The 72,089-nt window shown below is 41.9% G+C and overlaps 1 protein-coding gene across 2 annotated transcripts; it reads right to left on the minus strand.

Annotated features, from left to right (window-relative positions):
• Positions 1-9,612: 9,612 nt before the first annotated feature.
• On the minus strand, positions 9,613-51,719 carry LOC129712406 (neurogranin-like). 2 transcript variants are annotated; one of them, XM_055660814.1, is made up of 3 exons: positions 51,491-51,719; positions 36,071-36,413; positions 9,613-10,134 (listed from the first exon to the last, which is right to left on the minus strand). In XM_055660814.1, the coding sequence occupies exons 1-3, from the start codon at positions 51,503-51,505 to the stop codon at positions 10,064-10,066; spliced, it is 429 nt and encodes a 142-aa protein (XP_055516789.1). In that variant the 5' UTR covers positions 51,506-51,719; the 3' UTR covers positions 9,613-10,063. The 2 variants fall into 2 exon arrangements, with proteins under 2 accessions (XP_055516789.1, XP_055516790.1); XM_055660815.1 differs by having other exon boundaries at positions 36,152-36,413; positions 51,491-51,716.
• Positions 51,720-72,089: the final 20,370 nt, after the last annotated feature.

Raw genomic sequence — 72,089 nt, forward strand, 5'->3', positions numbered from 1 at the left:
CCCTTGAATATTTCATCACCCTCAGATAATAGCAATTTACATCCATTTGAAACCTTTCAAATTATGAATCAATTCCAAACCCCTAAAGAGCAGTGCAGTCCAACAAAAGTCCATGCAGAAAATGGCTAATTCCTTTCTTGTCCTCAAAATTGTGCCAGAAGGTAATTTTGAGAGAATAATCAGAAATTTGTGTTTAATGGCTATTCCAAAAGATAACTCCTCTGACTTTGCAGAGGATAGTTTCCTCAGTGATATCCTGGCTTTAATAAGTTCAAAACATTGAGTGGGGTTTGAACACACAACCTGCTAATGGTGTTACCAATTCCAAATGACACTGAAAGATGGCCAGAGAGGTTCATTCTGAATCTGAGAATAAGAATTTGGGTGAAGAACCCAACATTAAGGAACTTGGCACGTCTGAAGACATGGTATCTCATGGTAACGCCTGGTGAAGCCCCTCTGCACCCTCTCCAAAGCCTCCACTTGGGGCTGTAATGGGGCGATCAGAACTGGTCCACATAGTTAGATTTAGCTCTTGTGGCTAAAGGAATCAAGGGATATGGGGAAAAAAAAAAAGCAGGTACGGGGTACTGATTTAGATGATCAGCCATGATCTACTGCAGTTGTACAGGGTCTTGGTAAGACCACACCTGGAGTATTGCATACAGTTTTGGTCTCCTGATCTGAGGAAAGACATTCTTGCCATAGAGGGAGTACAGAGAAGGTTCACCAGACTGATTCCTGGTATGTCAGGACTTTCATATGAGGAAAGACTGGATAGACTCGGTTTGTACTCGCTAGAATTTAGAAGATTGAGGGGGGATCTTGTAGAAACTTACAAAATTCTTAAGGGGTTGGTCAGGCTAGATGCAGGAAGATTGTTCCCGATGTTGGGTAAGTCCAGAACAAGGGGTCACAGTTTAAGGATAAGGGGGAAATCTTTTAGGACCGAGATGAGGAAAACGTTTTTCACACAGAGAGTGGTGAATCTCTGGAATTCTCTGCCGCAGAAGGTAGTTGAGGCCAGTTCATTGGCTATATTTAAGAGGGAGTTAGATGTGGCCCTTGTGGCTAAAGGGATCAGGGGGTATGGAGAGAAGGCAGGTACAGGATACTGAGTTGGATGATCAGCCATGATCATATTGAATGGCGGTGCAGGCTCGAAGGGTCGAATGGCCTACTCCTGCACCTATTTTTCTACATTTCAATGTTTCCAACTCAAGGTGAGCCTTCAGAGGAGGGCAAAGAATGTGAATTTCGATTTTTGTAAGGTGAGCGGAAACTGGAGGTCAGAGGGGTTATGGACATAATGTGGGAAAGGACCACAAAGTGAGTTAAGAATGTGGCATTAAAAGCTGAGGCAACATGAAACTGATGGACATGAACCCTGAAACACAAAAAATATATGTGTGCAGTTAAGCTTTGTATGAGTTTAAGTTCAAACACATTACCCTCCCAGATTCTGACAAGACAGACTTACCTTTGAGGTGAGTGTTCATCAGTTCTCACTTTCTGCAATCTGTTGATGGAGAAGTTACATCTTCCACCACTTCCTGGCATTGCTCTTATAAAGACAACACATGATATACAGAATGTGTAGGAAGGAGCTGCAAATGCTAGTTGATACTGAAGATAGAACAAAATGCTGGAGCAACTCAGCAGATATCAGGTTGGCTGGATGGCAGAAGGCAAAGAGTGGGAATAAAGGGGGCTTTTTTCTGGTTGGCTGCCAGTGACTAGCGGAGTTCTGCAGGGCTCGGTGCTGGGGCCACTGCTCTTCACTTTATGCATTTATGATCTGGATGAGGGGTGTGACTGCTTTGTGGCCAAGTTTGCGGATGATACGAAAATAGGTGAAGGCCAAATCGTGTAGATAAAGCAGATACTCTTATACTCAGTTATTCGTATTAAAAATGCAGAAGCTTTAATATATATACTGTCTAGCAGTATCTAATTTGATGGGAAAACATGCAGCCAAAGGTTTTTCACTGTACCTTGTGCACAAGACAATATTAAACCTAAACCTAAGGCTGCAGACATCATCTGATATTCATTAAGCTACCAGTGAGGGGAAAAAAGGAAATTATATTTTCTGAGAAAAGACAAATTACTGCTCAGAGGTATCAGGTAACATTGCTGGAGAAATAACATAGATAGGTGAAGTTTTGGGTCAAGATCCTTCTTCAGGGATGTTGCCTGACCCATTGAGTTACTCCAGCATTTTGTGTCTTTCCTTGATAAACCAGGATCCGCAGTTCCTTGTTTCTACAATGATACTTTCTGGGTTTGGTGAAGTTTAATTATTTTTGCAGAAAAGGAACTGGATCTTTTGCATGCAATGGTGTTTCTATATATTCCTGTTACCCGGCTGACTAAAGTACAGATTGTTTCTCCCTCATGTTTTACTTTCATTCTTATCCCTTTTATTTCTATTATCTAATTCTGTTTATCTATTTCTAATCGCATTGCTGTAAATTGCTTCATGTTCTTGCTTAAGATGTTTATTCTTTCCAGTGCGTCGTGCTTTGCTGCTATTCCCCGTATTTTTGAGTAGCCCAAATATTCTTTGTTTTTCTTCCTCTGTGTGACTTCAGAAGATGCATGTTGTTTCCTCTCTGGCACAGACAGTGAAGAATGACATCCTTGAACAAACCCAATCATTTTCTGCAGCAGTCACTCTACCAACTGTCTCTGGTGTAGGCGTGCATCCAATATTTCTGCAAATTTAATTCAGAAAAAGAAAAGAACAAGATGCTCGAGGAGTTAAGACAATGCCTGCAAATATTTTATTCAAAATGTTGCCCCGTTGAAAACGGAATGATTCACAAGGTTATTCCATATTCAATATCTCTATAGCTTGCATTATGTTCTCTTTCAACTTCTTGACTCCAGAAAAGGGTGGTCACGGTGGCCCAGTGGGAGAGTTGCTGCCTTACAACGAATGCAGCGCCGGAGACCCGGGTTCGATCCCGACTACGGGTGCTGTATGCACAGAGTTTGTACGTTCTCCCCGTGACCTGTGTGGGTTTTCTCCGAGATCTTCGGTTTCCTCCCACACTCCAAAGACGTACAGGTTTGTTGATTAATTGGCTTGGTAAATGTAAAAATTGTCCCTAGTGGGTGTAGGATAGTGTTAATGTGCGGGGATCGCCCAGACCCAGTGGGCCGCTGTATATCTAAACTAAACTAAACTAAAAAATTGGTTATCTGCTATATTTTGTAATTCATCTCAGTTCTAATGATTGAAGTAGAAAATTAATGGAAATAAAGTAGATTTGTGTAGTCTGAAGAAGGATCCCGACCCGAAACATCAACCATCCATGTGCCCTAGAAATGCTGCCTGATGAAGGGGACTAGCCCCCAAAACAAGCTCAAGCTAAAGATGGCTGCAATACAGGCCTGGCAGAGCATCACCAGAGAAGACACCCAGCAACTAGTGATGTCCATGAATCGCAGACTTCAAGCAGTCATTACATGCAAAGGATATGCAACAAAATACTAAACATGACCACTTTCATTTACATGACATTGCTGTGCCCCAAACATTATGGTGCCCTGAAATGGGGGGACTATGTATAAACACTGCTGTAATTTCTACATGTTGAAACCAAAATGTATAAACATGTCCTTTATTAAAATCTGACAATGTGCACTTTTAAAAAAAAAGAAAAAAAAAGAAATGCTGCCTGACCCATTGAGTTACTCCAGCGCTTTGTGTCACTTTTTATAATTTCATGAGGTGTGGTGACAATAATGTTCTGACTGGAAGACAGTATTCAGTAACCTCGTTTGCTGCCTGGTTTGTGAAGCTTATAACATGAGTTTGGGTAGGAAAACATTGCAAAGAGCACCAACAAATGTGTTTATAGAATTCTAACTTTTATTTTCTGAGTTTACTGGCACTCCCCGACTTACGTAAGGATTATATTGCATGATTCCTCACAGACGGTAGATTTTACGTGTCTGAATTACTATCCCCGACCTGAAATAACTCGCTGAATCTTAAGAAAAGTCTTGTCCGAAATGGCACCCATCCAATTTCTCCAGTTATGCTGCCCCACCTGTTGAGTTACTTCAGCATTTTGTGTCGACCCCTGAGGGTTTAAGTGTCTCAGTGTCATCATAAGATCATAAGGTCATAAGGCCATAAGTGATAGGGACAGAATTAGGCCATTCGGCCCATCGTCTACTCCGCCATTCAATCATGGCTGATCTATCTCTCCCTCCTAACCCCATTCTCCTGCCTTCTTCCCATAACCCATGACGCCCAGATACATCTGGCTGCATCCAAGACGCGCTGAATTCAGGGCAAGTATTGGCGGCTTGAGTTCCACCTCACCTCTGGGGCACTTTCTGCAGCTCGCGGCATTCTGGGTAAGCAGCGCTGCCATTGTCAGCTTGTTTCTGATGTAAACTTGAATGATCGTACGGTGTTGCAGAAATTGCAAACAGCCAGAATTGTTTATTTAAGTGCATGTTGATGTAAGTCGCCAATAGAGTAAGTCGGGGAGCATCAGCATTATTGTTTGAATGTAATAAGGCAATAATTGTCAAAAAAACAGATAGATTTTCTAGAAGACAAGATAAAGCAGGTGATCTGCAACTCGTTTGTTCACAAAACTGGAATATCATAAAGGAGGGGGAGAAAAATGCTAGTAGGAATCATTTCCTTGGGATCTGGGAATGTTTTCCTAAGTTTGCCACTGGTTCAGTGTGATTGCCGCTATTCGGAGAGTTTCCTTGTAGGATCGCAGATATTGTGCTCTGAATGACCCTGAACTAAAATAAAACAATTTGGTCCAACAAATGTTGTTTTGATACTTTTATTTTTTTTTATTGTTTTTGTTAAATAAACAGATTTTAAATGAACAATTATTAAGTATTCCAGATAAATCACATGCAAATAAACAGCAAGGAAGCAAACGGCATTTGATTTCCCAGGGACACTCATACAGAGTAAAGGTGGCAGCTCTTAGCAGCAATTCAACTGTTAAGATTGTACAATAATCAACTCCATAGTCACAACAATCCACGATGAGAGATCTCTATCGATTGTTATCGCATAAACACACAGACAGATACATGTATCCGTACCTACACACACACACACACACACACACACACACACACACACACACACACACACACACACACACACACACACACACACACACACACACACACACACACACACACACACACACACACACAACAAGCACAGGCATACACACGCAAACACTCTACAATTGCACGCACATACATATGCATGTATAGATTGGCATATATATATATATATAGTAATATATTTATGTAATATGCATACACACACACATATAATCATACAGTCTTACAGTGTGGAAACAGGTCCAAACGTCCCATCTACAATATTCCCACTCACCTATATTTGGCCCATATCCCTCTAAACCTGTCCTATTTATGTACCCATCCAAATGTTTCACAAACACTGTGATAGTACCTCCCTCAACTACCTCCTCCGGCAGCGCGTTCCATACACCCAACATTCTTTGTGTGAAAAGTTACCACTCAGGTTCCTGTTAAATATTTCCCTCCTCACCTTAAACCTCTGTCCTCTAGTTCTTGATTCATCTATGCTGGACAAGAGACTCTGTGCATCCACCCACGCTATTCCTCTCATGATTTTGTACCTATATGCGCAAATGCATTCTAAAGCAAGCTTGGCCACTTGCACATAAAAATAATTATTCTAGGGTAATATTTGTGATGTTATTCATCAGCATTGAGCTTCTGGAGTTGGGCTCAATAATTAGTAGACAACATGTTTAGAGGATAAGTGTACATTGCAGAGTATCATAACTCTGGCAATAATGATGCTAATATTCTAGGTTTCGCCATTTCCCTACAGACACTTTTTATGGTGATACGGTGGAGAGGCATGTGCTAAATTACTGGGAAGTAACCAGGGGCTTGGACAAAATCTATATTTCAAATCCCATTGTGGCAGCAATGGAATTTAGACTCAGTTAATTATCTGAAGTTTAAACAAATTAAGCTAATCATTAGTAATTATGACCATAAAACCATCAGTGCGTGGACAATTCTACGTGATTCTAAGTCTGCAGGGGAGAAAATCTGCCAGCTGACCTACGTGTAACTCCAGAGTCACTGGTGCATTTGACCCTAAGATGGTCCAGCAATGCTCAATTCAAGGGCAATTTGTGGATGGGCAGTCAAGTTTAGTTTAGTTTAGATTAGAGATACAGCATAGAAACAGGCTCTTTGACACACCGAGCCCATGCGGACCATCGATCACCCCTTTACACTAGTTCTAGGTTATCCCACTAACCCATCCACTCCCTACACACTAGGAGTAATTTTACAGAAGCCAATGTACCTACAAACCTGCATGTCTTTGTGATGTGGGGAGTAACCGGAGCACCGTGAGGAAACCCACATGGTCACAGGGAGATCGTGCAAACCCCACACAGACAGCACCCGAGGTCAGGATCGAACCTGGTTCTCTGACGTTGTGAGGCAGCAGCTCTACCAGATGTTCCAGGGGGGGGATAGAGGGGAGTTAGGGAAGGAAGCAGTTCTGAGTGGTTGAAAGGCATGTGCAAATGAATATTTAAAGGCAAATGATTTGGTTGAATGCGATTCATAGAATGGGACCTGCTGGAATAGCAGGCAGAGGCTCAATGGGCCAAATGGCCTCCATCTGTGTCATAGGGAAATATGTGAAAACTTGAAACAGAAACTACTTTGGGTTACGAAGTGGATGCTCACGGGATAGTACAAGCAGATAATGTCTGCACATTTCAAGGAAATCTTGATGATTACATGAGTGAGAAATATAGCCTAAAAGGACAGGAGGAAGAGGGCAGGAGGGGCTCATGTGGAAAATCAATGCTGAGATACATCAGTGGGGTCAATCAACACTCTGCTGATGTGAATTCCATGCAATGCAAACACATGCATAATTGACAATAGAGAAACAAAGATCAGCAGATGCTGGTTTAGACCAAAGTACTGGAGTAACTCAGCAGGTCAGACAGCATCTCTGGAGAAAAAGGACATGATGTTTCAGGTTGGGACCCGGCCTGAAATGTCACCTGTCCTTTTTCTCCAAAGCTGCTGCTTGACCCGCTGAGTTACTCCAGCACTGTATGATTGACTATGATTTATCATCATTGACCAAGCTTGCATTCAGACATCCAGAACAGGACAATTCACTCCCTTTCAAACCGGTATACTGCTGAAAATAAACATAACTCATAGTGAGTCTCTCAAATAATCATCATTGTTGCGACTAAGACAGTTGATTTTATTTTAACCACATTTTTCACTGTTGGGAGACCAGGCACAAAGCTGACCTTGAAATAAGGAACATTCCCAAAGATAATGACCACAAATAAAAGTTGTCCTTGCAGGCTGTTCAGGATTTTGGTTTTGAGTTAATCCTGCATGCATGGTGTGAAGGCAGGCTAGAGATGAAGTGGATTACAGTGAAGATTGCTGTAGACCTGGGGTTAGAGACAAGGACAAATACTTTAAAGCTGATTTACAGGATGGGCAACCATATATGTATGGCCCTCTGTTTATATACATCCCCCAATGCTGCACTGATGTCAGTGAAAAGCATAATTGGGTCATAATTATCCCAAATGCACATTAACACCCCCTGTCGAAGTAATTTTTGCCAGGCAGATCCAAGCATCAAAGTGTTATAATGATAAAACATTTATATTGTTGTTATTTTACTGGAATGAATCTTTAAATGGAAAATTCAATACAATCATCACCATGCTATAACTGATAAGAAATGAATATTTATGTTATTTTACAAGACTGGATCTTTAAATAAAAAAATAAATCCAAGTACCACCATGCTATAACTGAGAAGAAATAAATATTTCCGTTTATTTACTGGACTGGACCTTTAAAGGGAAAATTACAGCTCAAAATACAACTGGGACCTTGCTTTCAAATGCAACATTTGTTTAGCAATGAGATTGGGGGAAACCTTATATAAATGTTTGGAGTTATCAGAACCTACAAGGACTTGTGCAAAGAGAGGCATTAAGTGCCGAGCATTTTAAACATGTAAGCCACAATCTTGCAGAATTTCCGACATTCAAGGAATAAAATTGGAATAAAACAGAAAGGGGAGGAGAAATTCAAGCAATGGCAAGTCAAGGAGGTTGTGTGGGAAAACCCATCATGATCCTATCTCCAGCTTTATCAACGGTTCCACTAATTCCATGACAGAAACATTATTAAAATCCATCAGTGGAGTGGTTTAAGAGCCTTACACAATAAATTTACACAGATTAATCCTTGGAATCTGGTTGATCACTCCCTACATGTTTGAAATGCCCTGTACATAATCATTCACATCAGTTTATAGAGAATAGCTATTTTTCCAAGCACAAATACCAATATAATTAGTCTAGGTCAATGGCATAAGACACTTCCAATGGTACATCCTGATCCAGTTCTATAGATGAACAGGTACATCAGGTTACATGTTGGAGGAGCTGCTGAACCAGGACTGAATTTGGGATTAGTGTCTTAACTTTGGTTTAGTTTATTGTTATTGTCGAGGTACAGTGAAAAGTTTGGACTGGGCTTGGAAATGGACAGTTACATTGGTAGAAAGGTTCCTCTCACCCCACTATTATCACAAGAAGTAAAGGGCCTGTCCCACCCGGGCGTCATTTGTGCGTCATACAGATGGCGCGCGAAGATTTTGTACATCCCAAAATCCTGGGGCACCGCGCGCGACCGCGTGTCACTGCCTATGTCACCACGCACCATGCGCGCGTTATGCGTCATGACGCGCAAATGACGCCCAAGTGGGACAGGCCCTTTAAGCTCTTTCTTTTCTACAAAGATCGTCCAGTTGACTCAAATTCCAGCAATTTTCTTTATGTCTCCCAAAGTGTACAGCTGTGAAGGACAAGCCATCTAGATTGGGTTGTTTGTGGATTTTCATAACTTATTGTAAACATTAAGCATTTTAGATATAATGAATAACCCATTACTGATTAGAATTTAAAACTTTTCTACCTCTCCTTGAAACTCATTTGTCAATTGGGGTGTTGATGGCAATTTGCTTCCTTAAGTCATTACCCAGTGTACAGCAAATTATGTACTGAAAATTCCTAAGCATGCAGCATGCATCTACGCTCACTTCTGTTGATCTATGGCAATCATATCTTCCTCCTGTTTAAAACAAAAGTCATAAATCATCTGAAGACTGGTAGGGGAGAAAATGTTGGATGGTACAATTGAAATTTCCACCTGACATTCAGACTCAGCCGTGAATCTTCAGATCAGAGATGCTGATGGAGTGAAGCTGGTCATTACTGTTCATGGACAAGGGCTTACCAACACTGACCTGATCCTAGGTTACACAGAAAAGCTGGAGAAACTCAGCGTGTGCAGCAGCATCTATGGAGCGAAGGAAATAGGCAACGTTTCGGGCCGAAACCCTTCTTCAGACTTTCGGGTTTCGGCCCGAAACGTTGCCTATTTCCTTCGCTCCATAGATGCTGCTGCACCCGCTGAGTTTCTCCAGCTTTTCTGTGTAACCTTCGATTCTCCAGCATCTGCAGTTCCCTCTTTAACACTGATCTGATCCTATCTTGATTGTGCTCTCTGCAATATTATCTGGGAGTTAAACAAATCCAATAATAATGGCAAAGTAAAAAATGCTTCAAACTCCTGGCCAATGCAATATGAAATTAGCGCACAGACTCATGGATACACTCCAACCTCCACTTATTACCTTTGTGTGCAAAGCAGAAAAGAAGCTGTGGAATATTGCCTCCCTGAAGAGAAGGAAGGGAGGGCAAAAGATGCAAAGAAGGGGAGGGAAGAAATAAAGGAATGGGCGACAGAAGAAGAAGTGAGATAGAGAGGGCCACTGAGTCCACTGGCAGGTGGAAATGCACAACGTAATACAGAAGAATGAAGGAACACCTTGCATGGAGTACAAATTGGAAAGATAGCATTGATTGAATCCTGCACAACATTTTTTCGAGGCTGACAGGACGTATTGACAAAGCGAATGATCACTGCTTCACTGTTCAGGCGCGGCCGCCTCTGACTCGCCTTCTACCTCCTCGGATGCTTTCCCTCCGTCTTCAGCGGCTGCAAAAAATATTTAGATTTTATTATTTAATGATGTAACCCCGCAGTCAGCTTAGCACGCGCAAAATCAAAAGATTCAATTCAGATGACGAAGGTTTAAGGTGAAGGGGAAAAGATTTTATAGGAAACTGAGGAGTAACTTTTTCACACAAAGGGTGGTGGGTGTATGGAACGAGCTGCCAGAAGAGGTAGTTGAGGTCGAGACTATCCAAACGTCTATGAAACAGGTACGTGGAAAGGACAGTATGGAGGGATATGGGCCAAACGCGGACAGGTAGGACTAATGTAGCTGGGACATGATGGCCAGTGTGGGCAAGTTGGGCCAATGGTCCTGTTTCCACACTATGACTCTAATTCAATTGCAAAAAAACATTTCACATTTTTTTAAATCATGTTGATTGAACCATTGTGCCTATTAATGATAAACAACAATGATTTTGTTTAAATATACAGAAACATGGCCATAACAGGGCTATAGACTGCAGTACAATATCAGTGGACTGATTAGGTGGGATATTTATCCTTTTCTTAGCAAGTATCTTTCCACCTCTGCCTTAAAAATAATCCAAGTCAGCTTGCATTGGGCACGGACGAGTTCAAAATCTTCAAAGCACTTGGAGATTAAAAAAACATCCTCAGCCAGTTGACCCTTTTAGTTTTAACAGTAATTGCCAGTTACAGATTCTCCCACAAATATGATCATCCTCTCCATATCCTATGCTAAGACTTTTCAGGATCTCATATATTTCAATTGTCACTTGCTTTCCCATATAAGACTGCCCACTCTTTTCAGGTATTAGGAATAAACCTTCTTTGAACAGCTTCCAACATATTAACAATGCTTCCATCTGTGATCATAACAGATCCCCCCAGATCTCTCTCTCTCTCTCCAACTTAGAACTCTACAATATCTCACCATGCAGATAACATCTTTTTAATGTATAGGATGGAACTGCAGATGCTGGTTTCAATCCAAGATAGACACAATCTGAAGAAGGGTCTCGACCCGCAATGTCACCTTTTCCTTCTCTCCAGAGATGTTGCCTGTCCCACTGAGTTACTCCAGCATTTTGTGTCTATCTTTAATATCATTTTGATTTCCCTGCCAAAGTGGGCAATTTTACATGTTCACATATCATACTCCATTTACAAGATCACCCACCCACTTATCCTTTTTGAAATCTGGAATTCTCTACCACACAAAACATGAGTGCAGGAAGTCAATTGAAGCTTTTAAAGCAGTGTGCAATTGATCTCAGTCCATTGAGTGCATTGAATGATATAAAGAGGAGGGGAAATGAAGGTAATGGCCAATGTAATGACAAGAGGCCGTGGGGAATGAATGACCGACTCCTGACCCAATACTTGTAAATTAGTAAATTCTGCAGATTAATATTGAAAGTATTTTCCAATTGCTTGCTATACCGCAGAATTACTCCAGATGGCAGTATTGTTGTGCTGGTGTCAAATCAACATTCATTACATTGCCACTATTCGAACGCAAAATTGTTGCTAGGTAACTGATGGTAATGAAATAATCTATCATTCCAAAAGCATTACCTTTGGTATGCCTTCACTAGTGTTGCAAATGCAAATATTATACCTGATTTGCACATGGTCATTTTGCGCAAACAACAAACGCATGTCCAAATGATTGCAACTAATTTATCGGGCACTTTCTCAAATGGCCACTATTACCACAAAAGCAGATTGGCGATACCACAACAGATGAATTAATAGGACTTCTGACAATCTTCTGCAAGATTATAGCAGTTGGTTGGGAGAAGCCCCAGAGGACATTTCCAATGCTAGCCCCCTGTCTCACCCCCACTTTCAGAATCTGTTTGCTCTCTGTAACCGACCAACAGCAGTGTTGCCATCATATAATGCACTACTTAGAGAAGTCTTAACGTAACAATCATTCTTAACAAACAATATTATATAAATGTCCCACTGCTTTTGTTTAAGTACAGTGGCACAGCAGTAGAGCTGCTGCCTCACAGTGCCAGGTTCAATCCGAACCTCGGGCCCTGTCTGTGCGGAAATTGTACGTTCACCAATGTGACCGCGTGGGTTTTCTCCGGATGCTCCGGTTTCCTCCCACATTCAAAAGACTTGCAGGTTTGTAGGTTAATTGGCTTCTGTAAATTTCCCCTAGTGTGCAGGACATAGAACCAGTGTATGGGTGGTCGATGGTTGATGTGGACTCAGTGGGCCAAAGGGTCTGTTTACCATGCTGAATCTCTAAACTAAAACTAAACAAATTCTGCCCATTTCATGCACTGTATTGAGTCACTAGCTTGTGCACTCCACGTGAACTGGTCATCCATCCATCTCTGGGGTCATTGATGCTGGTCTCTGCAGCAGCAATAAAGCCTGACTTATCTTAGCCATTTGTGGGATGCTCGTCCCAATGTCTTGATCTTGTTCCCTTTCTTAAGCTCTTGGGCATCAAGCACTGGTGGTAAATCATCTCACTTGCCAATTTTCAACCTTAAAGCAGTAAATGTTGTTCACAACCAATATTACACATCCAATAGCTGGTAAGTGTTCTGATCACTTCTCTTCTGATCACTATGTCGCAATGCTTTTCCCCTTCCCAGGTAGGATCAATTTTCAGAGCAATCATGTTGAAGGATGAGCCATAACCAAATCCCAGTGCTTACTGTCCTAATATCGCATTCTTGTGTAATTTATGTGCAGCTCTTCCATGATTTTCTTGTTTGCATTAACTCCTCAGCAGTGTATTAGTTCTTCAATTGTGCTGTACGACTCTTTACCACTAAGACAACTCCATACAGAAAATGTTCTGTCATCAGGAAACTTCAGTTGAAGCTGGAAGCCTTGAACACAACATGCCTGTATAAGATGTGTAGGAAGGAACTGCAGGTCAGTTCAATTTATTGTCATGTGTATCGAGGCACAGTGAAAAGCTTTTGTTGCGTGCTAACCAGTCAGCAGAAAGACATTACACGATTACAATCGATCCATTTACAGTGCATAGATACATGATAAGGGAATAATGTTTAATGCAAGGGATAGATAGATAGATAGATAGATATATAGATAGATAGATAGATAGATAGATAGATAGATAGATAGATAGATAGATAGATAGATAGATAGATAGATAGATAGATAGATAGATAGATAGATAGATAGATAGATAGATAGATAGATAGATAGATAGATAGATAGATAGATAGATAGATAGATAGATAGATAGAAAGAATCTTTATTTGCCACACGACCAGGGTTGGTTGTATTTGGATTCGGTACATGATGGTACACTGCTTTAGTTACCTGGTGCTAGTTCATACCGAAGATAGTCACAAAAAGCTGGAGTAACTCAGTGGGTCAGACAGCATCTCTGGAGGAAAGGAATAGGTCACATTTTGGGTCTGAAGAAGAGCTCTGACCTGAAAAGTCACCTATTCTTTTTCTCCAGAGATTATATCTAAGCCTGTACAAGATTATGGTCCACTGCCAACATTCAATAGAATGAAAACGCATTTATGATATTTTTTTATTGGTTTCATTAGCAATCATCTTGCACTATAAATACAAAGAAAAAGATGACCAGGTGACAATACTTTGAAGTACTGTTAGATTCTCAGAGATATTATACTTAACAAGTAGTTTCTATTTGGAGACAATTCAAACCCACGGATTTATTACTACGAGGTGTAAAAATGACAGTTACGTTCAGCTATTTTTCTCTTTGCCAAATACATTGACAAAGACAGTTAAAGTGGGCAGAGTTCTGGCACTTTAGTTTTCATCACAGCTCAGATTCAGGCATAAATTTCACTCCTCATTGCTCATGGCTGCTTCATATTTGACAGAAAGCAGGAATATCACAGAAGATGCTAATTTGTTGCCTGATTACTCAATTTGGGTAGTCTGTCACCTTTAATTTCAGATAATGGGTTCAAAATTTGTCCCCGATTATTTACACTAGATGCATGATGCAGTTCTAGCTGTGAGCTGTTCTCCACTTCATTGAAGTCACGGGAAATGAATTTCCGAGGAAGATTGCTGCAAATAGTTGTTGAAAGGTTGTGTGGATAGGGCAACTAAATGGGGGGGGGTTAGGTTTAGATCTAGGTTTAGATTCAAGTATATTATTGTCACTTGCACTGAGGTACAGTGAAAAGCTTTGTTTTGCAGGCTATCCAAACTCAAACACAAGTACAATAGATAGAGTGAAAGGGAAGACGCAGTGTAAAATGTAGTTCTCAAAATTGCAGTCTGTTCTATAGACAAAGTCAATATCCTCAATGAAGTAGAGATACATTGGACAGTACCCTAGCTAATGGAATGACCTGATAATAGAAGGAAGGAAGCTATTTATATTCCTAATCTGTTATCATTACCCTCATTAGAAATCATCCTGCACCATAAATACAAATCAAAAACCGTTCTACTCCAAAATCAAACTTAGATCTTAAACTATACTTCAACTCACCTACTTAACCTAGGGATAGATAATGTTAAAAGGGAAAGATGTATCTGCATTTATATATAACATGCCATAAACTCAGGACACCTAAAATTATGGTGCACTATTGAAATACTTCTGAAATGTTGGCGCAAATGTCAAAGGAACAGTAGCTTATAATTCAATGGTGTGAACATTGAATTCTCCAATTTTAGTTAACCTCCAAAACCACCCCTCCCTCTCCCCTTTCTCCTACACACCCCCCTTTCTTCCTCATACCCCTCCCCTGTGCTCCACCCGGACACCTACCCATCTCTCTCCCCCTCTCCTCCCCAAATACATTCCTTCCTCTGGTTTGACAATTCACAACTGTTCAATCCTTTTGTCTCACATCTTCCATTTTTTCATGTGTAGGAAGGAATTGCAGATGCTAGTTTACACCGAAGATAGACATAAAATGCTGAAGTAACTCAGTGGGACAGGCGGCATCTCTGGTGAGAAGGAATGGGTGATGTTTTGGTCTAAACCCTTCAGACTGAGAGTCAGGGGAGGGGAGAGACACAGAGATAAGAAGGTGTAAGGTATGAAAACAAGACATCAAAGGGTATGAAGTTCATGGATAATGTAAAATAGATCATTGCTAACTAGAAGAGGGTGACAACGAAGCAGACAGAGATAACATTTAATCAGGGAGACAGTCTGAGTGGTTGGAGAACTAGAAATGGGGAGAGGGAAAGCAAAGATTACTTGAAATTAGGGAAGTTAATATTCATACCACTGTGGTGTAAGCTATCTAGAGATGCTGCCTGTCCCGCTGAGTTATGCCTGTCCCAGCATTTTGTGTCTATCCTCTGTTTTTTCATCTCTGGCTGACACAACAATTTGTGTCCTTCTTTGCCAGGAGAATGAGTAGCTTCTGGTAGAGGAAAAGGGAGCCAAGCTGCATTGATGGAATCATTTCCCATTATTAAGATGAAACTTGTTTCTGGCAAACCATAGATTTGATTGGATTAGTTAGCCCCACGGTTTATGAGTATGAATCATTGACTCCACAGCAGAGAGAGGTCACTGTGCCCATTGTAACTGGGCTAGCCAACTGAAAGCTACCCAGTTCCAAACTCTAGCTCTTTTCCAAGCACTCTGCACTTTATTTCATTCCCCTGTAGAACTAGGCATTCAGTTACTTTGACAAAAGCTACCGTTCCACTGAATCTGCTTCCAGCAGCCTTTCAAGGCAACCGCACCTTATGACACAAAGAAAATTCTTATCAACTGTGAAATTAGATTTCAAGACAGGATTTGTAGGTGTTTTCCATGAAACTGTGCATTACGTTCCATTTACAAGCTGACACTTTTCTATAGCTTGTTTTGGATACACTGATCAGAATAATAATGTAGAAATCATGTATACCTTTGTGCTTCTTGTTAAACACCAGCCTGGTAATATTATAGTCATCAAAGGACAGAAAATGCTGGAGTAACTCGGCAGGTCAGGCAACATCTCTGGAGAACATGGAGAGATGACAATTCAGATTGAGACCCTTCCTCAGACGGAAGAGTAAGAGAATTGGGTTCGAATCCAGTGGGCTCAGGGGCAAGGGGGGTAATAATTGGAGAGGGGAAGGGAGGTTGAAATGGGTGTTGTTTGTAGGCTAGTTATTTAAAACTGGAGAACATAATGTTCATATCATTAGGCTGTAAACTATCTTAGTGGAATACGAGATGCTGTTCCTCCAGTTTGCATGTGGCCGCACTTTGAGGAAGTTTAAACGATTTAAAAGTTACAAAAATGGATTCAGCTGAAACTAGAAGTCACCTTTCTCCTATATAATTGCAAAGCCAGCTGAAAATGCTTACCCTTGCTCCTATTAAACTAACAAGGCTAACAAAGATGTCTTTGCTCTTTTCCAATAAACACAAGCGAGATAACAAGCACAACTTCATGAATGTTTCCTCCATAATATAAACATTAAGAGGATGTTCAGCCACTGCTCCTACCCTTGCTCTATAAGATTATAATGTGCGTCATTTAAGTAAAAAAACCAAGATGCCTGATCTGCAGAAAAATACCCTTCTCATCATAACCATATATGGGTTAACCTTTCCTCTCTTGGAAGAACCTGTCAATCTCAAGAAGCTGTCTATCTTAAGAAGCTATCAATCTTAAGAAGCAAGAGATGGTACCATGCTCTGTAAGATAAAGTATTGCTGAATCGCTGATTATTGAAGTATAAATATGTATACTTAAACACTGGCCCTTTGTGTGGGGATTACTCTCTATAGTCTGTACCTAAATACTGTAAGAGTCTTTGCCACACCCGCCTGGTGAAATAAAGATTTTACTACCTAATTACTAATTTTAATTGCATTTGTGTCTGTTTAATAAAAAGTGAACCACAACAACTTTAGCAATGGAGGAGCCCCAGGACAGAAAAAGGGAATGAACAGATGATGTTTTGGGATCTTTCTTCGAACAGAGATAGCATTGCCCCATTGAGTTCCTCTAGAACTTTGTTGTTTTTTGAGATTACAGCATCTGCGGCTTCGTGCCTCCACAAAAAGGATTATTTGAACAAGTAACAAAAATTAAATCAGCTGTAGGCTTTAAGTAAGCCATAACGAACTGGAGTGAGTTAAGAAGGAAATTCCAATGCTTGGGTCTAGGTCACTGAAATATTGGATGTCAGCTGTGGGGAAAGAAAAATGATGGATTAGCAAGAGGTCAGAATAGGAAGGGAACAGGAATCCTGGAAGTTTGATTATGGAGATAAGGAACGGGAATGTATGAAAAAAGGTATAGTAAGCAGTAACCTGCCTGATATATGTGATAAGAAACCTTGGTACATGTGACAATAAAGCAAACTAAACTAAACTCAATTGTGAATAGCAGAATGAGGCGGAAACTTGCTGATGCAGTTACTCCAGAGTTACCTCTCTCTTCACACTGCCACTGAAACCTTATTGTGTTTCATGACACCATCTTAAATTTCAATCAGCTGACTTCTATAGAATTAAAAATAGGATGAGTTGTAAGAACAGGCAATCTGCTGCCACTAATTTCACATCCTCCACACTATCAGGATCCACCCTGACTCTAAATTTACAATTTGCTACGAAACCGAAACTTCTGACTAACTGTAAACTATTTGATGAACAGTTTTACATTAAAATTTGTTTTCCTTTCTTGCATTAATTGAAAATTCTGAAAATTAATACTAAGTGGGCTGCAAAATCCTTTGTAGGAAGAAACTGCAGATGCTGGTTTACATCGAAGATAGACACAAAATGCTGGAGTAAATCAGCGGGCCAGGCTGAGTCTGGAGAAAGGTTTTGACTGGAAAGGTTACCTATCCCTCTTCGCCAGAGATGCTGCCTGACCCACTGAATTACTCCAGCATTTTGTGTCTAATGACCATGGTATCATGTTGTGAATTTGTTCTTGATTAATCAATCCCCTGCCTCTCTGAGGAAGCCCAGGTCAAATGCTTCTTTGATAACTCTCTTCAATGCTGACCCATTAATTCTAGACAGCCTTGGTATAATTCTGCATTAAAACCCACTGGATTACAGGTTAGAACCAAAAATTGTTTACATTTTCATGCAGCAGTGGTGTTGGAAGGTGCTATCAGGAAATCAAAAACATTTTACCTCACTGATAATTTTTCATTTTTCTCCACCCTACTCAATCAGGGTCCTGACCCAAAATATTGCCTTCCATTCCCTCCACAAATGTTGCCTGACCTACTGAGTTCTCCGGCACTTTGTGTTTTTTTCTCAATATTTCAGCATCTGCAGTGTTTTGTGTCTCTACCTCACTGATAATGTTGGAATGCCATAAGACTATAAGGAACAATGGTGCCTGCTCCACCATTTCACAAAATATTTGAACAACAACTTTTTTCTACATATTATTTGCATTGAATCACTTATCATCAAAAATCTGCCTTGACTATACTCAGTGATTGAATCTTCACAACCATCTTGAGAGATAATTCTGAAGATGCGACACTCTGAAGAAATGTATTCCTATCGCAGTCTGACTGGCAGCATCTTATTTTGAAAGGGTCATCCTTGAGTGGGCTTATGACCCAGACCTCAGTTCAATTCAGATGCACCCCTAAATACCACGGTGCGTCCTTGTTAGTTTTAATTTGAGAGATACAGTGTGGAAACAGGCCCTTTGGCTCACCAAGTCCACACTGACCATCAATCACCCGTTCACACCAGTTCTATGCTATCCTGCTTTCTCATCCACTCTCTACACAATGTGGGCAAATAGTGAGAGCAATGGACTAACAAACCCCGCAAGTCTTTGGGATCTGGGAAAAAAACAGAGCATCTGGAGGAAGCCCACGTGGTCATAGGGAGAACATGCAAACTCCACGCAGACAGCACCTGAGACAGCACCTAGGACCAGACCCAAATGTCTTACAGCAGCAGCTCCACCAGCTGTGCCGCTCTGTTGCCCTGTGTTCAGTACGCCCACACTGTAACTGTGCAAGTAAGGAAGTTATATTAAAAATGTACCTAGCTGATCTCTTAAGAACCCTCAGTCAGATATAATCATGATTAGCACATCAGTAGCACAGTAGACAGACATATGACACATTATAAAAATGGGCCAAGGCATGAGGAGGAAAGGAGGGAGCTTCGATAAAAACAGTAACTTGGTGAAGGAAACTATCCAATTAAGCACACTGAGTCACATAACATTGCAGGAAAGGGAGTTGGATTAAGCTAATAAATAAACACATTTCACATAATGATAGTCGGCGTGGCATTTAGATCTTAGATTACAAATCTGAAAAATAAATTTCTGTATTCTGCAATTTTAATTGGATTGCATCTAAGTGGAGAAAAATCAATAGTTCAGGCTCAGACGTTCCAAGCCTGTCAGGGAGCTGAGTAACAGGAAGCCACTGAATCACCAGAAGCGTTCACACCAGTGAGACCAAGGGCATGCTGTTCAGACCGGAGGGGAGGTGTTTTCATCCAAATATCGTTGAATCAGTTCAGAATCAACCCCTTTAGGACTGGCATGGACAGACGTTGGTGCAGATTGCAAAGAGTGCTGAACAAGGCCCGGTGCGGTGGCGCAGCGGGTAGAGCCGCTGCCTCACACTGCCAGGGAACCAGGTCCCATACTGACCGCTGGTGCTGTATGTGTGGAGTTTGCACGTTCTCCCTGTGACTGTGTCGTTTTCCTGGTGCTGCTCCAGTTTCCTCACACAACCCAAACACGTGTGGGTTAATTGACCTCTGTAAATTGCCCTGAATGTGTAGGGAGCAATGAAAAAATGATATAACATAGAACTAGTGTGATGATCGTTGGTCAGTGTAGTCTCAGTGGGAAGAAGGGCCTGTTTCCAAAAACGGCCTGTTAACTAAACTAAACTAAACCAAGCTAAACTAAACTAAACTAAACAGAATGTGAGATGTTTGGAATTGGAAATTCCAATTTTAGTAGAGCTAGTATATTCTAGTTAGTAGAGCTGCTGCCACACAGCTCTTGTGACTAATGGTAGAAAGCAGAGGATGATGGTTGAGGCAGATACAATAGTGGCATTTAAGAGACATCTGTTTAAGCACCTGCATATACAGGAATGGAGCAAAATGGGTCATGTGCAGGCAGATAAGAGATGGTCTTGGCATCAAGCTCGGCACAGATATTGTGGAATGCCGAAGGGCCTGTCCTTGTGCTGGACTGTTCTATGTTCTAAGTTTGTTCACAGCACAAAACAAAGCTAATTGTTTAGTTCAGTTTCGAGATACAGCATGGAAACAGGCCATTTGGCCCATCCAGTCCATTCCCACCAGTAATCATCTGTACAAGAGTTCTCTCCTACATGCTAGGGATAATTTTACCAAAGCCAATTAACGGAGAAACTTACATGTCTTTGGAATGTGGGAGGAAACCAGAGCTCCCGTAGAAATGCCACGTGGTCATAGGGAGAACAAACAATCTCCGTTCAGACAGCACCCGTAGTCAGGATCAAACCAGGGTCTCCGGTGCTGTAATGTAGCAACTCTACTGTGGCCACGGTGCCACCCCAATGCACCACTTGGCTCAAGCACCATTTTTTTTTAAAGAGCATATAGTTAATCCCAGATCTTGTTTCTTTCCTTACATCCTCATGGTTTTCTCTCCTTCTAATGTTCACCAAATCTCCTTTTGAAGGCCACACTGAAACAGTGTCCACTGCCACATCAATCAGTGGCTTTTAAGTTGCTATCAAAGACTTTGCACGTTTCAATTAGGTCCTTTACCAATCATCTTACATCTGTGTTCTGCTTTATCGATTACTCAGTCATCCAAAAAAATTCTCATTACTTATTTTTGATTTCAAGCAAATTGATCATTTCTCCCTTCACCACTCTGCTCTGAGGACCATATTAATTTTGTTCTTATAAAAACAAGAATTTTGTGTTTGCTTCTTGCATTCAAAATTTGCTACGAATTCAGGTGGAATTATTTAGAGGCAGCAGCCTAAGATCATAGCAAGGGCGTAGCAATGGAAATGGGCACCAACAGTAATTTTGTATGAAGGGTTTGGGCTACGGGCGAAAATGAAAACATTCTACACTTGGGAGAGAAGGATATTAAAAGGAGCTTCTACTGACTGACGCATTTTTGCAATCAATGAATGATTCTAAATATAGCTTGCAAATCTGGCTTGGAATATTAGTTTAGTTTATTATTGTCATGTTTACTGAGAAAAGGTGCACAGTGAGAAGGTCTTGTTTGCGTGCTATCCACTGAAAGAAAAGACTGTACATGAATAGTTTACTACCCGCCCACAGTGCAAAGGTAAAGGATAAACGGTGCAACATTTAGTGCAAAGATATAACATTCAAGTCCAATAAAGTTCGATTAAAGATAGCTCGAAGACATTGTAGGAAGGATGCAGTCACACTGCAGGAAGGATGTGATAACATTAGAGAGAGTGGAGGAGAGAAACACCAGGATATTGTCTGGAACATAGTGATAAAAACAACCTATCCAACCCGTCCAGAGATTCCCCTTGGGATGTAGGAAGCTGAGGGGTGACCTTTTAGGTTTGTAAAATCATGGGGGACAATCCTAACCTCTGGTGCTGTCTGTGTGGAGTTTGCATGTTTTCCCTGTGGGATCTCTTTTCCACATGCGAACACCGGCTTTCCTCCCACATCTTAGAACAATGCGGATTGCTAGATTGATTATTGACTACTGTAAATGGCCCCGAGCATAAAAAGTGCCCTGAGAATATAAATGATGTGTAGAATCTGTGGGGGTGATGATGAGAAAAAATGTGAGAGAAAAAAAATCACTTTCAGGTAGCATTGATGTATAAATTGTGTCTCTTGCCCTTGTGACCAACAGCACGTCCTAATTCAGGAGACGACTGAGGAAGGATGATATATGGTGACCAGGAGCACCTTTTCTTATGTTTGACCTCTTGCCATTGAACTCATGAGGCCTGGAGTCAATGTGAGATCGCCATGATTAGATCCACATGCTCCTGTATCAGTCTGCCATCACCCTGGTACATCACTATTACCTCTGGGATTATGATGGAGAAGTCTTGCACACCTTTGTTGTAACATAGAGTCATACAGTCCGGAAATAGGCCCTTTGGCCCATTTTTCCAATGTCGACCAACGTCCCATCTACACTAGCCCCACCTCTCTGCGTTTGGCCCATGTCCCTCTAAACCTATCCCACCAAGGTACTTGTCCAAATGTTTTTTAATCATTGTGATAGCACCTGCATCAACTACCTCCTCTAGCACCATGTTCCATATAACTAACCACTTTGTATAAATAAGTTGTCTCTCAGCTTCCTATTAAATCTTTCCACCTCATCTTAAACCTACATCCTCTGGTTCTTGATTTCCCTACTCTGGGTAAAACACTGTGCATTTACCCTCTCTATTCCTCTTATGATCTTATATACTTCTATAAGATCACCCTTCATCCTCCTGCACTCCAAAGAATAAAGTCCTCGCCTGCTCAACCTCGCCTTAAAGCTCAGGCCTTCGAGTCCTGGCAACATTCTCATTAATCTTCTCTGAACCCTTTCCAACTTAACAAAATCTTTCCAAAACTAAACACAATACTCTAAATGTGGCTTCACCAATGTCCTGTACAACTATAACATGACCTCCCAACTTCTATACTCATCAACTTCATCTACGTATGATTCTACGTAGATGCATAAATCAGGCTTAATAGCTGGAAAACTCTTCTAATTTAAACACCAATCCCCAGGCAGTTGGACAGAGGACTCTGCAAGGCCAGGTATGAGTGTCTATGTTGTGCATGAAACCAGGTCTAGGTCGATTGAAGGTTGTCTGTCAGGTTTTTGTTCTGTTGCAATGTAGTGGTTCTCTGGTGCAACTGAGCAGCTTACTTGACTGGGTCAAGAGGCCAGTTAAGGGTCAGTATCCAGTCTGCCATCACGGTAACTCATTATTTTTAAATTAGAGCAGTTTCTACATATGGCCTGCAAATAACAATCATCAAGTTAAAAACAGCTCTGCAATACAAGTAACTGGAGCACATTAGTGAAAGTAGAACAGGGAAAGGTCAGCTTTATGGATGTCATCCTGTGTCTTACAATTGGATGCACTGGAACAAGAAGAATATTTGCTACAGGTCAAAAATACAACAAACAAATGCAGGTAAAGGGCAGGAGAAATGACCGGGTATCAATATAATATCCTATGCCCATCATGCAAAACATAATGAAGGCATCAAAACTGTATGGATGAGTATGAAATATTGTCAGGTAATACAATTATGAATAAAGCCATATTCCAATGTGCCGACATCATTCATCACTATTTGGCCTGACAATATTTGCGGCGTAGCGGTAGAGCTACTGCCTTCCAATGCCAGAAACCAGGGTTCGATCCTGACTGCAGGTACTGTCTGTACGGAGTTTGTACGTTCTCCCCGTGACCTGCGTGGGTTTTCTCCGAGTTCGGTTTCCTCCCACACTCTAAAGGTGTAAGGTTTTAGAGGTTAATTGGCTTGGTAAAAATGTAAATTGTACGTAGTGTGTGTATGGTAGTGTTTGTGTGCAGGGATCGCTGGTTGGTGTGGACTCAGTAGGCCAAATGGCCTGTTTCCTCACTGTATCTCTGAACTAAACTAAACTTAGAGTAAAACAAATGAGCCTCACATGTTTTAATTTGACGTCAACAGCAATCCCGGGAGATAATAGGCACCACTCCAATTTCACAAGTTTTATGATGAAGTACCACAAATCTGACTATATTCTCTATCGTGATGTAAGTAGGGGCTGAGAAATGGTTTGAGAGGAAGTAGGAGCTTTTAATAAACCCACAGAATGTCCAAAAGCACTTTCCTGCTCCTGGCTTGCATTAAATCTAATTACAGGTTGAGCAGGTAGGGAGAAGCAATGAGAAAATTGCCTCAGGAGAAATATAGATTTTGCCAATCGCACACAGCAAATTACTGCTGAAAAATTATATATTATTTAAGCAGTAAGTCAGAGGCAGCTTTGTCACTTTTCATGGGCATAGGGTTAGAATTGGAGGGTGCTGATAAGCTGTAGTCTGAATGACGTTAAAATATGTACATCGATTAACAGTCAGTATTCAGATTGCCATCCCATTAATTAATCATTTTAAAAATCACAGCATTTTACAAAAACGGTCATAAAAATGGCATTGTGCAAGCACTGAACTAAAAGCATTGGAACACTTCAGAGAAAGTAGAACAGGGGAAGGTCATCTTTGAGGATGACAGCCTGGAGATTGGAGTTGGGAACACAAGAACAAAAAGATCGTTGGTTACAGGTGTTAAATACAACAAACAAATTCAGGCGTGTAGAAGGAGATGGGATGGGGAATCAATACGAGTGCCACCAACAATGTAAATGTTATAAAGGGTTCAGGTGAAGCTGAACCATTGCAGTGTATAAATAAGCCAAGGTAGTTACAATTTCACCACCCCAAGTAATGTGAATGATTGGTGCTGAATACTAGAAGCAAAAGAATATCTCAAGCACTTTAAGGAGAAGCACAGCAACAACATCTTTACATGAGTGGGGCGAATTGGGATAAACCGTGATTATGAAGTCTGCCAACTTCAATGCCTTTGGAGACAGAGTCTTACACCAGGCAATGGCTTCACCAGAAGAATACATACTGGAGTACAAGAGCAGGCTGGAAGCCCTTGACATCCAATCAGTCTACAATAGTTGACAGGTAACCCGGAAACATTGAAAAGTAAATCTGCAGGCTCCCACAGCTGGAGTTAGCTCTAGCCAAGACACTTAGCAAGACTGCAGCCAGATCACTGTATAGATAGGGAATCACACAGCTGTAAACCAGGCGACAGTTAATTAGGGGTACACAAAAAGGCTGGAGAAACTCAGCAGGTGCAGTAGCATCTATGGAGCGAAGGAAATAGGCAACGTTTCGGGCCGAAACCCTTCTTCCTTTAATTACAGTTAATTAGGGAATGTTCAGCACAGCAGTATTTCTCAGTAATGATGTTCATGTAATGCATATTTATTGTTTGGATGTGACAGCAATTTTCTCTTTAATATTTATATAATAACAATCTATTCCTAAGCAGAGCAAAGCAGAAAAATCTGGAGTACATTTACAAATTAGTTATGGCAACATCTGTAGAAGAATCTATGGACAGTACTCGATGAGCAGTTAAGGACCCATCCCACCTATTTTTTAGGTGACTAGACTGTGTTCGCTGGGGTGTTGCCTGTATGGTTGTTAGTTGTCTCCTCAGTCGCCCAAAGAGTCGTAGTGGTTTTCTGGCCACCGCTGGATTTTGAACATATTCAAACATTGACGTTGACTAGGTGGTAGGTTGTTGTAGCTTGTCGTAGAGGGGGGGGGTCCAATCGCCAGTTGTTTGGCGACCTGCTATGACTATGACAGTCGCCAGCAGTCGCCTAAGTGGGACAGGCCCTTTACACTTGCTGTGCCACCAAGTATGTTCCATATCACAGTTTATGCAATTCCCTCACTAATTCGCCCAATATCATGTAAATATGTTGTGTTAGCATTATGTTAACAACATACTATTTTGCTAATAGCATTCAGCACCAATCATTCACATTTCTTGGGGCTGTGAAATTGTACCTACCTTAGCTTACCCATACACCACAATGGTTGGTTCTTGACAGGACGAATATCCTGATTCTTTGCTTCCTTTTCCTGAAGCAAGATTTCCTTCTTGCCACCCTCAACCTTCTTGAGAGATTGAGCAGAGAATCTCTGCTTCCACTGGCAAGGATGCTCAGTAACCAGAGCCACAGGTTGAAGATAATTGGACAAAGGAAAAGGGGAGAGATGTGGGGAAGCATGTTTCATTATTCAGTGGGTTGTTATTTACCTGAGAGGGAGGAGGAAGCAGATTCAACCGAAAATGTTAGACTGAAATTGAAAGGATAGATGAGAAGCGAATTTGTTCAGTGATATTGGAAATGGGTGGAGAATAGATCTGATTACTGAGACAAACTGGGTCAAATGGCCGTCTTTTCACTTCTTTCATTAATGATACTGAGCAATGCACTTCAAACCATTATCATTCTGCTTGCTCATCCCTGGATGATTTTCTAAGGTCATAGCCACAAATGTGAATAGAGAATAAGTAGAGAATAACTGGCCACCAGGGGCACCGCATGATGGCAGCCTCTGCCTACAGTCTGTCTGTTTTTCCATCTTTTTTAAATTTTTAGTCTGTTTAAAAAGTATGTGTTGGAGTTTCCTCGTATTTTTATGTGGGGGGAGATGGGTAGGATCAGGGGGAAACTGTTTCCCAGTCACTTCCTGGCGAGGATGTGACTTCTCTGAGTCACTTCTTCTGACACAAAGCTCCTAACATCTTCTCCAAACATGTCTATTGCATTTGGTGCTCTTCATGTGACATTCCGGTAATATTTTGGACTATGCAAATAATATTCTTATCTTTTACTGATTTCATTTTATGAACAGATATTGTCCATTCAATTTTCATATAGTGGGCTGAAGGGCCTGTTTCTATACTGTTCTGTTCTCTACATTGGTGAGACCAATTGTAGATGAGGTGATTGTGCTGCTTTCTGTCCGCCAGGGCCAGCTGGAGCTCCCATTGCAAATCATTTAAATTCTTCTTCCCGTTCCCACCCCAACCTTCCTTCCACAGCTTTCTCCACTGCCAGGTAGCGCCAAATGCAAACTAGAACAACATCTCCTCTTCTGTCTGGGCGGTCTGCAACTCGACAGCATGCACCTTGAATTCTCCAATTTCAAGTAACCTGCTCCAACTTTTTCACTTTATCTCCTACTGATCTCCCCACATCCTCTCACCAACACCCTTCAACATCCTCCATCTCTAAGTCGCCTACCACCCACTTTATACTCACTCACTCTTCCTTTCTGTCCATCACCCACACATTCCTCTCATTAGATAGACACAAAATGCTGGAGTAACTCAGCAGACCAGGCAGCATCTCTGGTGAAGATGGATGGGTGATGATGCAGGTTGGGAGCCTTCTTCAGAATGAGGAAGGATCCCGACCCGAAATGCCACCAATCCATTTCAAGGATGCTCCCTGATCTGTTGAATTACTTCTGCACCTTCTGTATTTTATTTTTCACCTACCACTTGCCAGCTCTTGCTTCACACTTCCCAATCACCTCTTCACACTAACTTTCTCCCCTCTACTCTTCCAATCCAGGGAGACTTGCAAGAGAATTCATAAATCATTTTGATGACAAAACAATGGGAAAGCATTTAAAAATAAAAACTTTCATAATCTTTTACTTTGACTTTGAAAAGCAAGGGACTTATTTTAAATCTGGTTAGACCTCCGCAGGGGTATTGGCTGTCAATTTCCCTTCAGAGATGCTTGTTGTTCAACCCATTGAGTTGCTTCAGCAGATGGCTTGTTGCTCCATATTCCAGCATCTGGTGCCTCTTCTATCTTCTTCTAACATCAATATTACACAGATGACGTGCCCCCCTCCTTGTTAATACCACCGTGATTGCTGAATAGAAAGATGCATCTTCTTTGATAACCATTAGGACAAAGCATTACCTTCTGCACATGAATAATTCCTCTTGTTCTATTTCATGATAATCAGTGTCACTGCTCATTTGAGGCACAGATGGTGTGTGATCACAAGCAGAAAATTGTGGAAGTAGCTGTTTGATTTTGATTTGGCAACATGCAAGATGCCTACATTGTGATTCAACCTGCAACTCAGTTTAAGACAGAACATAGTTCACCAAGCGAACACAGTCTTGGGCAGCTGTGCTGCTGGTTCTTAATGGATTCAGATATCTTCCCAGAGTATCTTCTTCTTTCAATAGCCGTCCAAGAATGAAATGGATATCAGCCATCCTTAAGGTCCCTAAATGATTTTGCTGTGTTATGCTATCTGGAAGCAGCATTGGAATTTCAGCCAACAGAAGTTGGCAAAATAACAGTGGCATAATGCATGTGGCAGAGTATCGGCATGAAGAAAGAAAGATGAGAAAAAAAAAATCCTACCACATAGGACATTAGGTACCATGCCTGTGGCAGCTCTCTGAAGGTGCTATCCGAATAAAGCCATTCTCCAACTCATTCCCATGGCACTGACTTTTGTTTTGTTTATATATATAAATATATATGAATATATAAATATATTTATATAAATACACACACACACATATATATCTATATACAATACGATATGATAAAACTTTATTCATCCCCGGAGGGAAATTGGTCTGCCAACTGTCACAGCACACAAGGTACACCAAAAATACTATATATATACACACACACACATAGATATATCTATGTATGTATGTATGTATGTATTTATGTATGTATGTATGTATGTATGTAATGTACACATACAGTATATATATATATATATATTTAATTCACGTTTGCAAATTACTGTGAATTTCCCGAGAGAGTGAGAGAGAATGTTGTTTATAAGATCACATTGTGTGAATATTAACTAATTTATACCATGCAATACTCAATGCACTTCCAAACTAGTGTACAGCAAGCTGGAGAAATAAGTGACTGCAGATGCTGGGGAATCCTGAGCACAAAACCAATAGCTGATGGATGTAAACAGGTCAGTCAGTATCTGTGGAGGGACATGGATGGTCAACGTTTTAGGTCAGGCTGCAATCTAGATATCTTGAGGGGAGTTCTAAATGCGTCCTTTTTTTACTCAATTGATTTCAAATGCAGATTGCAACCGATACATGAACAATACATGAACAGGATGGCACAGTGGCACGGCTGATAGAGCTTCTGCCTCACAGGGCCAGAGACCCAGGTTCGATTCTGACCTTGGGCATCATCTGCGTGGAGTTTGCACGCTCTCCCAGTGACCGTGTGGGTTTCCTTTGTGTGCTCCAGTTGTCTCCCACATCCCAAAGATGTGTGGGTTGGTAGATTAATTGGCCTCTATAAATTACCCCTAGGATGCAAGGTGTGAATAAGAAAGTGGGATAACATGGAACTAGTGTGTGAATAGGTGGCCAATAGTCAGCGTGGACTCCATGTTGTATCTGTAAACTAAAAACTAAAGTAATACAATCAGTCGTTAAAGGGCAGATACTAGCATGGATCGCAGGTTGGCTGGATGGCTGAAGGCAAAGAGTGGCAATAAAGGGGGCTTTTTCTGATTGGCTGCCACTGACTAGCAGAGTTCCGCAGGGCTCGGTGTTGAGGCCGCTGCTCTTCATGTTGGATATTAATGATTTGGATGAGAGGATTGAATTCTTTCTGTCCAAGTTTGAGAATGATATGAAAATAGGTGGGAGGGGCAGGCAGTGTAGAGAAAGCAGGGGCTCTGCAGAAGGACTTGGACAGGTTGGGAGAGTGGGCAGAGAAGTGGCAGATAGAATCTAGTGTATCAAAGTGTAGAGTCATGCATTTTGGTAGAAGGAATAAAGGCATAGACTATTTTCTAAATAGGGAGAGAATCCTTTAATCAGAGGTGCAAAAGGACTTAGGAGTGCTGGTGCAGGATTCACAAAAAGTTAATCTGCAAGTCGAATTGGTAGTAAAGAAACCAAACGCAATGCTGGCATTTATTTCAAGAGGGCTAGAATACCAAAACAAGGATATAATGCTGAGGCTCTATAAGCACTGGCCAAGACGCAGTTGGAGTATTGTGAGCAATTTTGGGCATCAAATCTGAGGAAGGATGTGCTGGCTCTGGAGAGGGGGGAGAGGAGGTTTACAAGTATGATCCCAGAAATCAGTGGGTTAACATATGATTTCGTATGACAGCCCTGGGCCTATACTCCTTGGAGTTTAGAGGAATGATGGGGAACGTACATAAGGCAGATATAGATAGATTCTTGATTGGCACGGCTGTCAGGGGTTATGTGGAGAAGGCAAGAGAATGAGGTTAGGAGGGAGGGATAGATCAGTCATGATTGAATGGCAGAGTAAACCTGATGGGCCGAATGGCCTAATTCTGCTATCACTTATGACCTTATGACCTTTTCATTTAGCCTTGGTTTTAATTTACATTGGTTTAGATTGATGATGATGCCTCACCTGTTGAGTTTCTCCAGCATTTTTGTCTACCTTCGATTTTCCAGCATCTGCAGTTCCTTCTTAAACAATCAATCATTTTTTAGTTTAGTTTAGTTTAGTTTAGTTTAGTTTAGATTAGTGTGACGTGTACCGAGGTACAGCAGTTTAACCTACCATGGAGGTTCAATAATGGACGGTTGTGTTTGGGGTTATGGGAACATGAAGCGCTTTCAATGTTATGTCTGACAGGAGAGTCCATCTCTTACAATGAATCAGAAAATGTCCCCTCCAGAGTTAGTTCACACACAACATGAAGAAGGATCTTGACTCAAAACGTCACCTATCCATGTTCCACAGAGATGCTGCCTGACCCGTAGTGTTACTCAAGAACGTCGTGTCCTTTTGTGTACGATCCCCATACTCCACCCACTGTTCAGGGTTTGAGAATGTACCCGACCACACCGCACCGTAGAGTGATGCAGTGCCAGAGACCAGGGTTCTATCCTGACATTGGATGTTGTCTGTAGTCGGGTTTGCACATTCTCCCTGTGGCCGCATAAGTTTCCCCTGGTTTCCTCCCACATCCCAAAGGTGTGCGTGCTTGAACGTTAACTGGTCTGTATTTAAAAGGTGCCCCTTATTTATAGGGAGCTCAGAATTAAAATATAATACTCCAGCTAAGGTCCAACCAACAGTAATATGTTTAAGAAGGAACTGCAGATGCTGGAAAACCGAAGGTACACAAAAATGCTGGAGAAACTCAGCGGGTGCAGCAGCATCTATGGAGCGAATATCACAGTGGAACTGTGATATGTTCCTTATTTTTGTAATCTATTCATTGATAAATGAAGTCAAAGGCTCTCCAGTTAAAAAAAAAATCTTTCCCATTGTACTGTCATCTTAAATGATATATATATATATATGCTTGCAAGTCTCCCTGTTCTTACATTGCCTTTAGAAGTAGGTCATTTATTTTGTATTATATCTCACAAAATGTTACTTCACACCTCTCTCTGTTAAATTCACCTGCCATCTGCCTACAGTTTTTAACCAGTCTGTCTGTGACCTTCTGTTACGATCCTTCCCGCTTACTACATTTCTGGGTTTCATATCATCTGCAAACTTAGAAATTATGTCTGGATCACTAAACGATATAATAGTAACCAAATTAGTTTCCAAAAGAGATACATATCATTGGCAAAGAGTTTAGAACAAAATACAACACTACCCACATCGTACACAAGTCTGTACTTTCTCAGATCTGAAACACCCACAATTGAGCAACCACTCTCTGCCCACCACCTAATTCTGTGCACACCATGATAAATGTTATTTTATGTACATTCATTTTCCTACATAATCCATATTGTAGTTCATCAAATGACTATTAAAGTTCACAAGCCAAGCATCAAGCAGACTATTTCAACAACCTTTTCCATTTCTTCGTCATAAAACATATGATGAGCGTTTGACGGCACTGGGCCTGTATTCGCTGGAGTTTAGAAGGATGAGGGGAAGGACCTCATTGAAATGTACCGAACAGTGAAATGCTTGGATAAAGTGGATGTGGAGAGGATGTTTCCACTAGTGGGAGAGTCTAGGACCAGAGGGTCATAGCCTCAGAATAAAAGGACATTCCTTTAGGAAGAAGCTCAGGTGGAATTTCTATAGTCAAAGGGTGGTGAATCTGTGGCTTACTTTGCTACCGAAGGCTGTGGCAGCCAAGTCAATGGATATTTTTAAAGCAGAGATAGATCGATTCTTGATGAGTTCGGGTGTCAGAGAAGAGTATGGGGGGAAGGCAGGAGAGAGAATGGAGTTAGGAGGGATAGGTAGATCAGCCATGATTGAATGGCGGAGTACACTTGATGGGCGAATGGCCTAATTCTGCTCCTAGCACTTCTGACATGACCGTATAAACTTGATCCAGTCATCAAACATTGTCAATAAAAAAATCATTTCATTTATTAGCCCGTGCTAATCCAAATCCAAAAAATTTTATGCAAGATTATTGGCTGGATATTTTGGCTCCAATATAGTTAGTTTATGCCTGTGCCCTACCTTTAAATATGTGCATTAAATTAGCACCATCCAGACTTTCCACTCATTACAATAGGAAACTGCGTTGGTAGCAGGTGCAAAAGACAATAGCTTCAGTTTCTCCACATTTATTTGCAGGAAGTTTAAACATATTCAGTGTTGGATATCAGTTAAACAGTGTGACAACGCTGAGCCCGTGGTGTGGTCCATGGAGCTAATGAGATAAGGCTGAGCATCATTAGGCTCCATGAACACGATGTGTAGGAAGGAACTGTAGATGTTGTTTTACACCGAAGATAGGCACAAAATGCTGGAGCAACTCAGCGGGTCAGGCAGCATCTCTGGAGATAAGGAATGGATAACGTTTTGGGCCGAAACGCCTTCCATTCCTCACCAGAGATGCTGCCTGACCCGCTGAGTTACTCCAGCATTCTGTGTCTATCTTCCATGAATACAATGCTATATCTTCAAATGATATTACCAATGATTGAAATCTAAATGAAAAATAGGATGGCAAAATTAGGTCTTTATGGGCAAGCTTTTAAAGCAGAAATATAAACTATGCAGCAGTTTTGTTGCACACCCCACTCCAGCCTCTACCCACTGTCCATTCATCGGCCATTTGTTCTCACAGGTTCAGGCCACCCAAGTGACCATCACCATTCTTTGACCCAGGACAACTTTCCGACTTACATTGGTACGGGGGCAGATTCACCGTGCCCGAACTGAGTCGACCTGACCGCTGTTGCTTACACCCACCTCCACAAAGTCATCCCTTCATGACTCACCAGTGACAAAGCAGAACTAACGCTGAAGAACTTTAATCACAATACAGAGGAAGGAACTGCAGATACTGGTTTACACCGAAGATAGACACAAAAAGCTGGAGCAACTCAATGGGACAGGCAGCATCTCTGGAGAGAAGGTCGAGACCCGTTACACATTCCTTCTCTCCAGAGATGCTGCCTGTCCCGCTGAGTTCCTCCAGCTTTTTGTGTCTATCTTCAATCACAATGCCATGATTACTGAGCATACATGATGGGGAATTGGTAACTGAGGGCATCTAAGATATTCTTAGATTTGTTAGTACAACCCACAATTTATTTTTAGTGCTTTAGAATATCTTTTGAGAAACAATAGCACGCTCTTTGTGTGTTTGAGATGTTTAAAGTATTTGCAATCTGATATATTTGACATGGAAACTAATCGGCCGATTTTATACTGAATAAAAGGTTTTTTCCATTATTCCTTATTCCGAGCTACTTTCCTCCAATATTTAAACAAAATATTTATACAAGAATTTTTGAAATACATTCCTTTGTTGTTAAATCTTCTGCAGTACTGATTGATAAAATATGTATCGTTAATTTAAAAGCCCTCATTTTAAAGTCATTGCAGAAAATCGGAACCTCATTGCTGTAATGTGGGGAAGGGTTCTGTCAGTACAGAAATCTAAGTGCGTCTGGCAATGTTCCAAATGTGTGGCTTTGTAATTCTCTTGAATTTGACATTTCCTCAGCACCATTTTTTTTTTTGCAGAAAAAAATCTAAAAAATCTGACAAAATCACACATGAAGATAAAATTAGTTATTTCAGATTACATAAAAACACACCCTACTTATCAATTTGCAGTAATAGACTTGGAAAAACGTGTCCAATCTTGTAGCTACACTGCAATGTAAGATTGCTTTCAAACAATTATTATTATTAATGTGCTATTATTAGTCCAATAAGGACTGAGTCATCCTACCATAACTAGAGAGCAGTCCTGAACCACTATCTACCTCATTGTTGACCCTCAGACTATCTTTGATCAGACTTTGCTGGTTTTATCTTGCACTAAATGTTATTGCTTTATCATGTATCTATACACTGGAAATGGCTCGATTGTAATTGTGAATGGTCTTTCCGCTGACTGGTTAGAACACAACAGAAGCTTTTCACTGTACCTCAGTACACGTGACAATTAACTAAACTGAAATGAACTGAGGAGGAGTTTTGATAAAATCACCCTCTCTGGAGTTCTGAATGCAGAGTACATAGATAGAGGCAGTGTTGGACTCAGCCAATATGATTGTTATGCAAAACTCAAAGCCGATCTCAAAAGCCAATTTGACAAAGGGTTTGTTGAGATCAAAAATCAGGACACGAGCAGAAAACCAAGAAGTTCTTATAGAACAAAGAGTATTGAATGACCTCTTTCCGAGACATTCCAAGGGCCTTTCTTGAACCCCTAATAACTACCCATCAGTGCCACAATTGCCAAATTTGGAATGACAAATAACATGAACCAATCCGTTTTTCTTTTTCTTTCAATTCTCCTGGACAATTCTGGTAATTGAGCTTAAAAAAAGAGGAATGAGAAATCATCTTGAAGGCAGACACTGTCACCTTGATAGATGCATCTGTGACCTGGCAAATATTTTACCTTTTCAGGCAGAGCATCTTGCTGTTGATAGAGCATTCTGTCAAGCACCTCTTGCTTAGCAACTGGCAATTAGGTTAGTGTTGCTAAGGATAAAAAAAGCTAAATTCAGAAATAGGTCCTGGCGACTTACACCAGGGATTGGACACAACGTCTGACTGAAGTTACCGTGTGAACTACTTCCGTTGCCTGCAACTTAATAATGAAAGGCATAGATCGAGTGGATGTGGAAAGAATGTTTCCACTGGTGGGAGAGTCTCGGACTAGAGGTCATAGCCTCAGAATTAAAGGGCGCACTTTTAGAAAGGAGGTGAGGAGGAGCTTCTTTAGTCAGAGGGTAGTTAATCTATGGAACTCATTGCCACAGAGGATTGTGGAAGCCATCTGTGGATATTTTTAAGGTAGAGATAGACAAATTCTTGATTAGAATGGATGTCAAGGATTATGGGGAGTAGGCAGGAGAATGGAGTTAGGAGGGTGAGATAGATCAGACATGATTGAATGGGGAAGTAGATTTGATGGGCCGAATGGTCTAATTCTACTCCTATAACTTGTGAACATGAACATTCAGGAGCACATCACCTATTGACTTCACCAGCAGCGTTTTGCCCAGTCAGCGGAAATGTGTGCTGGATTAAACACTAATGAATTTTAAAGTGTAATGATTTTCTTCTTTGCGCTCTAATTAAGAATTTTATTCTTCAATCACGCTGGGTTGAAAATGTCCAACCCATTCTAACTGTGACAAATAATAGACCCACTGACAAATTTCAATCTTATTTTCAATCGATGTCATTCAACCCTGTGACACAAACAGTGTTGTGCCATCATTTCTCAATAATGAATAATCTTTGGGACAGTAACTCAATTTTATGTTCTTTACAATGGCTTTTAAATTGGAAAATCCATCAAGGGAAACCCACTTTGTTGAAATGTTAATGTTTGTCAGTACATCATCTTATAGTGTTCTGACATTATAATGTCAACATCGTTTTAAATTCAGTTATGGCATAGTCCATTAAGGTCAATTTTCTTATAACATATCCAATGGTAGATTGCTTTTCCTACACCTTAGAAGGAGGCCATTTGACCCATTGAGTATGTTCTGGTTCTCAGAACAATCCCAGCAATCCCATTCCCTTCCATAGTTCCACGTGATCTATTCTCTCAGACATGCCCGTCAACTCAACTCCACCCAACACATGGTTTTGTCCAGGGCAGGGTATGCCTTACTGATATATTGAGCTTTTTGAGGAGGTGACAAAGGTGATTGATGAAAGTAGGGCAGTGGACATTATCTACATGGATTTCAGTGAGGCATTTGATGAAGCCCCACATGTTAGGCTGATTCAGAAGATCAAACCCCTCTTATGTTTGTGTTGCATTTCCATTGGGATGCAGGGGAAATTTTCAAGGAACAGGGAGAGGTGAAAGTCAGATGAGAAGAGGGAATGAATTGGAGAAAGTCACAATGACGGCAGGTGCAGCCACAGGGAAGGATGAGCTCCTACAGTACCTGTCTCTGACTGGTCCCCATTAATAGATGCCCCATCCTTTGCCTTTTCGGTAGCCCCGCTCTGCTCTTTTCCTTCCTTGCCTGCATCAGTTGCTCCCGAGTCTCCGGCACTCGCACTGGTCTCGTCGGGCCCATCCGCGGGCGCATCTTCCTCGCAATCCCTCGTGCCGTCTGCCTTCAGCTCGGATTCATCCTTCTCTCCGCCCTTGAGCTTCTTCCTGGTCATGTGGCCGCGGAAGCTGGCCTGGATCTTCGCCGCGGCAGCATTTGCTTCCTCATCGTCCAGGGGGATGTCGAGGATGTCTTCCTCCTCCTGCTTCACGCAGGCTTCCTCTTTGTTGACCTTCACGGAAAACAAGGGAGGGTAAGAAAAAACAGATTTTAGAAAACAAGTTACTCACAAAAAAGTTGGCTCTTGCAAGCAAGGCTTATCTGCAAGCAAACATGACACAAGTGGAAAATAAAATGCAAATATTAAATTTATTTGGTTTGGAGATTACTACAAAATCCAACTGGATTTAGCACACAGGTGGGAGTTAAACGCAGACGGCAAAGCAGATCTAACAATGCCAGCCATTCTTGCACCATAATATTTACGTGGGTGGTGGATTTGTTTCTTACTCTCTCCCATCCTGGGTTTCCAGTCTTCCTACCTCTCCCACCTCCTCCCAAACATTGTCCAAGTCAACAGACGATATTCACAGATGCCGCAAATGTCTTGGCCAAAGTCTAAAGCAGCATGTGCAAGTGGACTTGGAACAAACACAGCACCGATGTCAGGTCCCCGTGTCAAAGTCTATAATATCAGGTGTGCAGGCCATGAAACGGAACAACAATTCCAGCCAAAGCTCAAGATCATTTGCATCAGGGAGTTGGAAAATCAGTCAAAGTTCCCATTCAATATTTATTCCATCCACGACTATCCATTTTTTAAAATGTGTTAAAGATAGACACAAAATGCTGGAGTAACTCAGCGGGACAGGCAGCATCTCTGGAGAGAAAGAATGGGTGACGTTTCAGGTCGAGACCCTTCTTCAGACTGATCTATTCATTGAAGGGAAATATATGAAATTTAATGAAAACATATTAAATGAAGTGGGTTTTACAAGCTGAGCCAGCATTTAATTGCCCATCCTGATTGGCTCGGGAAGACACCATTTAGCTGCCTTCTTCAATGGTGTGGGTACATGCACAATGTTGTTCGGGACAGAGTCCCAGAATTTCGACCCAGTGACAGTGAAGGAGCGGCGATATACTTCCATGTCACGAATGGTATATGGTTTGGAGGACAACTTTCAGGTGATAGTCATAAGGTCATTGGGAATAGGACCCTATATAGTCATAAGGTCATAGGGAATAGGACCCCATTTGGCCCATTATGTCTACTCCACCATTCAATCATGGCTGATCTATCTCTCCCTCCTAACCTCATCCGCCTGCTTTCTCCCCATAATCTCTGACACTGTACTAATCAAGAATCTAGTGTTCCATGCTTTTCAATGCATGATGTCCCTGGTGCTTCTACGCCCTTGTCCTTCCAGATGTTAGATGTCATGGATTTTGAAGGTACTGTCTAAGGTGTCCTGGAAGGAAGAATTGTCTAAATACAGGACTCAATTGGTAACTCTATCGATCATTAATTTGTTTGCTGGCTTTTGTGGCTTATTCATAGGCTAATTATAATGATCAAGTTGAAGGACATACAAATCTTCTGGGGATGAAAGGACAGTTAACGCATTAATAAAGTGCTTACAATTTACATCAAGAACAATGGAACTGCTGGAAGTAAAAATATATTTATTGTCTATGATCCTGAATGGCTTTTTTTGCCCAATTTAGAGGGCATGAAGAGTTAATCGTATTGCTATGTATCCAATGTCACAGACCAGTTAAGGGAAGCCTCCTTCTTTCCATAATGTTCAATGATGAGGTTGATGGGATTTACAGCAATGCAGTGGTTTCATAATCACCACTACTGGAACTATCTTTAAATTCCAATTAAATTCCAATTTAACTGTGCATTTAAATACCCCAATTGTCACAGTAGCAGTTGATCATTTCTGCGTATCATCTTTTCATTATTAGGTCCGTAATGTAACCATTTTATGACAATTCCCCTGACAAAGCTGTGCATTGAATACTAGGAGTTTCAATTTACTATTTTAATGGTTTTGATCAATCACGAGCTTTAAATTCCCAATCAATTATCAATCCAGTGGACTGGCAAGAGGGTGCTAGAAGTATGCACAAGACAGGACATCTGTAATTCTACACAACTGATGTGTGTTCATAATACTTTAGCACAGCTCATGAATCAGTTATTGGAACTGAGATCTTATCTTTGTCTAAATGCTCATGCTCATCATTTCTAAAATTCACTTTTTCTTTCAGACCGATTTAAATTTGAATTAAAAATTCACAGCTGTCATGGCAGGTTTCAAAAATATGCCTCAGTATAATCAGTAAAGGAGATTTCAGAGTGGATATTTAAAGGATTAGCCATATGCAATCAATGCTGTAGTCCACATATTAATTGGATAATTTAACAATTGCACTAAAATAGTCTTAAGCAATCATAATCCATCTCATGAATAAGTTATATATTTCTGCAATTCCAGATTGTCGGCACCAAGTTGTTGCTTCTTAAAAAAGCAATGATAATGGTTAGAATACGTAAGTACAATTATCACACTCATGCGAATGACCCAATCATGCTGGTTTGAGTGGCTGATGCTTCGTTTTCAGGGCTCTATCGAAAGCACCTTCCAAACCCATGACTATTACCAGCTAGAAGAACAAGGACAGCAAAACCAAGGTAAACCAACTCCATAAAGATTACGTGTTGGAAGGAACTGCAGATGCTGGTTTAAACTGATGATTTATTCCAGCATTTTGAGTCTCTTAGCGGGACAGGCAGCTTCTCTGGAGAGAAGGAATGGGTGACATTTTTGGTCTCGACCCGAAACATCACACATTCCTTCTCTCCAGAGATGCGGCATATCCCGCTGAGTTACTCCAGCAATTTGTGTCTATCTCCATAAAGATTACACTTGGGTTTGCACTGGGGACAGGGTTATTGTGACAAGAAGATAACGTTGGAGAGTGCAACCAAAGGCTTGCAATGATTTTGCAAGTCCTGGAATTCACAGCTTGCTGAAGGAAAGGGATTACAGAGATAAATGTGTGCGGGTCCATTCTAACGTTTGTGCCTCACGCAATATTCCCGCAACCACTCATCCAACACTATTTGCATGCATTTTTCTCTCTCCTTTCTCCATTCTTTGTTTATCAATTCCCTGTGACATACTTCACCTTCCACGTGGCAATGAGTTCCAGATTATAACAATGCCCTGGGTAAACCAGCATCTCTGCAAATCACTATTCTACTCACCACACATGGCTATTATATATTTGCAATGTCTAATTTTTATCTCTCCTGCAGGCGATAAGCTTTTTTAAAGGTGGCATCATTTTCAATTTCCATGGTTTTAGATACCGTAACCAAGGTCAACATCATTTCTACATCTATCTCGTTATTTTTATTTACAAACAATGGCACTACCTCAATAAATCAGGGAACATTCTGTTCTGGGAATGCTCAGCTTGGTGCATCAAGTCACTGATTGCTCCCCAGACACCTGTCACAATGCTTTTACTTTAAGGCAACCTTATATGCCAAATTGACAAGATGAGCATCAAGCTTTAGTGCACGGTGGCGCAGCGGTGGAACGTCGGAGACCCAGGTTCAATCCTGACTATGGGTGCTTGTCTGTTCGGAGTTTGTACATTCCTCCCGTGACCTGTGTAGCTTTTCTCTGGGATCTCCAGTTTCCTCCCACACTCCAAAGATGTACAGGTCTGTAGGTTAATTGGCTTGGTATAATTGTAAATTGTCCCTTGTGTGTGTAGGATAATGTAAGTGTGCGGAGATCGCTGGTCGGTGCAGACTCGGTGGGCCGAAGGGCTTGTTTCCACCCTGTATCTCTAAACTAAACTAAACTATGTCAAGGAGCATGGTTTTATAGCATCTCTGTGATAATTAAAGATATTATACCAAATATAGGTGCAGCATATTTTTATCTTGCAGTGTTGGAGTATCAGGCTCAGGTAAGTATGCACCTGGTATACCATAGACACATCTGGTTTCCCAGCTAAGCAAGAAAATACTTGCAATAGAGTGCAATAAAGATTGATTGCAGGAAAGAAGGGATTGCCTAATGAGAGATTAATGGGGTTAAGAGAGAAAGATAGATCAACCATGAATGCATGGCAGCGTAGACTGGATGTGCTGAATGGCCTACTGCTACTCCTATCACTGATGAACATGAACTAAGCAGATAATCTCTACCCTCCACCCCATTTAGAGGAATGAGAGGTATTCCTGTTGCAGTACATAAAATGCTCATGGGGTTTGATGAGGTAGATGTGGAAATGATGTTGACCTTGGTTAGGGAGTCTAACACCAGGAGCCACTGTCTTGAAATAAGGACGGGCCAGTCAGGGCAGAGATAAGTAAACAATTCTTCACCTGGAGTTTAGCATATCTTGGAATTCTCTATCTAGGAGGGCTACTAGGCGTGGCTGAGTATATTATAAACAGAGAACGATAGATGATTGTAAAGATTGTGAATCAAATTAGTGCTGGGAAATGATAATGAAGTAAAAGATCAGCCATGACCTCAGTCAAAAGATCAGCCATTGCCAACCTCAATTTATTCTGTTCTAATGTTTCAAATTGCCTTCTACTTGAACCGGGAAATAATTAAGAAGTTTCAGCTGTCCAGGTGGCTTAGTGATGTGTGACAAATCCACTGCTCTTGGTTGACGCTGTTTAGTTTAGTTTAGTTTATTTTAGTCTAGTCTAGAGATACAGCATGGAAACAGGCCCATCAGCCAACTGAATCCGACCCGACCAGCGATTCCCGCACAATAACACTGTCCTACACAGACTCGGGACAATTTACAATTTTACCAAGCCAATTAGCATACAATCCTGTACGTCTTTGGAATGTGGGAGGAAACTGGAGCACCTGGAGAAAACCCACGCAGGTCACGGGCAGGACATACAAACTCCATGCAGACAGCACCCATAGTTGGGATCGAACCCAGGTCTCTGGTGCTGTAAGGCAGCAACTCTACCTCTACGCCACTGTGCTGCCCCATCCAGTACCTAAATTCTTCCAGTCCCATTGCAAAAAGGATGATTTAGGAACAGTTCCATAAGAAAACACGATGTGAAAGGCAAAGCCTATTACATAATGGATGCTTGTGATAAATATTCTTCACTGCACTGTGCATTCATAAGTATTATATAGTAGTGACCTAAATTAGTGGAGGTTAATGGTGAATTCTTCCAGTAAGTTTATAGCTTCTCGATGTTTTTAGTGAAGATGGATTTTCTATGTATTTTCCTTCCTTGGAGTCTGTGATAAAATATAGGTGCGGTAACGTGTATGCTTTCATGTTGCAGTATCAGAGTATTGTAGGCTCAGGTGAGACTGCACCTGGAACATTACGGACTCATCTCCCTCACATTTGTTGTCCTATTTCCAGTGGTATGAAATTCCCCCCATCTCCTCCCATCTCTTTCTCCCCCCTCTCCCTCCCCCCATCCCTCTCCAACCACCCCCCATCTTCACCCCCCTCCCCCCCCATCTCCACCCCTCCCCCCACCCCCCCCCCCCCCCCCCCCCCCCCCCCCCAGCCATCACCCCCACCCTCCCCAATTTTCATTGTCTCTTTACAAACATTCTTTCTGGAAAAGGTTGCTGTCTTTTATTTGAAACACAAGATACGGTGTTATTAAGCTGCATATGTTTGATAACTCGAAAACACGAGATGAAAAATTCTCAGCCACAGCGTGACAAAGTAAACATGCTCAGACACTCTATTATAGCTGCAATTGAAAAATAATAACCTTTCCTTCTGCGTTCTTGCTAACTGTGGCTAATTGGCTCCTGGTAACAAGAACCATTTGCGCACACATTCTCACGCATTTCAAACTCAGACAGTAGGAAGTCAGCTTGACAAGGTTCTCCCTGGAGAGGGAGATGCAATTGATAATAACCCAGCTTTCTCTGCGAGTGTGCTGCAATTTTTAGCACAATCACCTCATTTTTAATCATTTGATTTACTCTTCAGATTTATTACTCTGGCTCACTCGGCAATTTCACATCGCCCTTTCTGCAAATTGGAAACTCACAGATTCTGCTACCAGGTCAGAAACACCATCTCCATTTGCCAGCTGGACATTAGACGTCTCTGGGCAAAGGTGGACCTCCCCATCCATCTCAACTATCAGCAAACACTTCCAGCAAGACACTGCAGGTCAGGTAATAATAAAACGGAGTGGACACTGTGGCTGATTTTATGACCCCTCCAGGCAAGGAACACTGACTAATACTTATATAACATGAATAAATTGCGTTTATATACTCAGTTCTTTAAATCTAGCAACATATACTAAAAGGAATGATCGTCAGAACCCAATAACAAACTCTGCACTATATTAATTTGCCAAACTATGAAGTGAACCTCTTTGCTTTCTTCATTTCGTCCCTTCCTTCCTTCTTCTATAGACTAGATCACAATTTGAACCAAATGCTGATCATCTACCGTACGTTCCTTGTGTTTTCAAATCCCTCCATTTAAATCCTCTCCCAAGTCTCAGTCTTTCTTCACACCTCTGCATTGCTCCAATTCTACGCTTCTATCGCTGCACCTACCGAATGCTATTCACCCCTCCCCTCACCACACCACCCCCACCACCAACCATTCAAACACCACCAACAATCATGCCTTGAATTGTCTGGGTCCTGCACTTTGGAATACTCTCACCTAAAGTACCAAGTATAATACTTTACTTTAGACTTTGGAGATACAGCGCGGAAACAAGTCCTTCAGCCCACTAAGTGCACGACAAGCAGTGATTACCCTATATACTAGCACCATCCTACACACTACACACAAGGGTTCATTTACAATTTTTGCTGAAGCCAATTAACCTACAAACCTGTACATCTTTGGAGTATGTGAGGAACTAGAGCACTCAGAGAAAACCTATGCAGTCACAGGGAGAACGTACAAACACCGTACAGACAGCACCCATAGTCAGGATCAAATCTGGGTCTCTGGTGCTGCAAGCCAGCAATTCTAGCTCTCTGCCACTGTGCCGACCAAAGCACTCTTTTGTTCCAGAAAGAAAAGCATGTATCTTAGTAACTTGGGCATCTTTGGAGTGTGGGAGAAAACCAGAGCACCCAGAGAAAATGCACATGGTCGAAGGGAGAATGTAGAAACTCCATACAGACAGTACCGGTGGTCAGGATGGAACCCGGCACTTTGCGTTTTCCTCTAACCAAAGGTTTGTTAAACTTCCTTGATGTCTGCTCCTTGGCTCCTTGTCAAATCTTGATTGAACATGTTGTGGAATAACCTGGTAGTCATTCCCAAATTATAAGTGTTACATAAATAAAAGCTGTTGCTGTTCCTTGGCCCTTGATGTGCTGCATGTTTGAAGAGTCCTGGACAGGGTGTAGGAGGGGATATTTAACACTTTAGCCACCCACAACCAATATTACAGGATATAGGTGAGGCCGAGTTTCACTGTTTAGTGTAGCGATACAGCATGGAAACAGGCCCTTCGGCCCACCGGGTCCGTAATGTACACTAGCACGAATTGACCGATAAACCTGTATTCTTTGGAATGTGTGAGGAACTAAAGCACTCAGAGAAAACCTACACTGTCACAGGGAGAACGTACAAACACCATACAGACAGCACCCACAGTCAGGATCGTACCTGACGTCGGTGGAGTGTGGGAGGAAAGCGGAGCACCTTGGGAAAACCGACGTGGTCGCAGGGAGAATGCACAAAATCTGTATAGACAGCACACGTAGTCACGATCAAACCCAGGGCTCTCTCTGGCACTGTAAGGCAGCAACTCTACCACTGCGCCACCGTGTCACCCTAAACACTGAATGAGCTTATCATTTTACCAGTAGGTAGAGCCCCAATATTCCCAGACATTCAGAGACCATTATATTGCATTGTAATCAAAAACACAAAAAGAATCTAAGAAGTGTCAGCTTTGGCTCAGTTAACAGAATGTGGCCCTCTGTATTAGAAGATTATAGATTCAATCTCATTTCAGATAAACACAATATCTGTCAAGACTCCCCAGTGGAATGTAGAGGAGTGTTGTATTATTGGAGGCTTGTGTTTTCGTGGCAGGCAAAATATATAATGCCCTCATCACAAGTGGGCACAAAAGATCCTGTGATACATCTGGTGAAGGAACAGGGAAGCAATGTCTAGTGTGTGGCTAATATTCTACATCTCAGAAACAAATGACCTGATCATTATCGCATTGATGGTGGTGATCTTGATTATGGAAATTGATTAGAGACCCAAGAGACTGCAGAAATTGAATATGTTACAATTTCAAAAGTACTTTGTGGCTGTGGGTAAGATCGCTTAATCAAAGAAATTAAAGAAGGATGCTGAATATACATGGACGGCACAATGGCATAGCAGTGTAGTTACTGCCTTACAGAGCCAGATATCCGGGTTTGATCCTGATTACTGGTGCTGTCTGTACGGAGTTTGTACATATTCTGCCTGACCACCTGGGATTTCGTCAGGTGCTCTGGATTCCTCCCATACTCCAAAGACATACAGGTTTTGTAGGTTAATTTGCATCGGTAAAATTGTAAATTGTCACTAGTGTGCTGGATAGTGTTAGTGCACAGGGTGGTCGCTGAGCAGCACGGGCTCAGTGGGCTGAATGGCCTGTTTCTTCGCTGTGTCTCTAAACAAAACCAACAATAAAAGGAGACCTTTCAGTGGATCATCACCACCCTGGATAGTCTGGCCCAGTAAGAGCTGAGAAAGCTCACAGGGAGAAACCTTGAAAGTGCCGAGAAAAGGAACCAGATCAGTTGCATTAAATAACATCAAATCTGATCTGTGTGTCAGGAAACATACGGAAGGTTTTGCTGGAGGTCCAGAATAGTCAATGAATGGACCATGTGTTTTAAGCAGACAAGAAAGAGAAGTAAGTAGGTCACACAGTCCCTCCAGCCTAGTCCACACTATGTCGGGTACTGGCCAACTCTCTGCCTGGCCCTGTAAACTTTTCTTATTAACTCATGGCATGGTGGCGCAGTGGTAGAGCTGCTGCCTTACAGCACTTGCAGCACCTGAGATCCTGACTGTCTGTACGGAGTTTGCATGTTCTCCAAGTGACCTGTCTGGGTTTTCTCCGATACCTTCGGTTTGCTCCCACACTCCAAAGACGTACAGGTTTGCAGGTTAACTGGCTTGGTAAATGTAAAAATTGTCCTTAGTGCGTGTAGAATTGTGTTATGTGCAGGGATCGCTGGTCGGCATGGACTCAGTGGGCTGAAGGGCCTGTTCCCGCACTGTATCTCTAAACTAAACAATGGGATGCAGGCTTTGTAGGCTAAGCCAAGAATAATTGCCCATCCCTATTTGCCCTTGAGAAGGTGGAGGTGAGATACCTTTTCGAACAACTGCATATTTTCATTTCCTCATCTCTGTTATACATAGTTGACCTCTTATCTGTGACTATCCTCCGCAGTTCAGATTTTCAATCTTCTTTGTATTTATCTTTTCAAAACAGAATCTTGCATTACCCTTGAATATAAACCATTGTTTTTCAATCCTGCAAATTCATCTTATCCCAGGAATCAATTTGGTGAATCTGAACTATCTCTCTACAAGGTAAGTATATTCCTCCTTAGGAACAGAGAAGAAAACTGCCCATGGTACTCCAGTTAAGATCTCATCAGAGTCCTGTAGAACTACACTAAAATACTCCTACTTTATACCAACCATTTTGTGGTAAGAAGAACATATAATGTGTCTTCCTAATTTCTTCATGAACCTTTCATCAGCCAGTTCATCAAACTGCATATTCGCAACATTTTCTATCATTTGTTTGCTAATCCTGCCAAACCGAATAACAGCACACCTGATTTATGGCCTCATTGCCACTTTCTGATCCAGCTGCCTATATCCCCTTTTTCCTTCAGATCCCTTACCAACTTCCACTTTTCGTCTTCTTTTGTATCTGCAGTGAAAATGGATGTTTAGGTTTGTTTACTGTAGAGATGCAGGTTGGGAACAGGCCCTTTGGCCCACCAGAGTCCATGCCAACCTGTTATCCCAGTTTCACATCCTACAAACCAAGGGCAATCCAGAGAAGTTTACAACCTACAAAACTATTAACCAACAAACGTGCATGTCTTTGGATTGGAGTGTTATAATACTCTCACCTTCTCACAACGTAAACGGTGAATGTTTACAGTCTCGTGATTGCCCCTGCAGTACACCACTGGCAACATAGACATTTCGGGTCAAGACCCTTCTTCATAGAAACATAGAAATTAGGTGCAGGAGTAGGCCATTCGGCCCTTCGAGCCTGCACCGCCATTCAATATGATCATGGCTGATCATCCAACTCAGTATCCCGTACCTGCCTTCTCTCCATAACCCCTGATCCCCTTAGCCACAAGGGCCACAGACTTCTGAAGTCTGCCCATTCCTTCTAGCCAGAGATGTTGCCTGTCCCGCTGAGTTACTCCAGCATTTTGTGTCTATCCTCAGTGTAAACCACCATCAGACTTCTGAAGTCTGCCCATTCCTTCTAGCCAGAGATGTTGCCTGTCCCGCTGAGTTACTCCAGCATTTTGTGTCTATCCTCAGTGTAAACCACCATCAGACTTCTGAAGTCTGCCCATTCCTTCTAGCCAGAGATGTTGCCTGTCCCGCTGAGTTACTCCAGCATTGTGTCTATCCTCAGTGTAAACCAGCATCTGCAGTTCCTTGTTTTACCTGATCATTCCAATCTTCTGCCTTCTGCCCTGCCATGTTTTTGTTACCTGAAACCAATGCACCATTACTTTAAATCAAAACTTTTTCTGAGGTAGCTACTAAGTGACTATCTTAGTATCCAGATATACTAAGCCCAGTGGTTCAACCTTATCTATTCTTTATGATATTCTTAAAACATACTTTGACAATTTCATACATTATTTCGCTTTCATAGAACTATGCTGACCATGCCTAATGACACGTCCGTTTTAAAAGTGTCCTGTTATGTTCTTAACAATGGATTTCATTTTCCCCTTTCTCTGTCCTTGTAAAGAGGTCTGCCATTTGTAATATTTCCCTGTGCTGGTACACTGTTTCAGAATATTAGGAACTTTAAGATCATCACTTACATATTCATTTCCCCTGCAGCTTATCTCATTTATAATGCTGAGATATTTAATTAATAATGTTAAGGTTCATTACTGTTCTTAAATCTTAGACTCCCTGGAATTTCAGGGTTTTTTAATTATGTTTTCTAAAGGCAGAGACAAAATATTTATTTATTTATTTTATTCCCCGTTACAATCACCTTTTCTCTATGGGACCAAGGCGATCATTTCACTGAACACGTGTACTCGGTCCGCCAAGGTCTGCTGGATCTCCCAGTTGCTAACCATTTTAACTACTATTCCCATTGCACATTTTCTAACCTGGGCCTCTGTTGCCAAAGTGATGTCACACGCAAACTGGAGCAACACCTCATATTCCGCTTGGGTAGCTTACAACCCAATGGTACAAACATTGCATTTTCCAATTATAAATAACACCCCCCCCCCCCCCCCCCCCCCCCACATCCCATCCGTCTTCCTCCCAGTGCACACCCATTTCTCCATCTATCCCCCCCTCTTTGAACTTAGCCCTCGCCCACTTCCATCACCTCCATCTCTTTAGCTTTTCATTTCATACCTCTTTTCATCTGATATCCTTTGCATCTCTCGACGATGTCATTTATTGCACCCATCTGACAATCAACTCTCCACACCTGTATCCACCTATCACTTGCCCAACTTTGTCCCAACCCTAACCCTCTTTTCAAACATTCTCCTCCTACTACAAGCAGTCTGGTGCTGACCTGAAACATCACCTGTCTATTCCCTCCCCAGATGCTGCCTGACTCGCTGCATTACTCCAGTGCTTTGTGTTTTACCCAAGATTCCAGCATCTGCAGATCCTTGTGTGTACATTTATTTTTGCCTCTCTATACTTTTCCACATTGTCCTTTGTTGTTTAACACTTCTTTCTACTTTATATTCTGCCCCTCTTAATCAAAACTGGTCAACCTGCTGTTTTCTGAAACTTTCAATCTTCAGGCTTAATGTCCCTCAAACTTAAGACTTTTTTTCGCATGTAATATTACCCTTAATGCTTGGCTAGTAATGGTTAGTTGAATTTTCTCATCATTTTTTATTACTCAAAGGAATATATACTTGTTGCAAATTATTAAATACTTCATATTTTGACAAATCTCCTCAAATTAACAAAAAATATACATTTTTTGTTATTTGAGGGCATTTTTCATGTTTCCCTGGAAGATCCACACCTGTGGGTTTATGGATTAAGGCTGTCTCATTATACAACCTAAAGTCTGGAACATCCCATCCTCTATACTAATTTCAAGATGTCTCCCTTCAGTGAATTGTTTTCAAGAGAGAGAGAGTTAGATTTAGCTCTCAGGGCTAAAGGAATCAAGGGATCCATATGGGGAAAAGCAGCAAGGGGTTACTGAATTTAGATGATCAGCCGTGGTCATATTGGCCTCGAAGGGCCAAATGGCCGACTTCTGCACCTATTTTTCTACGTGTCTATGTTTCTATGAATGCCTATCTTGAAGTCACCCTCTTGAAGGTCATACTGAGCATCTTCCTAAGATAGTAAAGGGACAATATATGCAGGTCCTCCTTTTGGCATTAAAATATTGGAAGAGGAAATTATCTAAAGTCACCATCTTTATATCAAATATTTTTCCAGCATCTGCAGTTCTTTCTTAAACATCTTTAGATCAAAGATGACAAACACACTGGGGAAGAAATAAAAGATCAGTACATTCAAAATAGGAAAGCTTACAGATATAAATATTGTGATTGTGCTTCAGTGCCAGGGGAACATTTCATGAGCTTCTATCGGTAAATCATCACAGGGCAAATTCTCAATGTTAAATATGTCACCACGGAGAATGCAATTAGGTCTCTACAACGGAATGACTGAAAATCTAAGAACCATTTCAAAGTAACTGGGTAGGAAAGAACTGCAGATGCTGGTTTAAACCGAAGATAGACACAAAATGCTGGAGTTACTCAGCGGGACAGGCAGCATCTCTGGAGAGAAGGAATGGGTGAAGGTTTGGGCCGTGATCCTTCTTCCACTGAAGAAGTGTCTCGACCTGAAACTTCACCCATTCATGCTCACCAGAGATGCTGCCTGTCTCGCTGAGTTACTCGAGCATTTTTGTGTCTATGTTCCACGTATCTGTGGCACCTTGTGCTATCAAGGGAAGTCTGTGACCAGATGCCACACTCAGTCTTTGTTGGCTGGGATTGTGCACAAATTGTGGAGGAGCAGCATTTTTCAAGAAAGAAAACATCACACACAAGAAGCAAAACAGCAATCCTGCGATTGGGGTTTTTTCCCCTTGACATTTCGAGGCAGCATTTGTCAGTTGTACACTTTCAGCAATATCCAGAACACAATATAGGAGTCAGACAACATTCAATCCTGACTGACTTGCCCATCTGAGCTTCACTTATGAAGAGGAGATAAATTGAAGGGAAGCACCCATAGAGCTTCTATATTCCTCACCTAGAACAACATCATTGGTAACCCAAGGGCACTCACCTCCTTCGATAGAGAAGGTACTTACCTGGATAGGAGAAAGTCAACAATGAGGAGGTCAGAGGAGCTAATATGTCCACAACTAATGATAGCCTTGAAATTGCTCTGGGGTATATGTTAATTTTCCATTACACACCATGAATTTCAAATAGTTTCCATTTAGGCCCCACATTGTGCAGAGGATCAGCCCAGTGCAAACCACGCATGTCCATTCCAAACCATCACAATATCAATGGATCGCCAGGACAGATAGGCGGATGTGAAATTGTAGGTCGAATTTACAAAAATAGAATGCATCTGATTGGTGACATAGTTGTATCCAATGTCATTCATCTGCTCTTGCCAAATAATGAGTGCAATGGCTCCATTTCACATCAACAATACAATTCTCACTTTAAAATAGTGTTAAGAGCAAGATTATATGAGCACTTTAGGCCCTGTGAATCACCAAACAACTTTGTATTGATCTGAAGAAGGGTCTCGACCCAAAACGTCACCTATTCCTTTTCTCCAGAGATGCCGTCTGACCCGTTGAGTTACTCCAGCTTTTTGTGTCTATCTTTGGTTTAAACCAGCATCTGCAGTTCCTTCCTACACGTTTGTATTTTAGATATTGTCTTACTTTTTAATCAACATTTTTTTTAAACAGGACTAGAAGAACATTTTGGTCCATCCACGCACAGCTCCTGGTTCTCTCTTCCAGTTTTAATCCAAGGCCATTTCAAATGTTTTATAAGTTTTAGTTTGCCTACCCTACATGGTAATTTATTCCAAATATGTATTATTACGTGATTGAAGAAGCATTGCTGACTTTCTAGAACACAAACTGCTGGAATAACTCAGCAGGTCAGGCAACATCCCTGGAGAACATGGATAGGCAACGTTCTGGGTTGAGACCCTTAATGCTCTTGTTTACATATAACTTTATATTCCTGTTACTGCCACCACTTTTCCCTTTAGATTCAATCCATCAATATATTTAAGCTTAAATTAAAAATGTAGAAATATAATAATTCATCATGACATTTTTGAATCCTAATTTTAATTTCATAAACTCCAAAATAATAATACCAATTTTACATTAAAGCAGCAATGTCTCTAACAAATTGTTTATTTTTAACAATGTCCTTCACAGTGTTTCAAAGCCAATATTTATTTCTGGGTGGAACTTTGACAAAGAGAATTTGATAATGCCAGATTATTATTATTATTATCAGGCATAAGAATTGGAAATAATTTTTTGAGCCAAGATGTTTCTGCACAATGTATGCTTTACTGAAGAAAGATCTAGCAAGCAAAGAGTTAAATTGGCTGAATTGCACCAATTCTTCAGTTAAAACTTCATTGCTGAAGTGCTTCTCGTTTAGAATTGTTTTTAATAAGCACAAAGCCCTAAACACATGTAATGCAACTCCTGAGTGATTTCAATCCTCCTCTATGTGACATTATGCTAGTTTCAGTGATAGTTACAGATTTAAGAAAAAGACAATTCTCTAGAAAGCCAATGCATTGAACAAGTTAATTGAAGTGATATAAATCAAAAACAACCCAAATGCCATTAATATTAGTTATCAGCTCACAGTTTATCTCACTGATAACGACTTCAAAACTAAAAGATCTGTAAACACCAGACTTGAATACAGCAGACACATCACAACCGAATGAGTAAGAAAAAAAACTGGAAATTATACGTACAGAACAGCAATCCATCCCAACGCGGCTGGGTTTCAGAACCTAAAATCAGATGCTGAGATATAGTTACTGCAGGTAAACAAGAGGCTTGTGAATGAGTCTGTACTCTATGCTCAAGCTTTCTCTCTCTCTCTCTCTCTCTCTCTCTTTCTCCCTCTCTCTTTCTCTCTCTCTCTCACTCTCTCTCTCTCACTCTCTCTTCTGGACTGATCTGCTTCTGCAGGTGTTAAAACTAGACCATCACTGGTTACATAACCTCATTCATTTGCCCAAACCGACCTATCACCAGCCCACACAAAACTTGGGCTCGTTCCATGCACACTTACAATCGACACTGCCAGTGAATCTTTTCATCAGCAAATGATTTTTTCCCCTCTTTTCTCTATTCTCAGCAGACATGTTGTAAGATAGATACAGATGAGATTTGTGTTCAGTGATTCTTACTGTCCTCATTTTCTCTCCACTTTTTTAAAGCTCCCACACATATTTAGCCTGTGTGAAATTAATTTTGCATCTTTTGCATTGCAATTTTAAGTGAATTATACAGGTATGTATTTTGGGGTCTATTTTTAACTGATATCATTAACTCATTTGTCATTTGTGATTTAAATTGACATTTCCTTTCAAATCTTAAGGTAACAATAATTGCTCATTTCTCCCAGCATAGAATTACTCTTTACTGTTTGAAGATTTGTGGAGTAGATGAAGTAACATTGGAAAAGCTCATCTCATTTTAATAAAGTATACGGCTACGACAAGCAACATAAGCACCATGCTCTCTGTCAGTAACAGAGATATCCAGGTGATCTCTCATTATAAATCACCCTTCAGCAATGGGGAGGCACAGTTGCAGAGTGATAGAGGTGCTGCCTTACAGCGCCAGAGATGTGCGTATGATCTTGACCACAGGTCCTATCTGTATGGAGTTTGTACGTTCTCGCTGTGACCACATGGGTTTTCTCCAGGTGCTCTAGTTTCCTCCCACTCTACAAATACATACAGGTTTGTAGGTTAACTGGCATCTGCTAATTGTAAATTGTCCCTAGTGTGCAGGATAATGCTAGTGTATGGGGTGATCGCTGGTTGGCACGGACTCGGTGGACCGAAGGGCCTGTTTCCACGTTGTATCTCTAAAGTAAGCTGACACATATCCCTCCTCAGCGGACCTTCACTATTTGCCAATTGTCAAGATGGTGCCAAAACTCAACAAACAATCCAAGAAGAAAATGTGCAAGCTTTCCTGAATGACTAAATTAATGCACGAGGTGGTACTTTTCTCAGTGAGTCATTGAAGAATCAATGCAATACTGCTTACCTATGGAATTAGTCTAATCTATATTCATGAACAAGTTTTTTCCATCCGTCACTCAAAACATCTAGGGGAAGTTATACTGGAGAATTTGTCAAGAAAGCAAAATTCAACAACAAAATTCAGGTACCTACTTTTCAGTTGGTGTCAAGACTTACATAGTTTGCAGTAGCTCATTGCGAGCCGTAACATAGTCTGTGTATACCACGTGTAATGCAGGAATGAAGGGATTATCAAAAAAAACTCAACACAGGCACAAGGAACTGCAGATGCTGGTTTACCATGAAAAGACAAAATGTGCTGGAGTAACTCAGCCGGTCAGGCAGCATCTCCGGAGAACATGGATAGGTGACATTTCGAATCAGGACCCAAAGCTCAACCTAGTTACTCCACCTGTATCTGGATCATCCACCTGCAGTGACTGTCTATCTCAAGAGCTATCAACACATCTCCTAAGGGTGTCAAATAAAGTTCTAAATTCCAGCCTAGTATTTGATTTCAAATGTTTAGCTTAGTTTCATTTCGAGATGCAGCGCGGACACTGGCCCTTCGGCCCATCGAGTCCACGCTGACCAGTGATCCCTGTACACCAACACTATCCTCCTACACACACTAGGGACAATTTACAATTTTACCAAGCCAATTACGTCGTTGGATTGTGGGAGGAAACTGGAGCAAACGCATGTCATTCATGTGGAGAAGGTTCAAACTCCATACAGACAGCACCCGTAGTCAGGATCGAACCCGGGTATCTACTGCTGTACGGCAGTAACTCTATCACTGCGCCACTGTGCTGCTCTGGCTCAGTTAATGGTGCTGATTTGCCACTCTCTAATTCCTGATCACCTGGAGACAGGAGTCAGCTCGTGAGGTATGAACAAAGTCATTCCATAGTATCACTATTCATTGGTCATGGGTCCGATTCTCACATCCAAAGTGACGGCTGATGCACATTATGCGCAGGTATCTGGCGATCATACACATTTGATGGCGGTCATCCACCCGATACATCTTTTCTCACTTAATTCATAGAACAGTATAGTTCAGGAACAGGCCATTCAGCCCGCAATGTCCACTCTGAACATGATGCTGAGTTAAACTAATCTCTTCTGCCTCCTCTTGATAGGATTTACTGGATCAAACTAATTTCAACGTCTTCACCCAGAGGCTGCCAAAGGCTATATTACAAGTGATCATTGTTGGTCTCTGGTTTCAGGGCTACTCCAAAATACAATCGAGTGATAGAGTCATACAGCATGGAAACAGGCCCTTCGGCCCAACTTGCTCATACCAATGCATAGTAGTTCCACCTGCCCATATTTAGCCCCTGTCTTTCTAAATCTTTGTTTTCTAAATACCTGTCCCAATAACTTATAAATGTTGTTATAGTTTCTCTCAACTACCTCCTCTGGCAGCTCGATCCATATACCCATCACGCTCTGTGTGGAAAAAGTGGCCTCTCGGGTTCCTATTATATCTGTCCTCTCTCACTTTAAGCCTATATCTGGTTCTTGATTGCCCGTCTCTGGGTAAAAGACTCTGTAAATAAACGACCATTGCGTTTATCAAGTTGTGTGAAATGTTCCAAAGACTGAGCCAACTTGACCCTTCAAGATCCCTATTCATCCTTTTTGTTGCAAGAATGGAAAGATAGAGCAAGAAGTGTCCTGGCCGACAACCTCCAGCTTCCATTTATTTATTTATTTATTTATTTGTTTTTTTATTCCGAACAAGTAAAGACATTAAAGACATTAATAGTAACAAAATCAAAATTATCAAACAATTGGACATTACAATCAATATTTACAAGCAATGACCATTCACCAAGGTCTGTAGAAAAACATTGTCCCACTTCACCATCTCCACACAACAGCAACATTGCCCTGTAGGAATGAACTCAGATGCTGGTTTATACCAAAGATAGACACAGGATACTAATGTAACTCAATGGGTCAGGCGCATTTTTCTCTGGAGAATAAGAATAAGTGGCGTATCAGGTCAGATTCAGACTGAAGAGCAACATTATTGTACGGTCTCATCTTCTCAATCATGATTTTGGGATTTTAATAATAATCCTTGGAGTTGGGACATTATGTTACACTTGTACAAGATGTTGGTGAGGCCGCTGTTGGAATATTGTGTTCAGTTTTGGTAACCCTGTTAGAGGAAGGATGTCATTAAGCTGGAAAGTGCCCGGAAAAGATTTACAAAGATGTTGCCAGGACTCAAGGGCCTGAGCTATAGGGTGAGATGGGGGCAAACTCAATTCCTTGGAGCACAGGATGCCGTGGGATGATTTCCGTTTCAGTTTCCATTGATTGTCATGTGTACCGAGGTACAGTGAAATGTTTTTTAATTTATAGTGGTGTATAAAATCATGAGGGGAATATATAGGATGAACGCACAGGATCATTTACCCAGGATAGGGGAAATCTAGAACCAGAGGACATAGGTTTAAGGTGAGAGGGGAAATACATAATGGGAACCTCAGGGGGCAGCCTTTTCACTCAGATGATGGTAGATAGTTGGAATGAGCTGCCAGAGGATGTAGCGGATGCAGGTATTTAAAAGACATTTGGACAGGTACATGGATAGGAAACATTTAAAAGGATATGGGTGAAATGCAGGCAGATAGGACTAGCTTAGATGGGGCATTTTGCTCAGTATGGGTGAGTTGGGCCAAAGGGGCTGTTTTTATGCTGTATGTTTCTATGACTTTAAAATGTCAAAAGAGTCTGTAGATGCTGAAATCTAGAACAAAATTCAGAATGCAGGAAGATTCAGATTCAGGTTCAGATTCAATTTTAATTGTCATTGTCAGTGTACAGTACAGAGACAACGAAATGCATTTAGCATCTCCCTGGAAGAGCGACATAGCAAATTATTTGAATAAATAATAATAAGTGTCGGGGGGGGGGGGGGGGGGGGGGGGGGGGGGATGGTGATTGGCAGTCACCGAGGTACATTGTTGAGTAGAGTGACAGCCGCCGGAAAGAAGCTGTTCCTCGACCTGCTGGTTCGGCAACGGAGAGACCTGTAGCGCCTCCCGGATGGTAGGAGGGTAAACAGTCCATGGTTGGGGTGAGAGCAGTCCTTGGCGATGCTGAGCGCCCTCCGCAGACAGCGCTTGCTTTGGACAGACTCAATGGAGGGGAGCGAGGAACCGGTGATGCGTTGGGCAATTTTCACCACCCTCTGCAATGCCTTCCGGTCGGAGACAGAGCAGTTGCCATACCATACTGTGATGCAGTTGGTAAGGATGCTCTCGATGGTGCAGCGGTAGAAGTTCACCAGGATCTGAGGAGACAGATGGACCTTCTTCAGTCTCCTCAGGAAGAAGAGACGCTGATGAGCCTTCTTGATCAGAGTAGAGGTATTGTGGGTCCAAGAGAGGTCATCGGAGATGTTGACTCCCAGGAACCTGAAGCTAGAAACACGTTCCACCTCCGTCCCGTTAATGTGGATGGGGGTGTGCGTGCCGCCTCTGGACTTCCTGAAGTCTACACTGAGCTCCTTGGTCTTCTTGGAGTTAAGGGCCAGGTTGTTGTCAGCGCACCATGCTGCTAAGTGCTGGACCTCCTCCCTGTAGGCCAGCTCATCGTTGTTGCTGATGAGGCCAATCACCGTTGTATCATCTGCATACTTGATGATGGTGTTAGTACCATGTACAGGTGTGCAGTCATAGGTGAAGAGGGAGTAGAGGAGGGGGCTCAGCACACAGCCCTGTGGAACGCCGGTGTTCAGGGTGAGGGTTGAAGAGGTGTTCTTGTCTAACCTCACAGACTGGGGTCTGTTGGTTAGAAAGTCCAGTATCCAGTTGCAGAGGGAGGGGTCGATGCCCAGGTTACCGAGTTTGGTGATCAGTTTTGATGGTATAATGGTGTTGAATGCTGAGCTGTAATCGATGAACAGCATTCTTACGTAAGGACTCAGTGAGTCAAGCAGCAACTATGGAGGCACACGGTTTAAGTCGACGTTTTGCACTGAGATTCAGTATCAGCTGAGCAGTTTGAGTGATCAATATTGAGAAGAGATTCAGGGAGTGTGGTATTACAATACTACGCTCGCTCCACCTCCCTCTCCACCCTCCCCAAGCAAATATGCACACACACACACACACGTAAACAGAGGCACCAAGACATCCAAATATACGCAGACAGAAAGATGCACAGAGGCACACACTAACACAGAGAGAGACACACAACACAAGAACATACACTCAGACATGAAAAACCAAAAGGACACGCACACATGATGAGGCACACAAACACACCCTCACACACACACAGACACACACAAAGACCCTCATAAACACACACATAAACACAAACACGCTTACAAACACACACAAGTGCACACACAAACGCACATACATACATACACTCGTGTGCTCTCACTCTATATATTCATGATGCAGGCTGCAGTCTCACTGGTCGCAGCATTACTGTGATTTTTTTTCCAAAATATCGAATCTAATGCCAAATGCAACTCAAAGTGAGGGGAAATTGCAAGCTTGATTGGTGCATGCTGTTTAAGTTCATACAAGCTGCTGCTGCTTAGTGGAGAAGGAAGCAAACTGAGATGATAATGCAAGGAATATTCATCAACAAATAGAACAAAATGCTTCTGAAGGAGAGGCATAGTGCTTTCTGGAAATCTATGCATCACACAATCAGAGAGAGACCTCTGTGAGATATCCAATTAGCTCCACATCCCTGCTCATACTATCCTTATGCACGTATTTTTGATTTCCTGTGGGAGGATATTATTGTACCTATTTTCTCCACATTTTAACGCAGTGGGGACCAGGTAAACTCACTCCAAGCTTTCCAAATATATAGTTTAGTTTAGTTTAGTTTAGTTTATTGTCACGTGTATCGAGGTACAGTGAAAAGCTTAGGTTGCGTGCTATCCAGTCAGCAGAAAGACAATACAAGATTAGAACTGATCCATTTAGAGTGTACATATGTATATCATAAGGGAATTACGTTTGGTAAAAGGTTAAGACAGCAAAGTGCGATCCAGGATAGTCCAAGGGTCACCAATGAGGTAGACAGAAGTTCAGCACTGCTCTCTGCTTGTGGTAGGATGATTCAGTTGCCTGATAACGGCTGGGAAGCTATATTAAATACTAGACTAAGTGGGACCCGTTGGGTCCCATGTTCACACGAGAGGGCTGGTCACCCGATGCAATATTCCATCTCTCCACCAATTCCAATTTGATGGCCAGTGGGGGGGCTTTCTGGAGTGCTGGTATGGGTTCTTGGGGTGGCAGCTCAGTCCCTCAAGCCTGATATGCTGGCAGCTCACTCATGGCTGGTGGGCTGGCTATTGACTCATTCCTTGAAATTCCATTTCAAGTAGGGTGCAAGGCCACCAAATTCAAATCCATGTTCCTATCATTTCAAGCAGGGTGCAAGGCCACCAAATTCAAGTGCAGTTTCATACCACTTCAAGCTGGATCCAAGGCCACCAAATTCAAGCGCAGATCCAAGGCCACTACATTCAGTGCAGTTTCATACCACTTCAAGCAGGATGCAAGGCCGCAAAATTCAAGTGCAGTTTCATTCCACTTCAAGCAGGGTCGAAGGCCACCAAATTCAAATGCAGCTTCATACCATTTCATGCAGGGTGAAACCACCATAAAACCACACAAAACACCAAACACAGTTCAGTAGACATTCAGTGTGTTCAGTTGATTCACAGATCAGCCAGAGTCATGACCTCTCCCTTTCCCATCATGCAGAGACTGAGCCACACCCACACTTTCGGGTTTTATAACCCCTTCCCCTCCCACCGGAAAAGGTGTGGCTTTCAGGGCGTGATTGACAGGAGAGAGATTCTCAACATTTTTTAAACACTAATAACACTTTTATTTTTCATTGATGGGAAGAATTCTCTGCACCTGCTCAGCGGAGGGGGGACTGAGTAAGATGGCCAAAAATCACAGCCGTAAGTGGTAACGTTTTATCTAAAATGAATATACAGAGCAAACAGGAAGTAAGTGAATTTGCAGTAGTGTCTTTCAACTTCAAGCAAAGCACCCAAGCCGACATTTGCAGTAAGTAGTGCCTTTCAACTTCAAGCCAAAGCACCTAAGCCACCATTTGCAGTAAGTAGTGCCTTTCAACTTCAAGCCAAAGCACCTGCCACCATTTGCAGTAAGTAGTGCCTTTCAACCTCAAGCCAAAGCACCCAAGCAACCATTTCCAGTAGGTAGTGCCTTTCAACTTCAAGCCAAAGCACCCTGCCACCATTTGCAGTAGGTAGTGCCTTTCAACTTCAAGCCAAAGCACCTAAGCCACCAAGCCACCATTTGCAGTAACTAGTGCCATTAAACCAAGCCAAATCACCCAAGCCACCATCTGCAGAAAGTAGTGCCTTTCAACTTCAAGCAAAAAGCACCCAAGCCACCATTTGCAGTAAGTAGTGCCTTTCAACTTCAAGCAAAGCCACCCAAGCCACGATTTGCAATAATTAATGCCTTTCAACTTCAAGCCAAAGCACCTAAGCCACCATTTGCAGTAAGTAGTGCCTTTCAACTTCAAGCCAAAGCACCCAAACAACCATTTGCAGTAGGTAGCGCCTTTCAACTTCAAGCCAAAGCACCCAAGCCACCATTTGCAGTAAGTAGTGTATTTCAACTTCATCTCACACCTTCCAGTACAAAATGCCTTTCCGCTTCAAGCCAAGCACCCAAGCCACCATTTGCAGTAAGTAGTGCCTTTCAACTTCAAGTCAAAGCACCCAAACAACCATTTGCAGGCAGTGCCTTTTTACATCAAACAAACCATATTTTAATTTTCAAACCACATTAAGGGTACTCACAGTTGTGTAGACATTTGTTCAGTGTTATTCAGAGCTCATAGAGATGTGACCCTTGGCTTCATCCATCTTGCAGAGAGTGAGTGAGGCACACCACTTCCTGGTTTTATAGTCCCTCCCCCTCCCCCCAGCAGGTGCAACAGAGAGAATGGAGATGTTTTTAAACTTCAAGCCAAAGCTGCCAAGCCACCATTTGCAGTAAGAAGTGCCTTTCAACTTCAAGCCAAATAACCAAGCCACCAGTAAGTAGTGCCTTTCAACTTCATGCCACCACAGTAAGTAGTGCCTTTCAACTTCAAGCCAAAGCACCCAAGCCACCATTTACAGTAAGTACTGCCTTTCAACTTCAAGCCAAAGCTCCCAAGCCACCATTTGCAGTGAGTAGTGCCTTTCAACTTCAAGCCAAAGCTCCCAAGCCACCATTTTCAGTAAGTAGTGCCTTTCAACTTCAAGCCAAAACACCCAAGCCACTATTTGCAATAAGTAATGCCTTTCAACTTCAAGCTGAAGCACCCAAACAACCATTTGCAGGCAGTGCCTTTTTACTTCAAACAAACCATATTTTCTTTTTCAAACCACATTAAGGGTACTCACATTTGTGTAGTCATTTGTTCAGTGTTACTCAGAGCTCAGAGAGACATGACCCTTGGCTTCATCCATCTTGCAGAGAGTGAGTGAGGCACACCACTTCCTGGTTTTATAGTCCCTCCCCCTCCCTCCAGCAGGTGCAGCAGAGAGAATGGTGATTTTTTTAAACTTCAAGCCAAAGCTCCCAAGCCACCATTTGCAGTAAATAGTGCAATTCAACTTCAAGCCAAAGCCCCCAAGCCACCATTTGCAGTAAGTAGTGCATTTCAACTTCATGCCACCATTCGCAGTATGTAGTGCCTTTCAACTTCAAGCCAAAGAACCCAAGCCACCATTTGCAGTAAGAAGTGTATTTTAACCTCAAGCCAAAGCACACAAACAACCATTTGCAGGCAGTGCCTTTTTACTTCAAACAACCCATCTTTTGATTTTCAAACCACATAAGAGTACTCACAGTTGTGTAGACATTTGTTCAGTGTTATTCAGAGCTCAGAGAGACGTGACCCTTGGCTTCATTCATCTTGCAGAGAGTGAGTGAGGCATACCACTTCCTGGTTTTATAGTCCCTCTCCCTCCCTCCAGCAGGGGCAGCAGATAGAATGGTGATTTTTAAAAATACATTAATATATCTCTGATTTGTCATCGATAGGAAAAATCCTCCGCACCCGTAAGGCGGAGGGGGGCTCTGAACGAGGTGGCCAAATATGACGGCCGTAGGTGGCAGTATTCTGTCAGAAATCGCAGCACAGTGGGCCAAAAGCGGTCAAGATCAGAGATTTAGTCATATATATATATATAGATAGATCATGTAAAATCCCAGTTCATGGAAAAGAGATGTTGGCCTTAATAGTCATCCCAGTTGGTAGCACTAAATCTGTTATCTGGTGTGCTGGATTTTGCATCCAATTTCTAATTCCATTACCTTCAATGGGATGAATTATGGGAGGAGGATACAACACGAGAATGCTGCTAAATAATTGACTACATATTTTGATTTTATATTTTCTAGTAGACTAACTCATCATTGTGAATAGTACCAATGAGAAATTGACGGCAACCAGAAAGGCTAAAAAGAGGTGTTACAGGGTCTTGGTGAGACCACACCTGGAGTATTGCATACAGTTTTGGTCTCCAAATGTGAGGAAGGACATTATTGCCATAGAGGGAGTGCAGAGACGGTTTACCAGACTGATTCCTGGGATGTCAGGACTGTCTTATGAAGAAAGACTGGATAGACTTGGTTTATACTCTCTAGAATTTAGGAGATTGAGAGGGGATCTTATAGAAACTTACAAAATTCTTAAGGGGTTGGACAGGCTAGATGCAGGAAGATTGTTCCCGATGTTAGGGAAGTCCAGGACAAGGGGTCACAGCTTAAGGATAAGGGGGAAATCCTTTAAAACCGAGATGAGAAGAACTTTTTTCACACAGAGAGTGGTGAATCTCTGGAACTCTCTGCCACAGAGGGTAGTTGAGGCCAGTTCATTGGCTATATTTAAGAGGGAGTTAGATGTGGCCCTTGTGGCTAAGGGGATCAGGGGGTATGGAGAGTAGGCAGGTACTGAGTTGGATGATCAGCCATGATCATATTGAATGGCGGTGCAGGCTCGAAGGGCCGAATGGCCTACTCCTGCACCTAATTTCTATGTTTCTATGTTGCACCTTAGGAGGTTGGACGCAAGGGGAAAGAATACAATTAATGACATGACACTTTAACAGCATTGATGTACAGAAGGATCTTGGGGTCCCAGTTCATTGCTTACTGAAAGTGTCAACACAAGTAGACAAAGTGTTAAAGAAGGCAGGCATAAAGAAGGCAGTATAAGAGTCAGGAAGGAAAGGTGCAAAGTTTAAAGGAGATGTGTGGGGCAACTTTTTTACATGGCGATGGGTGCCTGGAGTGCACTGTTGGGGGTGGTGGAGGAGGCAGATATAATAGTTGCATTTAAGAGGCTTTTAGCTGGGTACAGGGATGTGCTGGTGGAGGGGAATGGATCATGTTCAGGCAGATGAAGAATATCAGCATCAATGCTCACCACAGACACTGTGCGCCGAAGGGCCTGTTCCTGCACTGTATTTTGTCTATGTTCTATGTTAACAGACAAGGGACGGTTAATAATAATACTACTATTAATAATAATAATAATAATAATAATAATAATAATAATAATAATGCATTTTATTTATGGGCGCCTTTCAATGGTTCCCACTGTGAGGGAAGGCAACAAAGTCCAGTCCTCTTCCTCTTGTTCATCCCGTGATCGGGCCTATATGAGGCCTCCGCAGTCAATGTTACAGGCCCATTCACTAGATGATGGAGCTCCAGCGTCGGGAGAACACTCTTCAGCGGCTTGGAGTGTCCGGAACGGCCGCTTCCTCCCTGGAGGCCGCGGCTCCCGATGTCCACAGACCGTGCTGGTCGGAGCTCCAACACTGGCAATCTCGGTGAGAGATCCCATGGCTGGGCAGCCATACTTGACGGCGCCCCCAGTTGAACTGTGAAACAGACTCAAGTGAGCCTCGACAGAACTTCAGCTAAAAATTGGAGTTGGATTAGGCTGTAGTTGCCATGGTGACTTTTAGGAATTGTTAGCCCTGGGGAACAGCAACAAGTGCATCTTGTAACTGCAAAGACACAAAATGCTGCCATCCAAAATAGCAGCAAACCACTCAGATAGTGCACCAAGGCTGGGCAGTAATTTAGTTATATAGAAGTAACATAGAAACTAGAAACAAGGTAAGACACAAAATGCTGAAGTAGCTCAGTGGGTCAGGCAGCATCTCCGAAGAATATGGATAAGCGACGTTTCAGGTCGTGACAATTCTTCAGACTCATAAGTGACATTTCAGGTTCGGACACATCTTCAAACCCTTGTCTGGTTCGACATTGGTCTTCACTGAGAATAGCTCTGTTGTATTCTCATTTGGTGCCGAGTCAAACCTGTTGTGGAATCACATTGCATACTGAGACACAACAAACACCGAGCCACACTGGCCACTGAATTGTAACAGATAGTGGCCACACTTGGTAATAAGTGACACTAAGCACTGCTCTAAATCACACCGGTTACTTAGTATTGAGGACACGTCAGATATTGAAACTTAACCTCCCGCTGAATCATCCCAAATACAGAGACACACTGCGTTCAGAGTCATACCAGGCACCAAACCAGACATGCTACTGGGACACATTAGTTAATGCCACACAAGTAGTCAGACATATAAAAGTCCAAGCCACACTCAGTACTGAGTCACAACAGGTTTTAATTTATATTTGGAACACAGTCATGTCAGATACTGAGTTACTTCAGGTGATGTGTCACATAGGAGGCGGTCTATTGATTTCTTCCATCTTGGAGATTCCCAAAGGAGAAATTGCCTGTTTATTTAACCTTACAGGTCTCCTATTCCCCCCAATTTACTCAGGAGTCAGTTCAACTGTCATGAGTAGGTCACTCTCTACCTAAATAACCTGTTAATAACCAATTGTAACTGTACACTGTGGACGCCTCAATTCTCAACATGAAGACTCTTTCCGCAGACTGATTAGCCCGCAACAAAAAGCTTTTCACTATACCTTAGCACATGTGACAATAAACTAAACTAAACTAAACTAACCTAAACTAACTAAACAAAACTAAGATGTAATCTGAACTTTATATATTTTTTTGCCTTCTGTTAAGTTGGTTGCCTATCTAGTTAACCATTAGTTACCTTTGGTCAGTCTGAAAAAGTGTCTCGGCCCAAAACGCCACCTGTTCCTTTTCTCCAGAGATATTGCACATGTGATAATAACGTATGATCATTGAGGTACATTTGACATCGATGCCTTTTGAAATTCTTTCCTGGGACCATATGTGCATTAGAACAGGAGAACTAGAGCAGCAACAAGCCATCCAGCACTTTGTTTAGTTTAGTTTAGTTTAGAGATACAGAACAGAAACAGGCCCTTCGGCCTATCGAGTCCACGCCAACCAGCGATCCCCACACACACACTAGGGACAATTCACAATTACCCCAAGCCGATTAACTTATGTACCTGTACGTCTTTGGAGTGTGGGAGGAAACAAAATATCTCGGAGAAAACCCACCTGGTCACGTGCAAACTCCGTACAGACAGCACCCGTAGTCGGGATCAAACCCAGGTCTCCGGCGCCGCAAGCGCTGTAAGGCAGCAACTCTACTGCCGTGCCACCATGCTACCTTTGGATCTGCTCGTGCACAATAAGATCACAGCTGATCTGCTACCACATTTTCACTTCACTGCACTGGCCATGTGGTATTCTGTGATTCCTTTAATGTGTACAGTTCTATCGAATATGACCAGTGACTGAGCGAGCCTCCACCGTGCCTCTGGTGGAGAAATCTAAACGATGAGTTACCACCACAAAAGTGGACTTTAGATTTATATTTCAACATCTCACATTGAAACAGAACCCAAAGGCATGACGCAAACTGGGCACCTCTTATTCTGCATACTACCCAACAGTGTGAACATTGCATTCTCCAATTTCAAGTAAACCACCACTCCCTTCTCATTCTCATCCCCTTCCCCACACATCGTTCTCCGTCCAGCATCCTGTCCCTTTTACCTCCCCAATTCACTCATCTCCTGCCCCGCCCTTCGAGTGCCCCATTTTCTTTTTATCTTCCCTCTTTTTTCCCAGTCCCCTTCCTCTTCTACCTATATCCCCCACCACCATCTTTACATTCAACTCCTAATTTTGCTTCCATTTATCTGATACCCTTTTGACTCCATCTCACCTCTAGCTTTGATACCATCTCCACCCATCTGCCTCCTTACCTATATCCATCTATCTCTCGCCAGCCTTGGCCCGACCATGACCACTCTTCACAAACTTTCTCCCCATCACCACCCCCTACCACCCCCTCCCCCCCTCCCCCACCTCCATCAGAAAGTTCCTGATTGAAATCTTTGTCTGTCCATTTTCCTCCACAGATGCTGTCTGAGTTGTTGCGTTGTTTTTTGGTTAAGATTACAGCATCCACAGTCTCTCGTGGCTCCAATTTAGCCCTCAGTAATAGTGGGCCCCAAGGGCCTTATTTCCTGTGCTGTATCTTTCACTGACTCTGCCTATTTCACATTGCCTGCAGTAGATATCTCCATGCTTGTGTCAGTCCATCAGACCCGATTCCTCATATCAAATATTAATCACACACTCTTTGGCATAAATGTCAGAACAATTCATTGTGCTAGAGAAGAGACTACCGAGATTTTCAAAAAAAAGTAAGTGAGAAGTATTCCCTTTTGCAACACCCAATTTGAAACACATATTCTCTGGTACCCGAGCCATTTTGGACAGTGTTGGTGTGCTTAAAAATATCAGCTACTGGTAATGCATGCTCCTTTTTGCTCATCGCCATGTTTTATCTGATCAGGCACAACAGCCACATATCACCGTTGAGATCTTCATGTCAAAGCTAACCTAGGATCACCTAAAAGAGCTCAGGATTTCCAATGTGATAACATACGCAGAGGAATAACCAACACCACATCTACAGTATGTGCACAACCCCAATCAAAATACATCAGCATCTACTCAGAATAGTGATAATAACACTTGTATCGTCAACCCCTTAGGGCCCAAGCCAGGCGACCCTCTACATGCTGGTCCCAGAATCGGATCTGCAATCATTCATTACAATCGCCCACTCTTTAATCCTCTACTCCAAAAGCAGCATTTATCTTGCCCTAAACGTTATTCCCTTTTACTGTACAGTGTGGCGGCTCGTTTGTAATCATGTATAGTCCTTCCGCAGACTGGATAGCAAGTGACAAAAAAGCTTTACACAGAGCCTCAGCACACGTATAATAAACTAAACTTAACAAAGAAGGGCCTCGGCCCGAAACGTCACCTATTCCTTTTCTCTGGAGATGCTGCTTGACTCGCTGAGTTACTCCAGCATTTTGTGTTTAACTAACGAACATTCTGGCCACTTTCAGAAGCCTCTTCCATTCTTACACACACAGCTAAGATGAGTTATGCTTGGTTGGATTCCTTGGTGAAGAATATGTGCAAAGTATTTCCTACTTTATGAGAGTTCTACGGCTTGTTCAAGACTCTGATTTCCGGATTAAAAATCGGAAAGTCATTTTATTATTGAAACAGAAAGAGAGCGAGTTCATTATCAATTTGTTATTGTTTTGAAATCTACCTCTCTTTCTGTTCCCAATCAATAAGGCAGACGTATGTGTAAGAAGGAATGCAGATGCTGGTTTAAACCAAAGACAGACACAAAAAAGCTGGAGTAACTCAGCTGAAGTCTGAAGAAGGGTCACGACCTGAAACATCACCTATTCCTTTTCTCCAGAGAGACTGCCTGACCCACTGAGTTACTCCAGCGTTTTGTGTCTATCTTCAGACTGGTTTATGATTGTTTCTGAGCCACATTGGAATTTGAAGGTGAAGGCCTGAAGAAGGTTAACGAGTTTGTTTATGGAAAGCACAGCAATTTGAATCTGAATTTAGCTCAAGTCAGCCCATATCGTTAGACATTAACAAATTGGGCTGGAGAGAGGAAAACTGCACTGGGTGTCAACTAATTGCCAATTAGCACCTCTTCAGGAAAATTCATGAGAAAATAAAAAAAGGGAGAAAGTAGGCAGACAAGAGTGGGAGCTAACTGTGTACTGATGACAGTAATCTAACTTACAGAAGTATTTGACGGTGGATTGTCACCTTGCCGTGGTGGAGAAGTATGTGTGGTCCTGAGATCCTGAGAGCGATGCCGTCTGGAGCTATGCTCCTGGTAGGGCCACCCATGGCGGTAAGGTCGAGGGTGATGTCTCTGACAAAGAGCAATCCAACGAAGACCTCAATGTTAGAACTGGTGGAGGATGATGGCTCCACTTTAGTGGAGTGTCACAACGGCTGGGAAAGCGGATGAAGGCTGCAGCAGAAAAGGGTCTCCGGTCGTCTTGGACTCCATGCCACTGGATCCTGACCCAGATCTGTCAAGAACCGTGTGGTCGCTGTCTGTGCACCAGTTTCCCCACATTAAACAAGGCGTCCTCCATATAGGGAATCCACCTAGCACCCTGGATTAAATCCTCCACGTTGCACCAAGGTGTGCGGATCGCAAATCGGCCTGTACAGACATCTGCAGACCCACAAGTAGACGACCCTATGGAGAGGACAGTCATACTCGTTTGGAGTGACCACCGATGAAAACACAAGAAGTTATTAAACAAAATTGGAGTGCACATTATTGTTGGTAATATATATATATATATATTAGCATGTATTGAGGGTTGGTTAACAAACAGGAAGCAAAAGGATAGAATTAAGTGGGTTTTCTGTTTCAGGTTGAAAGACTGTGACCAGTAAGGTGTTGTTGTCCTGTGATCCACACTGGTCACAATCTATTTCATTGATTTTGATGAAGGGATCAAGTGCAATATATCCAAGGACGCCAATGACACAACTTTGGTGGATAGGAGTATGGGGTCTGGGAAGAGATGCAATGTGGTTTTAGGAGATACAGCCAAATTAATTGAATGGCCAAAACCATGGCAAATAAAATATATTATGTGGAAAATTGTGTCTGTTACACATTGAAGAAATAAAAAGGCCAATTATTTTAGAAATAGTTTGAGGTTTGAAAGGTGTGTTTAGAAGGATCCAGATATTCTAGCACACAATTTAGATAAAAACAACAATCAGGAACAGCAAATAATTTGGAAGACAAATGGTACACTGGCATTTGTTGTAAAGAGGATTTGGGAGCAAAAGTGGAAACTTCTTCAATTATGTAGGCCACCAGTGAGTCTATATCTGGAATATTGTACTCCAGTCTGGTTCCAATAGCAGGAAGGATATATTTTGCCTTTCAAATCATGCATCATAGCCTCCCCACATTGGTTCATAGGATGGTGTGTTTATAATATGGGTATTGGAAGTCGTCTTAGTTTAGTTTTAGAGAAACAAACACGGAAGTAAGCCCTTCGTACACACTAGGAACAATTTATATTGATAACAAGCCAATTAACCTCCAAACATGTACGTCTTTGGAGTGTGGGAGGAAACCGAAGATCTCGGAGAAAGCCCACGCAGGTCACGGGGAGAACGTACAAACTCCGAACAGGCAGCGCCCATAGTCAGGATCATACCCGGGTCTCTGGCGCTGTAAAGGCAGCAACTCGACCACCACGCCACCAGATATTCTAAATAGTTGCACGTATAAAATCAGTCCTTTTTTTCCAAACTGTCAACAATTCTGCTGATTTTTACACATCTAGAAATAACAAATAATTTATTTCAGATAACACCTTGAGGCTAAAGCAAATGCTTATATCTGAATAAACTAAGATTGTGAAATTCTCGACATCAATTCATAGGAACGACTACACGATTGCAAAGAAGATTCAGGACGGAGTGAGGCAAATAAAGACGTTCTTCACTGTATTGTGTAAGAACAAAATTACAGATGCTGGTTTACACCAAAGATAGACACAGAATGCTGGAGTAACTCAATGGGACAGACAGGCAGCATCTGGATAGAAGGAATAGATTACATTTCAGGTAGAGATCCTTCTTCAGACTTGTTTACTTCTTCTCAACTAAAATGCCGAGCACAAACTTGAGTGCTTGATTATTCAGACTGCAGCTCTTTGTTTTTCTCACACACATACATACCCCCTCGTGTGTTATTTATTTCCAGAATATGGGATTCAGGGTATCCAGGAATTCGAGTCGGCAATCTAATGATTACAATTTTGAATAAGCTCCATTACTCAGTGACACGCTTTACTCCCAGAAAGCATGTACAATTATTATCCTTGAAGTGATTTATCTATCAAAATGGGGAGAGAGCTGATTAGGTCCCTAAAGCTAAAACAGTGGAAATGGCAAGATTACAATTGTGACAATTAAGAACAATTCTGAGACCCTCACACTTTCTAAATCCTCTGTAGAGCACACATCATATCTATTTTGTTGGTTATCATTTATGTATTTATTTTGGATGCCACTCATATCTATAATTGAATTTTCTTCCAGATATGTATTCTTGGTTATTTTTATTTAAATTTCAGTCTTGCACTGTCATGAATCAGATCCAGATTAATAATATATTCTTTCACATTATCAACAAGATCCATTGTATTTTTATAGCATCTTTAACAGAACCTTGCCTCCAGCTCTTCACTCCCACCCCACCCCTTACTTTCAGTCTGCAGAAGAGCCCCGACCTGAAACGTCACCTAATCTTTTTCTTCTGAGATGATACCTGACCCGTCGTTGAGTTACTCCAGCATTTTGTGTCTATCTTCAGTCTGCAGAAGAGCCCCGACCTGAAACGTCACCTAATCTTTACCTCTGGAGACGATACCTGGCCCTCTGAGTAACTCCAGTACTTTCTGTCCATCTTTGGATGAAATCAACACTCTGACTCAGGGAACAATGTCAAAACTCTCAATGATCCGGAAAACCTGAAGTTTCTCAGGTAGCATCCTACAAATAACTTGTTCACTCCAAGAGCAGCAGAATGGCCCCAGTTGATGAGCCAAATTGAAACCTGCCATAATTGGCATCTTTGAACAATTCTTCGGTTACTCGAACAGAAGTAAAAAGGACTGGTTTGTAGGGAATGACCAGGAGATCTAGGGACTATTTCAATGTAAGTGTAAGGTGTTCCCGGACTGGAATTCTCACCTTCCATCAAAGCAAAAAATACGATACCAGAATGCAGAGACCCAGCAGAAAAGCTGGGACCAAACGAGCAGATGGTAGATGAAGAGAGTAAGTCTCAGGAATATGTTGACACCCATGATATGTGTTAGCTCTTCAGGCCTGAGAAAAATAAAAATCTAAGGCTTCAGCACCCAAGGCACCATTCAATGAGAACCAGAAATGGAGATGAACTTATCAGGGACAGAGATGCATTGAACACCTACAGAAAGGGCACTTCAAACATCTTTACATGATGATACAGTGGCACAAAAGGTTGAGGTGCTGCCAAATAGCACCAGTGATCACAGTTCAATCCTGACCTCCACTGTTGTCTGTGTGGACTTTGCATTTTCTCTCTGAAATCAGGGGCTTGTGTTTGCTTAGGTTAACTGGTCCGTCCATGTGTGTTGGTGAATGGAAGGATTTGGGGTAGAGTTGATGAGAATGTGGGGGAATAAAAACCTGTGTTTGATAGTCAGCTTGGACTCGATGGACCAAGGGGTTTATTTGCATGCAGCATCTCTCTCTGTGACTATAATCTCCTCAACTGTGATTCTACCTTGATGTGAACACACCTGACTCGATCCCAAAACAGCCCATCTTACACCAGCCTTGTCTCCACTCAGACTTCAGAGATACATTGCGGGAACAGGCCCTTCGTTCCACTGAGTCCGCACTGACCAGCAATCACCCCGCCCATTTAACCTACACACTCTACGGACAATTGAGCAACTTACCATAGTCAATTATCTTACAAACCTGTATGTCTTTGGTGTGTAGGAGGAAACCAGAGCACCCGGAAAAAACCCACGTGGTCACAAATAGAACGTGCAAACTCTGTATAGACAGCACCGGTTGTCAGTATTGAACCCGGCTCTCTGGTGCTGTGAGGCAGCAACACGAACACTGTGCCTCCCCGCCTGATCAACAAGAAGTCAAGAAGACCATAACTCAACTCAAAAATAAACATAACCCCAGGAACAGATGGTGTCACTACTGAAGTCCGAAAACTTGGCAGTGAAGGGCTTCAGTCCTTAAAAGGCTTCAGCCAAAATCTCATTGCCCATATCAGGGAAGATGAGGAAATTGCAATGGACCTTAAAGATGCCTTGACCACGAGCATCTTCAGGAAAGGACACAAGTCTGACCACAATAGCCACAGGGAGTCTCTCTGCAGTCTGGCAAGGAAAGATCATCACCTGTCAATGTAATTAAATGCTTTTTGAATATACAGTAATTCTACTCAATGAATATATCCCTTGTTAGGCTGAATTAGTGCAATCAAACTAATTGACAACCTCGCTGCTCCGTTCACTCAACCAGACAAAACACTATTTGATGTCAGGGAGAAGACAATACCAACACGGGCAAAATTATTTGTGTTACTAAAGTCCAGTAATTAAATTCCAGTAGTGTTTCAAATAAAGCCAGTCTCAAGATCATGGCAAATGTTGGGTAGTATTAGATACAACAATGATCTCTGCATCTGATGTTGGACTGGAATACCTGTTGGTCAGTGACACCTGGGGCCATAGATCACCTTTCTAGTTAAGAGCCTTGTTACTAGGTGGTCAAATACATTCTCCAATAGAGTGTTGGCATTGGTCTAAGACAGAATCAGGCATTACTAAACCACCATTGATTCACTTAAAGATAATCAAAAATAAAGATTGGGTTCATCTAGTTGAGTCTTTATCAAAATTGTAAACTATTTTTCTCATTATGGGAAAAAGTACAGGTCATGCAGATCATTTGTAAGGAATCATTGCAGCCCCAGTATTTAATTTATATCTGGGATTGAATTGATTTTGTGTGAAGCTGAAACTTTGGGCATTTGATAAACTTGAAAAAAAAAACATTTTCTGTACAGGTTATGCTAAATATTTCTCTTCACGACATCAGTGGCCACACATTCTTCAATTTACAGAACAGCCTTGAGGTTGTAGCTTAACAAGCAATCGTGATCGATCAGGCAAAACAAAGCCTTCTCTGATAGGGCAACAACAGATATCCAAAGCCGGACATGAGACAGAAGGAACAGAAGGTGCTGTCCACAACCTGGCCAGAACAGCTGAAAGAAGCAAAGCTTCTTGTTACTGCTCCAATTAACTGGAGGATGCCAACCAGCTAGGCAACAAGAGAAAAATGTCTTCTTGCTCCCATTAGCGCAAGGATACCACTCACTGTG

This window comes from Leucoraja erinacea, chromosome 32 (assembly GCF_028641065.1).
Source record: "Leucoraja erinacea ecotype New England chromosome 32, Leri_hhj_1, whole genome shotgun sequence".
NCBI classification, from domain to species: Eukaryota; Metazoa; Chordata; class Chondrichthyes; order Rajiformes; family Rajidae; genus Leucoraja; species Leucoraja erinaceus.

What these genes read in the sequence shown, in the direction of transcription:
- LOC129712406 (XM_055660814.1), bottom strand. An exon ending in TGGGGACCAGTCAGAGACAG is followed by an intron (nt 10,135 to 36,070) that starts GTACTGTAGGAG and finishes TATTTTTTGCAG; the next exon opens with CCGCTGAAGACGGAGGGAAA.